Below are 72,089 nucleotides of genomic sequence, written 5' to 3'. Positions count from 1 at the left end.
CTAGCTGAGGCGGCACACGGTCTGACTCATCTGGGCAAAGAGGGGTATGTGCAAGCTGGTAAGAGCCTACTGGTGTGCGCCAGGATTCTCTTCTCATGCAGGTAAGAGAGCAATGACATGCTTTACTTGCTTGAGGAAGAATATTGGAAAGACAATACCAACAGAGCCATCCCATATCCCTCCTACAGACGGACCATTTCAGGTAATACAAATCGATTTCATACAGTTACCACCCTGTAGGAATTTGAAATATGTGTTAGTTTGTATTGATGGATTTTCCAACTGGGTAGAAGCATTCCCTGCTGCCACAAATACTGCTACGATCACTGCAAAGAAAATTGTGCAGGAATTTGTGTGTAGATATGATATCCCTAGAATAATTGAAAGTGACAGGGGTACCCATTTTACAGGTGAAGTCTTTCAGGTCATGTGCAAACTGATGGGAATTAATAGCAAGCTGCATACTCCGTACCCTCCACAGGCGAGTGCAAAGGTAGAGAGAGTGAACAGCACTATTAAGAACAAGCTGAGCAAATTAATGGCTGAGACTGGATTGCTGTGGCCAGAAGCTTTGCCACTAGTCTTGTACAGCATCAGAACCACTCCTAGGTCTCCACTTAACTTATCACCCTTTGAAATTCTTTTTGGTCGACAACCTCATGTAATGATAGACCCCCAGGATGATTTGAAATGTAATAATGAAGTGACTGTTAAATATTTGGTTGGGATGAGCCAGCAGCTGAGAAATGAACAAAGAAATTTAAAGCTGTTGATCCCTGACCTACCGAACAATAATTGTCATGACATTGAGCCTGGGGAATATGTGATGATTCGAAATTTCTTACGCTCAGGTTGCCTCATAGACAGGTGGGAAGGACCATACCAAGTCTTGTTAACCAGCACGACAGCATTGAAGGTCGCCGAAAGAGAGACTTGGGTCCACTCGTCCCACTGCAAGAAGGTCGCTGACCCGGAGAGAACTCGTGACAAAGAGCAGAGTGTAGAGAACCTCGTATCACTGGAGTGTTTGTTCCGGGAAAGTTGAGAGGCAGGACTGTTGAAGGGCATCTGAGCACAGAGAGTAACAAGATCTAGAACGGTTGTCGCACCATTTTCTTTTTTCACCTCCCCCTGCATTTTCCTTTCTTTTCTCCTTCTTATTTTCCTTCTTTCCCCTAACGAAATGGATCGATCACAAGAGACTGCGTTTCGGGTTCTGTTAGTAATTCTGGCTTTGATCAGGACAGGTTGTTTTGGTGAGGGTCCCAGAGAGGTCGAGCAGGGATCTGGAATGGGTTCTGATGGCGAGAATGAATTTGTAGGATCTCAGGAGCAGCACATCACTTTAGTAAAGGCTGGCATCAGTAAGCTCTCTGGTAGTCAGGGAGCTCGGAGGCACTGTGAGGGGTTATTGTCTGATGAATATTGTATTTGTAGGAATTGTGAGAATATAGTAGAGGATGGGTGCATCCAGAGATGTCAGTCCAACCTTAATATCGACATGGACCGCCATCCGTTGAGTGATTACCACTCACTAGTGGGTAAGGTCTTAAACCAGACAGAATGCTGGGTGTGCTCACAAGTACCTCAAGGTCAGAGTAAGTCAGGATTAGTACCATACCCTTTAGCAATAGATGAGGTACTCGAATTGCGGGGTGGGAGACCGGTGGACAAGAAATTCAATATCTCTAGGCCCCCTAGTTTGAAGCTCCACCAGTATCATGTAGACACGTCCTTATTGTGTTTTAACATTTCCAATTACCGAAAACCGGGAAATTGGGAAGTGACGTGGAATAACCAGACAATGACCTTTTTACACAGAGCTGATAGGATACCCATAGACTCTGAACTTGTACTCCAAATAGCCAACAGTGGGAGGTATTTTCGGTATAGGTATACTCGTGGAAGCAAGACCATGTGGGTTGGAAAAGTATCCAGCCCGATACTTGTACTGAGCAGATGGGAGAACTAGGGATTGGTTTCTTTACTTGGAAAATTTGTAATATGGTGATGTTATATTTAGTCCCCTATGTTCTCCCAGATGATGCCTATTTCATATGTGGGAGGAAGGCTTACAAGTGGCTTGCCCCGAGCACAGAGGGATTGTGTTATATTGGGAGAGTACTACCAGAGGTCATGACCATAACCCATGATAAAATGAAAGACGTTCAACGCAGTGGTCAGGCTCCTTATACTCATACTCACTATGAACACATCATCAAGAGACACCTCCTAGATAGGACAGAGCACGCAGCCTTTGATTTGATCCACGAATCCACTGGGATTCAGTTCCTTCTCGCATTAGACATTACCCGTACTGCCAGAGGAACTATAAATTATAGGTACATCCATGCGCTAGCGAACTTGATAGATAATATCACTGAGATGTATGACGACACCTTCAGGTATACGGGAAGGGAGTTACAAGCTTACAAGAAGGAACTGATTCAGCACAGGATGGTCCTTAATTATGTTACGGCCGTGACAGGTGGGTACTGTGTTACTCTGGCAACTCAATATGGTGTGAAGTGCTGTACGTATATTACAAACAGCACTGACGACCCAACAGAGATTATCGATCAAAAGATGGACGATATCTTGCAGTTGAAGTGGGAGTTCAGGAGGAAGCACAACCTTACCTTAGCTACTGTGAGTAATGAACAGGCCGGCTGGGTCTCATGGTTGAACCCACGCAAATGGTTCTCAGGTTTAGGAGAGTGGGCTCAGAATGTCATTATGAGTGTGGGGAAGTTTCTCCTTTGTATCCTGGGAGTCGTCATAATTATTGGTTCGATATTTAGGTGTGTTCAAATTCTAATGCGGCGCAAGCACGGCACAAATTTGATGAGTCTAAGGAGCGAGGGCGCTGTTATAGCAGCAGATTTAATTTATGACCCCTCCATAGAGACAGTGTTATGATAAGGATTGCAAATGAATTTCATGGCCTGTTTCTTTCACCCGTTTTTCTTTTGTCTCCCCCTCTGCCCAGATACATCCATCCGGAAAAGACATCAGCCCTACCCAAAATGTTTATGTGAATGTATTTTATATATGTGTCTTATCTTCATCTTTGCAACCTCCAGCTAATGGCACACATAGTCGACAGGTGATATCCACATATACTAGCACTCAGATATGTTTCCCCCTCATCAACTAAATGTGCACCCCATTTGTTGGAACAAGAAGTCGAAAAGAGCTCGGTAGTGTTTGTTGGCCCATTTGCAGACCCTTAATACGGGATGAGAAGGATTTAATGTATACTTCGCAATACCTCGAAGCTTATGTAGAACATATACGGCACGATGATACATGCCCCCCAGACATGGATTCATACATACATGCTTTTACTATCCCACTAGGTCATACATTTCCCACCTACAACTCTCCCCCGACCAGCCAAGCTTCTGTAGATATTGTATAGATATTTTTCTGTTTATTGATTAGGTAGTGGCAGTTATTGGTGACTGCCAAATGGTGGACTGTCGAAGTCGAAAAATATTGAAGTACACACATCACGTACAAACTACACACAGATGGCCTCCGTGCGTGTACTTGTTCTGCCGTGCGTGCGCATATTTGCAATTTGCGTATGGTCGCTCCCGCGGTCCTGCGCATTAGCGCGTGGTTTGAGTATTTACGGTAGAGTTTGTGGACACATGGAAAAGCTATCAAAACACATTACATATTTAATCCAAATAGTGCACAATGTACACATAGTCTCCCTGCATCACACCAGCAAGTTACAACAGTTTAAATGGTATCAGAACAAAGGGATTCACCTTTACAGAATAGGAGGGGACAGAACAAGGTTATACGGTGGTGTTTGGTATCCAGCAGTAGGGTATTTTAAGGGTAATATTCCGGTGTTGGTTTGCAGAAGATCGCACGTTCCTGCGAATAGTTATGTGCAGGAGCAGAATATAGATATAAACTGTATTTACTGTACATTAAGTATGCAGCAGGAACCCAGAGGAGACCACCCACAAGTGCATCTTGAACAGACATCGCCCACCTATTCAAACCAACCTATGACCTCTCCTGCACTGTAAATGACTATCCCTGTGTCCAATGGACAAAGAGATTACAGTATCCATTGTGTTAAGTTTTGGAAGACTGTATAAAAGGAACCAGCTGCAAGCCTGGTCACACAAGACTCTAAAAGTTATTTATCTAGTTGACCGAGGACCAGACTGGGTAGCGCGGCAAAATCCAGTATGTACCATTGACTGTAGCCATTATTCTGTTGTCTTGTATTGCTTTGTTATTGTAACCCCCTTTCAGTAATAATATGTTGTGGTGTCAGAACCCGGCAATCTGGTGTCGTGTTTTCCTTTCCCTGCTAAGGTTTAAAGTGTATTACTATCGCATGCATAGCTGTTAAGGGTTCACGGTGTATCTTTGGGTGTGTACACGCTGAGTGTACTTTGTACAGCCAGCGCAGCGTTTGTACGCAAAGTCCGTACACAGTACGGGACTCTGTACGCTAATGGTGTAATAAGTACGTAGGCTGTGGATTAAGTATAGCAGCTGCAGCGGCTTCATTTAAAGTGTATGAAATGTCTTTTTAAAGTGTTGCTTTTAGTCCTGTATGTAAATCAGCGTTTACAACCTTGACCCACATACAATTTGAAGACCACGACTCTCTCAGTGAGAATATGAAATGAAGGACCTTATGTAGAATTGATTACAGATTGGGCATAATGTTAACTCGAAAAAGGCACACACAAAAATTGCATATTTTCACCAATATGATGACCCATATGCTTCTGCATCAGCTTCATAGAGTATGCACCAGGTCAATGCCAAATACAAATAGGCAAATTTACATCCATATGATGACCTCCAAAGATGTGATGGGCTCTGTATTAGTAGTATATGTGCCATTTTTTTTACATATAGCCCCTCTAAGCCTGCCTGCCTTCTTCCTCCCCACTGCCATTCTAAGCCCATCTAATATCTGCCTTACAAACCCTCTAAGCCTGCCTCTTCCCTCCCTACAGCCCTTCTAAGCGCCCCTTCTCCCTCCCTATAGTCCTTCTAAGCCTGCCTTCTCCCTCCCTACAGCCCTTCTAAGCCTGCCTTCTCCATCCCTACAGCCCTTCTAAGTGCCCCTTCTCCCTCCCTACAGCCCTTCTAAGCCTGCCTTCTCCCTCCCTACAGCCCTTCTAAGCGCCCCTTCTCCCTCCCTATAGCCCTTCTAAGCCTGCCTTCTCCCTCCCTACAGCCCATCTAAGCCTGCCTTCTCCCTCCCTAAAGCCCTTCTAAGCCTGTCTTCTCCCTGCCTACAGCCCTTCTAAGCCTGCCTTCTCCCTCCCTACAGCCCTTCTAAGCCTGCCTTCTCCCTCCCTACAGCCCATCTAAGCCTGCCTTCTCCCTCCCTAAAGCCCTTCTAAGCCTGTCTTCTCCCTGCCTACAGTCCTTCTAAGCCTACTTTCTCCCTCCCTACAGTTCTTCTAAGCCCGTCTTATCTCTTTCTGACAGCCCTTCACAACCCTGCCTACTCCCTCCCTACAGTTCTTTTAAACTCACCCTCTCCATAGCCTTTATAAGCCTGCCCCTGCCCTCACAATAAGCTGGGTGCTCCTGCTTCAAAGCAAATTATTGCTCGCTGGATCTGTGGCATAATTCAGCAGGCTCATTCTGCGGCTGGGTTGCCGCATCCAAAATCAGTGAAAGCCCATTCCACGAGAAAGGTGGTCTCTTCTTGGGCGGCTGCCCGAGGGGTCTCGGCATTACAGCTTTGCCGAGCTGCTACTTGGTCGGGTTCAAACACATTTGCAAGGTTCTACAAGTTTGATACCCTGGCTGAGGAGGACCTTGAGTTTGCCCATTCGGTGCTACAGAGTCATCCGCACTCTCCCGCCTGTTTGGGAGCTTTGGTATAATCCCCATGGTCCTTACGGAGTCCCCCCTTCTAAACTTGCTTTCTAACTCCTCACATCCTTTCTAAGCACACTTTCTCCCACCCCACAGCTCTTCTAAGTTTGCTCTCTCCCATCCAGCCCCAGAGACATTCTCTGCCTGCCTTATCCTGACCCACAATCACAGTGACCCGCTCTCTCCATCATCACTTGCGATGAAGTTGTTGCTGTATTATGCATTGCAGCCTGGAGAGTGTAAGAAGTGCAAGTTGTGGCCCCTAGGCAGTACCCACCACTTCCATCAGAAGTGCTGGTTTCCAGGCCTTGAGTCCTATCCCAGGAAGCAGACAATCGGACAGCTAGAGGAAACGAACACTGGGGCAAAAGGACAAATATGCAATTAAGGTGTATCCACTCTTCACACAGGAGGGGAAGGGGACAGGTCAAGGGTGACTGCGATCTTCACCGGTCGGCTGGTTGGTTGGTTGGTTGGTTGGTTGGTTGGATGAATGATAATCATCAGCAGGAAGCCTCAGCCACCCAATTATCACCTATACAGCACTCATGCTCTGAGGTGTACTTTGGACCTCATACGGCTATGCAAGGTCCACCGAGTCAGCGCTCACAAGGGGACAAACAAACATACAGTAACACTCACGCTGTTACTCTTGTCAATTTCCTGGGGTGATCATTGAGCTCCTGCAGGAAAGAACACAGCCGACAGTATCTATGCTACTACACTGAACACAGTAGGGCTAACTAACTAAACCTTGGCCAAAGCTATCACATGTTAAGAACTAACAAACAACTTCAACACATAGGCTGTATTCTTTGCTATTTGCACACAATAAAGGAAACAGATCAGTGAGAACAGTCAACACATCTCAATACCAGCATAAGGAGCATACAATGGCAGCAAATGTAACATCTCAGCAGCGCGAGTGTACTGCAAACCATCTACACTCTGCTTTACATGGCCGGCCCTAACCTATCGACAAGATGGAAGTGTACTCAAACCAGTGGAATGGGTGTACATGTAAACCAGGGGTCCTTAAAGTGAACAGCTGTCCTCTTGCAGGAAAGGGTTGCGGGAGCATGTGGAACTATTGGCAAGCCATAATTGGTTTGGTGCAACTGTTCCAGATTGGCTGTTGACCTGCGAGCCATGATTGGCTCACAAGTGGCGCAAATTTCAAATTAACGCAGCCCACTGGATGACCTTGAATCCTTTTGGATGCAAGCTAGCCCATGCTGTCCCACCGCTGCACTGCCATCATTGTGCCTTCCACCAGACACCAATGCAGTGCCGTGCCTCCTCGGCTGTACCCCTGATTACAAGAGCGCTGCGCTGGTCCGCTCTCTATCCATGGTTCCCCAAAGCCATCTCAGCTCGCAGAGGGGGGTCTCTGTCAGGTATGTGCTGCTACTGGGAACTGTTACGGCTGGTGCCAGGGGAGAAAGGGGCTCTACAAACATTCTTTTTCATGGGGTGCCAGTAGACCTGGAGCCGGCTCTGTGTGTGTATATTAAGCTTTATTACATTTATTTTACTGTTTAGAAATAGGGTAATGCATCTTCATGCTATAATGCTACAAATATATAAACACTTGTAAACATGACATAAATCGAGGACAGAGGTTCCTGTTTTACAAATGGACAAACCTGAGATGTGTCTGACTCCACATATGTATGTAAATAGCTTTTATACATGTGTATTTACCTATTGTACTTACAGTACAGTAAGTTTCCCTTTAAATGAGCCTTATTACACTTGTATAATTATACAGCCTGCCCAGTATACTAACTTCTACCACCGCTGTCACCAGTGAGAAGAGGTGATGTGGAAAGGAGGGCTAGCAAGGCTGGGACATAGGGCTTGATTTACAAGTGTATGCAGTTGCATGCGCAGCTGTGATTTCTCTTGCTGGGGATATTGGTGATAATGACTCAGTTGCTCTCTTGTGCACAGAGACATCCACTTCCGGCGTCTCACATGCACCATAAGCAGAAACATAGGGAACATTGGGTGTTCATCAGTCAGACCATTGAACCTCTAAGCAACCCTATGCTGTTTATCCTAAGACGCCAGAGCCCACTAGCGTATTTATAATGGGTGCAGTGTATGCAGTGCACATGGGCCCCTTAGTACAGGGTGGCCCAAAACACACACACTGCACCCATTTCTTTAATGCTTAACTCTCCGGAGTCCCCATCAGTGGCAGCTCCACAAAATCACCTGGAAAATGGTGCAGCGGACATTTTCCCAGCATTTTGCACATACGTAATATGGAAATCACAGGGAAAATGGCCACCACACAGTTTGTCCAGAGACTTGTAGTAGACTCTAGCACCGCGCTGGAGTCTACTAACGCTCCCTACTAGGAGCTCATATAGTATCACTAAGCTGCTGGCTAGAGAGTAGGGGGCCCCAACGAAGGTTGAACATGGGCCCCCTTCTCTCTTAGGGTTTTTTCACAGTGCTGCGTTCAGGTAGTTGCCGCCTACAGGGGGAGGGGGTAGATGTTGTGCAGGGAAGAGAACGCTTGTGCAGAGAGCTGCAGAAACAAAAGTTTGTGCAGTCTCTGCGCAGCTCAGAACTTACTCAGCCGCTGCGATGATCCGGCCAGGAGCTGACATCAGGACTCCTTCCTCCAAACGGCTGGGCACGCCTGCGTTTTTCCAGACACTTCCTAGAAATGGTCAGTTGATACCCACAAACGGCCTCTTCCTGTCAATTTTCTTGCGATCACCAGTGCAATAGTTTTCTTCATTAAATCCGTCACTGTCTGGCGATCCCCGTCGCCGGTGGCCGACGCGCCTGCACATTGTGGAGCATACGCATGCATAGTTCAGACCCGATCGCACCGCTGCAAAAAAAGCTAGCGTGCGATCGGGTCTGAATGACCCCCTTAATGCGCTCCTGCCAGGGCCTCTCAAGCTGCATCCACCAGACACCTCTGAATCAGCCCATATTGCTGAGATGCATTCTATTTGCTGTGCATAAATACAAGGACATAGAAGGGGAATTTTTTTATGTTACTGGCATTTACAGATGTCTAATCCTCTGAGAAAAATGTAATTTAAATGTGCCGTTTTTAGAAAGACAAATAGCACATACAAAGCATGGTACTAACACCACCAATTAGGAATTCCCATATTTGATGCCTCAAAGATAACATTGTGGTTAAGTGTGAATTACAGTCCCACTTCTAAACCTCTATGAATCTGCAGGGAGATGTTGAGGTGCATATTTAATGATCAATCATCAGATGTTTTCTTACTTTGAATTTCATACACATAAAACATTGAGGTGAAATCACACGTTGCTATTGCTGTGTGGAAGAATCAGGATTATGTCATCTCCCCACTCATTTCAACCAATCAATTAACACATCAGATGTATCTGATGACGCAATTAGAAACATTAGTACAAGTGTTAAAAATGTTAATTGCACAGAAATTTAATTACAAGTCTTTCCTCATCTACACTTACGAATTGCACTTAAAAAAAGGGCCACACGTCACAGATTTTGAAGCTACAGTATGTCTCTAAAAAATGTTTTAAAGCTAAAAGATTTTCCAGATTGACTGCCTTTGTCTTGTTTGGATACAATTATCAATACATTGTATGCAGGGCCAGTTCTATACCTTGTGGCGCCCAGGGCGAAAGTTTCCTTTGGCACACACACACACACACACCCGCACCCCCTACCACGTGGCAAAAAAAAGCGACGTGGCTTCATAGGGAAGGGGCGTAAACACAGTTATGACCCCTGTAGTTGTGCCCCCTGTAGCTGTGTCCCCAGTAGAGTTGTGCCCCGTAGCTGTGCCCCCAGTAGATTTGCCCTCTGTAGTTGCCCTCTATAGCCGTGGCAAGTGCCATTGCTGATTGTATGTATCTTGGGTAGGGGAATCATCCAACATGTTCTGTAGGTCCCTTAGAATGTGAACACTAATGTAACTCTAAGGTACTCTTGCAGAACATCCAGGAGGCTCCAAAATCTCAGGTGGTGCTCTCAACAGCTCAAAGAGCATTCTAGTCTCTGGGTCCTGCACACCTGGCTCCACCCACTACCCAAATAAAGGGAGCAATATTTTCTCCATCCCCTTTTCCTCTCACCATATGAATTTTGCACATTGTATATATATACACTATGGGGCTAATTCAGACCTGATCGCTGCTGTGAGTTTTCACACAGCAGGTGATCAGGTCTGAACTACGCATGCGCAGGCGCCACAGTGCACCTGCGCATGCCAGAGATGCGATCGGCATATCAGCCCAGCAATCGCCTCTGCCTGATTGACAGGCAGAGGCGATCACGGGGCATGCCCGGACCGTGAAGGGGGCAGGCCGCGGCGGGTGCGTGACATCATACGCAGCTGCTGCAACCCAGACAGCAACGGGGTAGCTACCTGCCAGCGCGCAGGAGTTGCGCTGGAGGGAGCTACTCTTCAGGTACGACAGCATCGCCACAGTGCAATGCTTTTGTACCTGTGCAGGTGGGGCAGAGCCAGACATGCGGGGCGGACTAACCCAGTGCTGGGCGTTCCGCCACATGTCTGTGAAAGTGATCATAGATGTGCTAAATTTAGCACATCTACGATCAAGCCTGAATTACTCCCAATTAGAGATGAGCGGGTTCGGTTCTCAGATAACCGAACCCGCCCAAACGTCACCACCCGAGCTCGGATCCAAGTCAGGCTTGGGTTTTCCCACCTGACTTGGAAACCAGAACGGGGCAAAATGTCATCATCCCACTGTTGGATTCTCGCTGGGTTTGGATTCCATATAAGTCGCTGCACGTCACAGCCATTTTCACTCTGACATTGGAGAGTGTAGAGAGAGGACGTGTCTCCATCCTCAGTGTCCTGCATCAGTTCAGTGTTAGTGTCTTGTGCTGTATAAGTCCAGTCACAGTGGTGGTGTCCTCTGCTGCCATATGTCCAGTGCTGCTGTATAAGTCCTGTCCAGTGGTGCTGTGTTGTGCTGCATCAGTTCAGTGGTGGTGTATTGTGCTGCATCAGTCCAGTCACAGTGGTGGTGTCCTCTGCTGCCATATGTCCAGTGCTGCTGTATAAGTCCTGTCCAGTGGTGCTGTGCTACATCAGTTCAGTGGTGGTGTATTGTGCTGCATCAGTCCAGTCACAGTGGTGGTGTCCTCTGCTGCCATATGTCCAGTGCTGCTGTATAAGTCCAGTCCATTGCAGTGGTGCTGTGTTGTCCTGCATTAGTCCAGTGGTGGCATCCCTGTGCTGCTGTATATGGCCAGTGGTACTGCCGTATATGTCCAGTAGTACTGCCATATAAATCCAGTGGTACTGCCGTATAAATAGAGTGATCCTGCCGTATAATTTCAGTGGTACGGCCGTAAAAGTCCAGTCCAGTGATACTGCGGTATATATGTCCAGTGGTACTGCCGTATAATTCCAGTGATCCTGCCGTATAATTCCAGTGGTACTGGCGTATAAGTCCAGTGATCCTGCCGTATAATTCCAGTGATCCTGCCGTATAATTCCAGTGATCCTGCGGAATAAGTTTTTAAGGTTGCTAGAGGAGGCAGCAGCCATTTTGGGAGCGACATTTAAGACGGAGCCCGGAGTGAGGAGGCAGAAAACAGCACAGTAGTGCTGGGGATGCGGCGGCATTGGCAGTGGCAGAGGCAAACGGCAGCAGAGGGAGCAGGCTAGCAGCATGAAACAACCCCTTGACAATGAGCAGGTACAGTGCCATTTTTTAATTGTGTGGGGCATAATTTATTTGGTGCTGGGGCATTACTGTGTGGGGCATAAATTGGTGCTAGGGGCATTACTATTACATAATATGGTGTACAGTAGTATTTTCCTGCAAAACCACGCCCATCTCAACAAGATCATGCCCATTTTCTACTAGGCCACACCCCTTTTATGTTTGCACTGGGAGCCAAAATTGGTTAGAAGTAGCCCTGCCTGGAACTATCCATCCTGCACCCTGTAACTGTTCCAATGCAAGTGATACACCTGCACCCTGTAACTGCACCCCCTTGCAACTGCACTACTGCACCCTGTATCTGCACTCCCCTGCAACTGCGCTACTGTACCCTGCAACTGCACCCACCTAGAACATCCCCCACTGTAACTGCACTCATGTACAACTGCACCCCCACACCCTACAACAGCCTCCCCCCCTGCTTCTAATTATTTTTTCTCTGTATGTCCCGAGCTGCCCTGTCCCAGGGAGGAACCGCCACTCCTGGCGTGGAACTCTCAGTAACTCGAGCCAGCACCACGGTCATCTCCAGCTTCTAGGCTAGGAACTAAGGGTCCTCTGCAATGGACAGAAGCAGTAAGGCACAGTATGGTGCAGGTGTGTCGGAGATACTGTCTATGCCTCTTTCTCTTCCCTGTCATCGGATACCAGTAGTGGCAGCAACACAGTCACTGGGCTGTACGCCGACCAATGCTTGCTGCAAGTGTTGACTGCCCTTCTCCATTACAATACTCCTGCCTACAGGTCCAGGTAAGTGATGGACTTCCTAGTCCATGAACGCATCCAGGACCTTGTTTGTTTGCTGTACAGTCCAGACTTGGCCCCCTGTGACTTCTTCGTGTCCCCACAAATCCAGCGCAAGTAGTGTGGGATTCGTTTTGATCTACCGGAAGCTGCGGTGGAGACCTTCATCCAGCAAGTAGAAGACATACCTGCTTCGGACTGGTCCTGCTGCTTCACCAAGTGTTTTGAGCACATGCAACTTTGCATAGACTTCTCTGGCGAGTACTTTGAAAAAATGTAATGCACATGATTTAGAGGCTTTTTCTGAGGTACACAAGCTTTGTCTTAGTAAGTGGTAGATCAGAGCATTCCCTATGCCTCTTGACTTTCAGCCTAATAGTGGTATTGCACATTAATTTCAGTGGGATGATTGAGCATTCTAGGAGCACAAAATTGCACATACAGTAGGTCCAAATTAAGAGATGACACTAACCCATTTGTCGCAAGGGTCTTCAAAAGCAGTTGCAGTAAGGATTTACTGGCAAAGTGATTTACGGACAGGGACTATTTGGGGGTGGTTAAGCGGAGTGGCGGCAAAAATGCAGTAATTTCCTGACCATTTTTATTGTGTTTCAGCCTGCGACTGTAATCCCGTAAGCAGATGCGATGGCTCCAGTATCTCACTTACTGTGTACATCGACCATAGGGATACTCAAGATTTTAATAATTGACTTATCTACGATTGACACTGTGACTTTGCATGCAGCCACTGGGACTTGCAAATTCGGCGACGGGTGTCTCAATGCAAATCCAGATGGCTACAGCATTTGCATATTTTTGCTGTGTACACATTCACAGTTGCGGCAGCAATTGCGTACATCTCTGAATCAGGCTCATAGCTCACAGAAGAGTACCAGTACAAAAATGGTCAAAAATTTTATTAATGTACTATCGCTGGATCAGTGGTTCCCACACTGTTTTGAATCATGGCACCCTATAGTTAGGGAGGCCAATCCCAGGCCGTTTTTTCAATCCCGTGATTTGGGATTGAAAAATGGTCAATCCCGGGATTAGGCTTAAAAAATTAATAATAAAAAATACTTGCCCTCCTCAGGTCCGGCTGTCGGCTGGGTACGGGCGGCAGGTGGAGATGCTGTCGGAGGATCCGGGCAGCAGGAGGTAGAATCGGCAGGCTGTGAGTATGGATGGCAGGAGGCGGGTGTGGACATTCTGGGCCGGCGGTGAGGCTTGCGCTATGGTGCACAGCGCGACCTCTATCACCGTGTCACACTGCGCAGTGCGCGCAGTCTCACATCCAGGAGGAGGGGGAGTCAGGCATCGTCTCAGCCGTATGCTGAACTCAGACGCTGCCCGGCATTAAAAAAAAAGCATTGGCCCGAATTCCAGGATTGGAAGCCAATCCTGGGATTCAATCCTACCCAATTTTAGGCCAAAATCCCAGGATCTCTACAATCCCGATCCCAGGATTGGCCACCATATCAGGAGTATCAGAATCTTTTTCACGGCACCCCTAGGCCAAAAGATTCTTATTGAGAAATTTAGAAATAAATATTAAATTAATTTAAATTGTCCTTAGGTGCAATTGTGTAGTGAGGGACAAGATTTGCTTCTGTTTGTCCACATATTTTACGATTGGCAGCCACCAACACTTGTTTTGCCTATAACATTGACCATATATAATTTGAATTGGTCCTAGACTACCAGTCCAAGGTACCCCCAGAGTGCCCTGAGGCCCCCAGAGTGCCATGGCACACAGTTTGAGAACCACTGCGCTGGATAATACCGTATTGAGGCTCAAGCAAACAGTTCTTTTGAACTGGATCAGTAAATGTTTAACTTAATGATGGGGAGTCAAACAATTGTGTGTGGACATGACTTTTATTCCCTTTCCACTCCATGTACAGGGAAAGCACAACCCCACAACACAAAACCATGTGAGCAAATGGGCAATTCTGTTACACAACCAGACCCACTGAAATAGATATTTATTTTTATTATCACCTGTATCGTGGCAGTGGCCTTACCAACAGGCACATTTTCCTGGGTCTCTTTCTCCGGGAAATCTGCAACTGTTCCTATACAGGATGCAGCTGCACACAGATCATTTTTGTCTCCCAATGCACTAGTTAAATAACTGTCAGAATGTATTCCATTTATTCTCCAACGATCTACACTGTCCAATCTCCTAATCAATGTCTATATTCAAACACCGCTGTACTTCTATTTCTTAATGCATGTCTGACAGTGACAATATGAAATTCAGAATTTCACAGAACAATATTCCCCATCTATAAAAAAAAAAAAAAATACTTTTTTTCTGTATACTGTTATTTTATATACTGAGCTGACAAATAAAATACAGCAAGCAAATATATAGATTTTGTGTATATAATGTGATCAGTATGATTACTAAAAAGATTCACAGCTGTTTTTACAAGCAAATAATATTTGCTATATTGAAAATCAATTAAGCAGCTTTATATTTTGTTTTAAGGAAATTCACAGTACAAGTTTCAAGCCCAGGGTTTCCACAGCCCCCAAGTAATATTCCTGCTCGTTATTAATAAAGCATATATGGCAGTACAGATCTTCTTCTAGTATAACGAGCTGCCTGTGACTAGCCCCAAGCCACTAGATAAAGCACCGCACCTTGCGTGTCTTCTTCCTTATCTCTAGAATTTAAGCTGTCATGAATCTGACGCAGAGTAGGACTTAAATTGCATATATGTGCTCCTGTATTATCATGCAATGCCCACCCCATAGCTGTGACGGTGCTAACATGCTCCAGCACATGTGGCCATCTTTTCAGCAATCTACACGTAAAGACATAGGCCCTCATTCCGAGTTGTTCGCTCGTTCTTTTTCATCGCATCGCAGTGAAAATCCGCTTAGTACGCATGCGCAAAGTTCGCACTGCGACTGCGCCAAGTAACTTTACTATGAAGAAAGTATTTTTACTCACGGCTTTTTCTTCGCTCCGGCGATCGTAATGTGATTGACAGGAAATGGGTGTTACTGGGCGGAAACACGGCGTTTCAGGGGCGTGTGGCTGTAAATGCTACCGTTTCCGGAAAAAACGCAGGAGTGGCCGGAGAAACGGTGGGAGTGCCTGGGCGAACGCTGGGTGTGTTTGTGACGTCAACCAGGAACGACAAGCACTGAACTGATCGCACAGGCAGAGTAAGTCTGGAGCTACTCTGAAACTGCTAAGTAGTTAGTAATCGCAATATTGCGCATACATCGGTCGCAATTTTAAGAAGCTAAGATTCACTCCCAGTAGGCGGCGGCTTAGCGTGTGTAACTCTGCTAAATTCGCCTTGCGACCGATCAACTCGGAATGAGGGCCATAGTTGCCTACCCTCCCTCATTCTGCAGGAGACTCCCCGAAATAGCAGCAATCTCCCTCACTCCCTGAAAAGTCCAGCAATCTCCCTGATTGCACCTTACCCCCAGTATGCAGCTATTACATTCTTGGGGGCAAAATTAAATCAGAGATACATACTGTACATTCAAATGGGATCATTAGTGCCTTGATCCTGCATTGGTTATAAGGCACAATGATCCCTATGGCCACTTACAGTATATGGAACCTCTTGTAAAACATAATACACTAATAAAATCCTGCAAAATATAAGAGTCTTTTCTTCAACAATTAGATCTTACTAACTTTGGGGCTCATTTACATTTGGATATAAGTCATTTTCATGACACGTCTCTCAGATGTAGCAGTACACGTCCGCGCTGATAGGTGTTACTTTCACAATCTCTCTGAATACATAAAGATGGTGTACACACAGAAGAGCAGCACTGTCTGTGCCAGAAATTCTGCTCTCTGCTACCGTGGCACCATCCTTCTGAATATATAACTGGAAAGATTGCTATGCCACCTGCACAAGTATAGGGGGTAGCTGCTGTGTAGATGCACTACACACCCTGCAACCATTATAGATACACACTGTGTATCACCCATACTTGTGTGTCATAGTGTGAATACATTAGGCTCAATGTTTTTGTTGCCTTTCACCTGTAACTAAGATACAGCTCATAAGCCCAGTATACAAACCCCGGTGCCCACTGTACAATTCCCGATGCCCAGTATATAGTGCCCCTGCAAGTTTTGATGATCGACCAGCTGCCGTTATCACAGGGGTTTAGCATTTAGGGGGCTTTTCTATCTGACGTACAGGAAAAGACTGCAGCCATGATATTAACCAAAGACTGCACTAGAAGACTTCCATCAGCCTTTATAATAATGTTTTACTTGGACACTAGATTAGAAAAAGTGAAAAAAATTTACCATTAAGGGGAAGTCATATAACAGCAATAAATGGCAATTATTAATTTGGTGCTAAAAACAGAAATACAATCTAAGACTTAAAAAGACCCAGTACATTAATAAACATGTTGAGTTAAATACAAAACAAGATAAATGCTCTGTGTTTTAGCGGAGATACTTTAATATATGCTTTTGGTACAGAATTCTCCCTGCCTCCTGGGAACTGAACACAAAAGCAACAAACAACAGATTAGCATGATACCTGCTCATGCAAACTTTCCATCCAAAGCACCATGGCTACTGTACCCTGGGGATACTTGCCTTCTGCAGTGATCCATTTGCTCTTACCACAGCCGGTCATCCAGGGAATTGATCTTTGTCATTTCCTATCACTTCCCTTAACAAAACAATGGCTGGCTAGGTGCCCCATGTGTCTGTCTCTCTCTCTCTCTCTCTCTCTCTCTCTCTCTCTCTCTCTCACTCTCTCACTCTCTCTCTCTGTCTCTCTCTCTCTCTCTCTCTCTCTCTCTCTCTCTCTCTCTCTCTCTCTCTCTTACTTTCCCTTTTGAAGACATTTCTATCAGCAAAAAGGTTTCAAGAGTATGATGCCCCTGACACCGACAGGTTTACACAAATTACTTTCCACTGTCAGCTCCTTTGTGGTTTTGGTCAAATCATTTTATGTTCCTGTGCTTCAGGCACCATAATCATTAGGTCATAATCTCTTGGTGAAAAGGACTATGTGGCCTGAAAAAGCCCGTGTTCAGCATCATAGATACTGGCAGCAGTGCACTATATGAGACATCATTACAGTTATTTATTATCAATGTGTTTCAAATTTCTTTTCAAAACTCAGGAGTGCTGAAAGTTATAGAAGTGTAACCAGTAACATTGTAGACTTTGTTAGAAATAAAAGCTAAATACTGCTGCTACAGTACCATACAACAGCCATTACTATAGTACCAGGGGGAGCAGCTGCTAGGGGGACCAACTTACTTGTCAACCCCAGTGTACACATATGTGTTATTTTCACTCTTGGGCAGTATATGGGGCTTTTAGAAATTTTCTCTTACGTCCTAGAGGATACTGGGGATCCATTTAGTACCATGGGGTATAGACGGGTCCACTAGGAGCCATGGGCATTTTAAGAATTTTATAGTGTGGGCTGGCTCCTCCCTCTATGCCCCTCCTACCAGACTCAATTAAGAAAATGTGCCTGGAGGAGCCGGTCACGCTTATGGAAGCTCCTGAAGAGTTTTATGCGTTTATTTTTCTGCACAAAAGGGGGGGGGGGGATATAGCGACCAACGGTGTCTTTAAAAACTCACACTGCCAGTGACCATATACCCAGTTAAGCAATAATCTTCTTATCTATATTTTTAACTGGTAATATATTTAATATTTGTGTAAATTGTTTTTATCCCATTTTTTAAAGAGACCTGTTATTAAGATTTTTTTATATGAAAAACTTTTTATGTGAAAAACTTGTTATATGAATAAATTGTATTTTATTATATATTTAATTATTTTTAGTGTGAGTTTTTAAAGACACCGTTGGTCGCTACATCCCCCCCCCCCCTTTTGTGCATTCTTTTATATCGCAGGGAACCACCATCCCTGTTTGGGGGTCAGCTGACGCCCTTTTGAATCTTTAGGGAGTGTCTATTTTAAACTTCATTTTATATGTTACATTCTATTTCTTAGCCTTAATAATTGTTAAGCACAAGTGGCGCAATAACTCCCCCCCTATCTATGCATTTATTTTTCTGTTTGTTATTTTCAGGCAGGACTGGATGGCACCAGCCTGCCTGCTTCATGGGACTTAGGGGAGGAACAGCCCAACCTCTTGAAGGGTTAATGGTCCCGTTCCCTGGTGTCAGGACAGGTATTCCTGAGGGAACTATTCGCAAGCCCCACCACGGTGAGCGTACATTCCCGCAGCACGCCGCCACCCCTAACAGAGCCAGAAGAGTGAAGAGTAGTGAGTACCAAGCCGGCGTCCCGGTTAGCGGGTAGCCGGCCATTATGGCGGCATGAGGGTACGGAGATGCATGGTTTGTAACCGGGGCGGACTGTGTCTCCAGACTCAGTACACAGTGCAGATGCACAGCTTCTGAGGGGGCAAACTGAGTCTCAATACACTGTACACAGTACCCACACTGGCAAACACAGACTTAAAACGGTTAGGACTCCATTTTAAGCACTAAGTTACCTCATCCAGTATAAAAAAAAGTGGGAAGACCGTGCGCCTTTGAGAGGGAGGGACTTCACTATGAGCGGATCCAGCAGCTCACCAGCACCATTTTCCCTCTGCAGTGGACACAGACGCTGACTGACAGGGACGCGCAGCTCCTCCGGAGTGACTCCAGATTACCTCAGCGGTACCAGGGGGTCATAACAGGGGGGAGCGATTATTAGTGTACTAAATCCTCAATCTGGGTACTTAGTCTGTGACCTGGCTAAGCTTGGCATTAGCGATAAGGGCGTGGTGTGTGGCTCCATAATATCTGTGTCTCCCTGGAAGGGCTCTCTGTGGGTTAATTGTGCTCTTAACCTGTGTGTGTGTGTGTGTGTGTGTGTGTGTGTGTGTGTGTGTGTGTGTGTGTGTGTGTGTGTGTGTGTTGTGTGTGCTGTCACATTTACAATGGGGGTAATTCTGAGTTGATCGCAGCAGGACTTTTGTTAGCAGTTGGGCAAAACCATGTGCACTGCAGGGGAGGCAGATATAACATGTGCAGAGAGAGTTAGATTTGGGTGGGTTATTTTGTTTCTGAGCAGGGTAAATACTGGCTGCTTTATTTTTACACTGCAATTTAGATTGCAGATTGAACACACCACACCCAAATCTAACTCTCTCAGCACATGATATATCTGCCTCCCCTGCAGTGCACATGGTTTTGCCCAACTGCTAACAAAAATCCAGCTGCGATCAACTCAGAATTACCCCCAATATGTCAAGCAAAGAGTGTGTTTCATGTACGCAGAGTGTTCCTCTTCCCCAGGGGGCTCATTACTGTGTACTCAGTATAGTGCATTTTCCCAGGCTAGCGGGGCCGAACCAGCATGTCTGGTTTCTATTAAAGGAATGATTTCCCATATTTCTACTAAATTGTCCCGCAATGAGAAAGAGACGCAATACTTAAGACAGTCTGTGTATGAGTTTATGAACAGAGACTCAGTCCCCAAACCAGCGTCTCAGACCCCTACCATTTGTCCTCAAAAATGTACTCTGTCATATCCTGCTTTCTGACTTGGATGATCAAGGGTCAGACATGGAGGAGGGGGAGGTGGACTCGGGGGGGGGGGGGGGGGGGGAGGGGATGCTGCTCTGTCACAGAGAATAGGGGCTCTTATAGAAGCTATCAGAGACGTTCAGCAAATTCCTGATAAGGTGGCAGAGGAGTGTGAGGAATCTTATTTTAATGTAAAAAAGAAGTCCTCAGTCACGTTTCCTGTATCAAAGGAACTGAATACCCTGTTTAAAGAACCGTGGGTTAATCCTGATAGGAAATTTCAGATCCCTAAAAGGTTACTCTCATCCTTTCCTTTTCCTCCTGAGGACAGGAAAAAATGGGAAGATCCACCGATAGTGGATGCAACAGTATCCAGGCTGTCACGGAAAATAGTGTTGCCTGTCCCTGGTGCAGCCTCCCTGAAAGACACGGCTGATCGTAAAATTGAGACCACACTCAAATCCTTGTATACAGCTGCTGGGGTGGCCCAGAGACCCATTATAGCATGTGCGTGGATTACTAAAGCCATTGCTATATGGTCAGGTAACCTAATTGAGGGGTTAGATTCCTTATCTAGGGGGAGATTGTTTTACTCCTGCGACATATACAGGACTCTGTGAACTGTATGGTGGAAGCCATAAAAGAAGTAGGTTTGCTTAATGCATGCACCACTGCTATGGCAGTGTCAGCACGCAGGGGCTTATGGCTACGCCAGTGGACTGCGGATGCGGACTCCAGGAGAGGCGTGGAAGGCCTACCCTTCACAGGGGAGGCCTTATTTGGAGATGAACTAGACAAATGGATCTCCAAAGCTACCGCGGGTAAGTCCACGTATCTTCCTTCTGCAGCTCTCCGAGCCAGGAAGGCCTACTCAGGACCTAATCTACAGTCCTTTCAGACTGCCAAGTTTAAGGGCAAAACCAGAGGTTCTTCTACAGCCACCAGAGGCACTAGAGGTAAACCACGCAAACCACAGCTGCCAGTTCTCAGGAACAGAGCTCTAGCTCCGCTTCCTCAAAGCCTTCAGCATGACGGTGGACCGCGATGCCTGGAAGACTGGCAGGTGGGAGCCCAATGAAAGTTTTTTAGTCACATCTGGATAACATCATGCCAGGATCCCTGGGTCATAGATCTTATTTCCCAGGGCTATAGACTGGAGTTTCAGGGGCTCCCACCTCACAGATTCTTCAAATCAGGCTTACCAGTTTCACAAGAGGCAAGTATAACCTTACAGGATGCCATTCAAAAACTGGTATAGACTCAGGTCATTGTTCCAGTTCCACCTCATCTCCAAAACAAGGGATATTATTCAAACTTGCTTGTAGTACCGAAACTGGACGGTTCGGCAAGGCTGATTTTAGATCTAAAATCGTTGAACCCGTACTTACGAGTGATCATATTCAAGATGGAGTCTCTGGATATCAAGGATGCATATCTTCACATTCCGGTCTGGTTGCCTCCCCAGGCTTATCTACGGTTTGCACTGCAGGACTGTCACTACCAGTTACAGGCCCTGCCATTAGGTCTCTCCATGGCACCGAGGGTGTTCACCAAGGTGATGGCAGAGATGATGTTTCTACTCCGAAAACAGGGAGTGAACATAATTCCGTACCTGGATGATCTACTGACAAAGGTACCGCCCAGGGAAAGGTTGTTGGACAGCATTGGTCTCACAACCAAACTACTCCTGGATCACGGGTGGATTCTAAATCTTCCAAAATTTCACTTAGAGCCAACTTGGAGGCTCCCATTTCTGGGAATAATACTGGACATAGAGTCGCAGAAAGTTTTTCTTCCATTGGAAAAGGCTTTGGTAATCCAGTCGATGGTTCGGGATGTACTGAAGCCAACTCGGATATCGGTGCATCTATGCATTCACCTTCTGGGGAAAATGGTGGCCTCTTACAAGGCTCTTCAGTACGGCAGGTTTCATGCAAGACTCTTCCAGCTCGATCTGTTTGACAAATTGTTCGGATCACATCTTCACATGCACCAGAGGATCCGTCTGTCGCCAAAGGCCAGGATCTCCCTTCTGTGGTGGCTACAGACTTCTCACCTAATCGAGGGCTGATGGTTCGGGATTCAGAATTGGATTCTGCTAACTACAAACGTAAGCCTCAGAGGTTGGGGAGCAGTCACCCAGGGGGTGCAGTTTCAAGGAAGATGGTCAAGTCAGGAAGTCGTCCTTCCAATCAACATTCTGGAACTCAGGGCTATATACAAAGCCCTTCTGCAGGCCTCACATCTTCTTCAAGATCGGGCCATTCAGGTACAGTCAGACAATTTGACGGCAGTGACGTACATAAGCCGTCAGGGCGGAACGAAAAGCAGAGCAGCAATGTCAGAGGTATCAAGAATTCTCCTCTGGGCATAAAAACACGCTGTGGTATTGTTGGCGGTCTTCATTCCGGGAGTAGACAACTGGGAATCAGACTTCCCCAGCAGACACGACCTGTAACCGGGGGAGTGGGGCCATAACCAGGAGGTGTTTAGATGCTTGACACATCGATGGGGATGTCCACAAATCGACATGATGGCCTCTCGTCTCAACAAGAAGCTCAAGCGGTATTGTTTCAGGTCGAGAGACCCACAGGCAGTGGCAGTGGACGCTCTGACGACTCTATGGGTCTATCAGATGGTGTACATGTTCCCTCCACTTCCACTGATCTCAAGAATTCTGAAGAGAAAAAAGAGGGAAAAAGTTCAAGCAATTCTCATTGCTCCGGACTGGCCAAGAAGGGCCTGGTACATGGACCTTCTGGAGATGCTCCTGGAAGATCCGTGGCCTCTACCTCTTCGCGAGGATCTTCTGTAACAAGGCCCGTTCATCTATCAAGACTTAACATGGCTACGATTGACAGCATGGAAGTTGAACGGCTGATTCTAGCCAGGAGAGGCATCCCTGACAAGGTTATCCCGACTATGATCCAAGCCAGGAAGGGGGTAACGTCTAAACATTACCATCGTATTTGGAAGAAATACGTCTCTTGGTGTGAGAGCAGAAAATATTCTGTGGTGGAATTTCATCTGGGACATTTCCTGCTTTTTCTGCAGTCAGGTGTGGATGTGGGCCTGCGTCTCGGCTCCATAAAAGTCCAGATTTCAGCCTTGTCCATTTTCTTTCAGAAACAATTGGCTTCTCTCCCTGAGGTCCAGACATTCTTGAAAGGGGTTCTGCCTATGCAGCCTCCCTTTCTGCCTCCCACGGCACCTTGGGATCTCAATTTGGTGCTGTAGTTTCTCTAATCGGACTGGTTTGAACCATTACAGAAGGTAGACGTAAAATATCTTACGTGGAAAACCGTCACACTTTTGGCCCTGGCTTCTGCAAGATGTGTGTCGGAGCCGTGGACGTTGTCTTACAAGAGCCCCTATTTAATCTTCCATAGGATAGAGCTGAACTCAGGACTCTTCAGCAATTTCTTCCTAAGGCGGTGTCCGTGTTTCACATTAACCAACCTACTGTGGTTCCGGCTGTGATGGACACCTCTGCTACTTCAAAGTCTTTAGATATTGTGAGGGCTTTGAAGATGTATGTGAAGAGAACAGCTCATCACAGGAAATCAGACTCGCTGTTTGTACTTTACGATCCCAATAAGATTGGGAGTCCTGCTTCAAAGTAGTCAATTGCGCGCTGGATCAGGCTTACTATCCAGCATGCTTATTCCACGGCAGTATTGCCGGTTCCTAAATCTGTACAGGCCCACTCGACTAGGTCAGTGAGTTCTTCTTGGGCGGCTGCCCGGGGTGTCTCGGCCTTACAGCTCTGCTGAGCAGCTACTTGGTCAGGTTCTAACAGGTTCGGAATCTCACCACTATCATTTTATCCTTCTCTCAAAGTATGTCCGTCTCCTCGGCCACCAGTTTTCTAGACTGAGTCTGGTAGGAGGGGCCTAGAGGGAGGAGCCAGCCCACACTATCAAATTCTTAAAGTGCCCATGGCTCCTAGTGGACCCGTCTATACCCCATGGTACTAAATGGAACCCCAGTATCCTCCACAGACTACGAGAAAAGGATATACCGGTAGGTAACTAAAATCCTATTTTTGGTTTGGAGGCCACAAAAATTTAGTTACACCCAGTGGCGAATTTCCCACTAGGCACGTGAGGTGCTTACCTAGGGGTGGCACTTGCTGTGGGGCAGCACACCAGGCTGATAAGTGCCAGGTGATTCTTTTTTTTCATCATTAACTTATTTTTTTATATATTTTATTTAGCAAATTATAGGGGTAGGACAATAAACAGCAAATTGTGGTCCAGGAGTTGGAAGTAGGGTGAGGCTGGGGCTGCTTTGGTGGTCTCAAAGCAACCGAATTGGCACCCGAAATGAATGGGGCAAAAACGTGATTGGGGGCGGCGGCTAATTATGTGCCTAGGGGAGACCTGACCCCTAAATCTGCCCCTGGTTGCACCCCTGCTTGCATTGTCCTACTAATCATTGGTGTATCTATAATGGGTGCAGGGTGTGCAGTGCACATGGGCCCCTGGGTCCAGGGGGGCCCCACACTGCATATCATCCTCCCATAAAATTGTACTCACCTAAACAGAGCCCCGTGTTGGTGTTGCAGCAGAAATCACCAGGAAAATGGTGACCTGGTGATTTATGCATGCGCAGTAGAAAAGTTACCTGGAACATGACTCGGGCACCATCCATGTTCACTGAGACATGTACATGCCCATGGACTTATGGCAAAATGCCAGAGTCTTCTGCACCACAGATGGGACCCCTTCCTCCCTTAAACCACCTGTTACTCACTGATAGAATATCATTTTAAGATACTTCATATTACAGCACAGAGAGTCATCTTGCAAACCCGGTATTACAATTACTGTATGTCTTTGGCAACAATGGATGAAGTATATACTTATAGATTTAATGAAATGTAGAATCCTAAAATATGAAATAATAACATTTCAGTGAGAGATCACCACAAAACATGATAGAAATGAGGGAGAGAATCAGGGAGGGTAGCGCCAAGACTACTGCCAAGTGCCAATGGCGGCCCTCTGGCATTAGTGCTCTAAGTTGCCCATTCACTAGCAGATCTGCCCACTTGACCCAATTGTGAAGAATGAGACCCTGTGGAACAGTATCAGTAAACTTGGACAATGATGGTACCTACATATGGTTGGGTCATGATCAACTATTTTTTAGATGTTGATCTAGATCAGCAATACCTTTGGGTTCATGCATGCGGCAATGTTCGGCCAGCAAATAATTGCCGCAGAATAAGTATAAAACTGATGGTTTTCATTTGGCGATCTAGTGCAAAGATTGTTTTGACTTCTTAAGAACAGGCCATTCAGCACTCAAAAATAATATAAAATATATGCATTGGATAGAAATATTAAATTCATCTTTCCCATGCTAGTGTATTATTGCATCAGAGGAAATCTGAGCAATGATATTCATTTACTGTGGTTCTTTTGCTTTCCACTTACAGAAAACTGTAACATGTACAGACTTTTACCCATAAAGAGCTTTCACATGTAAGCATTTCTAGCGCTTTAGGTAGATGCTAAAAGTAAATCCATAAACCTTGTCTCTCCAGGGTCCATCAACCCACCGTGGTCTTCAGTCTATAGACAGATAAGTGGTCTGGCCCTTCAATAACTGTTGGAATACACCTTCAGTTGGGAATATACACTTGTTCTTTATGTGTCTTCTATTTCCAGTTTTATAAAAATAAAACAATTTTGAGTAAACACACAAATACAAGATGTTATTTACAAATGACCATTTAAAGCTTTAACAGATAGGCTAATACATGTGGCATGTTTTAATACCATATTTTTCTCCCGAAATCCATAAACTCACATAAGCAGGGTCATCCACCTGCTGCTCCTCCACTGTCCCTGTCTCCAGTGCATTTCTACTCTAGATTTACTAAAGCTTCTAAAACAGAGAATTGGTGATGTTGCCCATCGTCATGTCTCTATTGCCTTTTAGAAAATGAGAGACAGCATCTGATTGGTTGCTATAGGCAACATCACCAATTCTCTGTTTTAGAAGCTTTAGTAAATTTACCCCAGTCAGAAACTCCAATCATTGGGTCTGATGGTTGACATACGTCTCCGATAGTAAGAGATCTGCACATGGGCAGATGCCACACTAATTGACATACTGACATGCCACTGTGGCCTTTTGGGGCAGAGCGGTGGTGATGGACACCGTTGGAGAAAATGGGGGCGCATGCTTGGACACAGCTTCACTGACTTCAGTTGCGTGAATATCCCAGACATTCTGAATAACCTGAGTGTTCCGCAGATGAGCAGTGGTTATACAGCTGATTTGATGCTGCGTCCTCAGATGCAGAAGCTGATCACAGAAGCCGGCAGAAGGCATCTATTTACACTAGATGCCTCCTGGAATCTGATTAGTTACTATAGGCACAGCCACTTGTCCACTTTAGAAAATTTGATAAATCTCTCTCATAGGGGTATATTCAATTAAAGTCGGATCCATTCCGACATGTATTTGTCGGAATGGATCCGACAGCCCCTATTCAATCCCATCTTAATTCGACTTTTTCAAGTCGAGTTTAGATTAGAGATGAGCGGGTTCGGTTCCTCGGAATCCGAACCCGCCCGAACTTCAGGGTTTTTTACACGGGTCCGAGCAGGCTCGGATCCTCCCGCCTTGCTCGGTTAACCCGAGCGCGCCCGAACGTCATCATCACGCTGTCGGATTCTCGCGAGGCTCGGATTCTATATAAGGAGCCGCGCGTCGCCGCCATTTTTCACACGTGCATTGAGATTCATAGGGAGAGGACGTGGCTGGCGTCCTCTCCGTTTATACTTTATAGAGATTCGAGAAGAGAGTGAGACAGTCTCACTAGAGAGAGACACAGTAGTAATTTTGGGGAGCATTAGGAGGAGTACTACTACTACTAGTACTTGCTGAAGTGAAGTGATAGATAGTGTGACTGTATTGTATTATCTGACTTGTGGGGGAGACACTGACAGTGGGGAGCAGTTAGAGTCTGAGAGCAGGACTCAGGACTCAGGAGTACATACTACATATAACGTACAGTGCACACTTTTGCTGCCAGAGTGCCACACCAGTATAATATATATTGTGATTGTATGCTTAGGAGTACTACTTGCAAGTTGCTGATAGTGTGACCAGTGACCTGACCACCAGTTTAATAATCACCACCAGTTTAATTAATATATATATATATATATATATATATATATAATTGTATATAATTAATATATATATAATATTATAATTGTATACCACCTACCCGTGTTTTTTTTTTTTTTTTTTTCTTTCTTCTTTATACATACTACTATAGTAGCTTACTGTAGCAGTCTGCGGTGCTGCTGAGCTGACAGTGTCCAGCAGGTCCGTCATCAGTCATTACATAATAAATATATATAATTGTCCGGCTGCAGTACTAGTGATATTATATATACATATATATATTGATTTCATCTCATTATCATCCAGTCTATATTAGCAGCAGACACAGTACGTTAGTCCACGGCTGTAGCTACCTCTGTGTCGGCACTCGGCAGTCCATCCATAATTGTATACCACCTACCCGTGTTTTTTTTTTTTCTTTCTTCTTGATACATACTACTATAGTAGCTTACTGTAGCAGTCTGCGGTGCTGCTGAGCTGACAGTGTCCAGCAGGTCCGTCATCAGTCATCATTACCTAATAAATATATATCTACCTGTCCGGCTGCAGTACTAGTGATATTATATATACATATATATATTGATTTCATATCATTATCATCCAGTCTATATTATCAGCAGACACAGTACGTTAGTCCACGGCTGTAGCTACCTCTGTGTCGGCACTCGGCAGTCCATCCATAATTGTATACCACCTACCCGTGGTTTTTTTTTTCTTTCTTCTTGATACATACTACTATAGTAGCTTACTGTAGCAGTCTGCGGTGCTGCTGAGCTGACAGTGTCCAGCAGGTCCGTCATCAGTCATCATTACCTAATAAATATATATCTACCTGTCCGGCTGCAGTACTAGTGATATTATATATACATATATATATTGATTTCATATCATTATCATCCAGTCTATATTAGCAGCAGACACAGTACGGTAGTCCACGGCTGTAGCTACCTCTGTGTCGGCACTCGGCAGTCCATCCATAATTGTATACCACCTACCCGTGGTTTTTTTTTTCTTTCTTCTTGATACATACTACTATAGTAGCTTACTGTAGCAGTCTGCGGTGCTGCTGAGCTGACGGTGTCCAGCAGGTCCGTCATCAGTCATCATTACCTAATAAATATATATCTACCTGTCCGGCTGCAGTACTAGTGATATTATATATACATATATATATTGATTTCATATCATTATCATCCAGTCTATATTAGCAGCAGACACAGTACGGTAGTCCACGGCTGTAGCTACCTCTGTGTCGGCACTCGGCAGTCCATCCATAATTGTATACCACCTACCCGTGGTTTTTTTTTTCTTTCTTCTTGATACATACTACTATAGTAGCTTACTGTAGCAGTCTGCGGTGCTGCTGAGCTGACAGTGTCCAGCAGGTCCGTCATCAGTCATCATTACCTAATAAATATATATCTACCTGTCCGGCTGCAGTACTAGTGATATTATATATACATATATATATTGATTTCATATCATTATCATCCAGTCTATATTAGCAGCAGACACAGTACGGTAGTCCACGGCTGTAGCTACCTCTGTGTCGGCACTCGGCAGTCCATCCATAAGTATACTAGTATCCATCCATCTCCATTGTTTACCTGAGGTGCCTTTTAGTTGTGCCTATTAAAATATGGAGAACAAAAATGTTGAGGTTCCAAAATTAGGGAAAGATCAAGATCCACTTCCACCTCGTGCTGAAGCTGCTGCCACTAGTCATGGCCGAGACGATGAAATGCCAGCAACGTCGTCTGCCAAGGCCGATGCCCAATGTCATAGTACAGAGCATGTCAAATCCAAAACACCAAATATCAGTAAAAAAAAGGACTCCAAAACCTAAAATAAAATTGTCGGAGGAGAAGCGTAAACTTTCCAATATGCCATTTACCACACGGAGTGGCAAGGAACGGCTGAGGCCCTGGCCTATGTTCATGGCTAGTGGTTCAGCTTCACATGAGGATGGAAGCACTCAGCCTCTCGCTAGAAAAATGAAAAGACTCAAGCTGGCAAAAGCAGTAGCACCGCAAAGAACTGTGCGTTCTTCGAAATCCCAAATCCACAAGGAGAGTCCGACTCCAATTGTGTCGGTTGCGATGCCTGCCCTTCCCAACACTGGACGTGAAGAGCATGCGCCTTCCACCATTTGCACGCCCCCTGCAAGTGCTGGAAGGAGCACCCGCAGTCCAGTTCCTGATAGTCAGATTGAAGATGTCAGTGTTGAAGTACACCAGGATGAGGAGGATATGGGTGTTGCTGGCGCTGGGGAGGAAATTGACCAGGAGGATTCTGATGGTGAGGTGGTTTGTTTAAGTCAGGCACCCGGGGAGACACCTGTTGTCCGTGGGAGGAATATGGCCACTGACATGCCTGGTGAAAATACCAAAAAAATCAGCTCTTCGGTGTGGAAGTATTTCAACAGAAATGCGGACAACAGGTGTCAAGCCGTGTGTTGCCTTTGTCAAGCTGTAATAAGTAGGGGTAAGGACGTTAACCACCTCGGAACATCCTCCCTTATACGTCACCTGCAGCGCATTCATAATAAGTCAGTGACAAGTTCAAAAACTTTGGGTGACAGCGGAAGCAGTCCACTGACCAGTAAATACCTTCCTCTTGTAACCAAGCTCACGCAAACCACCCCACCAACTCCCTCAGTGTCAATTTCCTCCTTCCCCAGGAATGCCAATAGTCCTGCAGACCATGTCACTGGCAATTCTGACGATTCCTCTCCTGCCTGGGATTCCTCCGATGCATCCTTGCGTGTAACGCCTACTGCTGCTGGCGCTGCTGTTGTTGCTGCTGGGAGTCGATGGTCATCCCAGAGTGGAAGTCGTAAGACCACTTTTACTACTTCCACCAAGCAATTGACTGTCCAACAGTCCTTTGCGAGGAAGATGAAATATCACAGCAGTCATCCTACTGCAAAGCGGATAACTGAGGCCTTGGCATCCTGGGTGGTGAGAAACGTGGTTCCGGTATCCATCATTACTGCAGAGCCAACTAGAGACTTGTTGGAGGTACTGTGTCCCCGGTACAAAATACCATCTAGGTTCCATTTCTCTAGGCAGGCGATACCGAAAATGTACACAGACCTCAGAAAAAGAGTCACCAGTGTCCTAAAAAATGCAGCTGTACCCAATGTCCACTTAACCACGGACATGTGGACAAGTGGAGCAGGGCAGGGTCAGGACTATATGACTGTGACAGCCCACTGGGTAGATGTAGGGACTCCCGCCGCAAGAACAGCAGCGGCGGCACCAGTAGCAGCATCTCGCAAACGCCAACTCTTTCCTAGGCAGGCTACGCTTTGTATCACCGGTTTCCAGAATACGCACACAGCTGAAAACCTCTTACGGCAACTGAGGAAGATCATCGCGGAATGGCTTACCCCAATTGGACTCTCCTGTGGATTTGTGGCATCGGACAACGCCAGCAATATTGTGTGTGCATTAAATATGGGCAAATTCCAGCACGTCCCATGTTTTGCACATACCTTGAATTTGGTGGTGCAGAATTTTTTTAAAAACGACAGGGGCGTGCAAGAGATGCTGTCGGTGGCCAGAAGAATTGCGGGACACTTTCGGCGTACAGGCACCACGTACAGAAGACTGGAGCACCACCAAAAACGCCTGAACCTGCCCTGCCATCATCTGAAGCAAGAAGTGGTAACGAGGTGGAATTCAACCCTCTATATGCTTCAGAGGTTGGAGGAGCAGCAAAAGGCTATTCAAGCCTATACAATTGAGCACGATATAGGAGGTGGAATGCACCTGTCTCAAGCGCAGTGGAGAATGATTTCAACGTTGTGCCAGGTTCTGCTGCCCTTTGAACTTGCCACACGTGAAGTCAGTTCAGACACTGCCAGCCTGAGTCAGGTCATTCCCCTCATCAGGCTTTTGCAGAAGAAGCTGGAGACATTGAAGGAGGAGCTAACATGGAGCGATTCCGCTAGGCATGTGGGACTTGTGGATGGAGCCCTTAATTCGCTTAACAAGGATTCACGGGTGGTCAATCTGTTGAAATCAGAGCACTACATTTTGGCCACCGTGCTCGATCCTAGATTTAAAGCCTACCTTGGATCTCTCTTTCCGGCAGACACAAGTCTGCTGGGGTTGAAAGACCTGCTGGTGAGAAAATTGTCAAGTCAAGCGGAACGCGACCTGTCAACATCTCCTACTTCACATTCTCCCGCAACTGGGGGTGCGAGGAAAAGGCTCAGAATTCCGAGCCCACCCGCTGGCGGTGATGCAGGGCAGTCTGGAGCGACTGCTGATGCTGACATCTGGTCCGGACTGAAGGACCTGACAACGATTACGGACATGTCGTCTACTGTCACTGCATATGATTCTCTCACCATTGAAAGAATGGTGGAGGATTATATGAGTGACCGCATCCAAGTAGGCACGTCACACAGTCCGTACTTATACTGGCAGGAAAAAGAGGCAATTTGGAGGCCCTTGCACAAACTGGCTTTATTCTACCTAAGTTGCCCTCCCACAAGTGTGTACTCCAAAAGAGTGTTTAGTGCCGCCGCTCACCTTGTCAGCAATCGGCGTACGAGGTTACATCCAGAAAATGTGGAGAAGATGATGTTCATTAAAATGAATTATAATCAATTCCTCCGTGGAGACATTGACCAGCAGCAATTGCCTCCACAAAGTACACAGGGAGCTGAGATGGTGGATTCCAGTGGGGACGAATTGATAATCTGTGAGGAGGGGGATGTACACGGTGATATATATCGGAGGATGATGATGAGGTGGACATCTTGCCTCTGTAGAGCCAGTTTGTGCAAGGAGAGATTAATTGCTTCTTTTTTGGTGGGGGTCCAAACCATCCCGTCATTTCAGTCACAGTCGTGTGGCAGACCCTGTCACTGAAATGATGGGTTGGTTAAAGTGTGCATGTCCTGTTTATACAACATAAGGGTGGGTGGGAGGGCCCTGGGAGGGCCCAAGGACAATTCCATCTTGCACCTCTTTTTTCTTTAATTTTTCTTTGCGTCATGTGCTGTTTGTGGAGTGTTTTTTGGAAGGGCCATCCTGCGTGACACTGCAGTGCCACTCCTAGATGGGCCCGGTGTTTGTGTCGGCCACTAGGGTCGCTTATCTTACTCACACAGCTACCTCATTGCGCCTCTTTTTTTCTTTGCGTCATGTGCTGTTTGGGGAGTGTTTTTTGGAAGGGCCATCCTGCGTGACACTGCAGTGCCACTCCTAGATGGGCCCGGTGTTTGTGTCGGCCACTAGGGTTGCTTATCTTACTCACACAGCTACCTCATTGCGCCTCTTTTTTTCTTTGCGTCATGTGCTGTTTGGGGAGTGTTTTTTGGAAGGGCCATCCTGCGTGACACTGCAGTGCCACTCCTAGATGGGCCCGGTGTTTGTGTCGGCCACTAGGGTCGCTTATCTTACTCACACAGCTACCTCATTGCGCCTCTTTTTTTCTTTGCGTCATGTGCTGTTTGGGAAGTGTTTTTTGGAAGGGCCATCCTGCGTGACACTGCAGTGCCACTCCTAGATGGGCCCGGTGTTTGTGTCGGCCACTAGGGTCGCTTATCTTACTCACACAGCTACCTCATTGCGCCTCTTTTTTTCTTTGCGTCATGTGCTGTTTGGGGAGTGTTTTTTGGAAGGGCCATCCTGCGTGACACTGCAGTGCCACTCCTAGATGGGCCCGGTGTTTGTGTCAGCCACTAGGGTCGCTTATCTTACTCACACAGCTACCTCATTGTGCCTCTTTTTTTCTTTGCGTCATGTGCTGTTTGGGGAGTGTTTTTTGGAAGGGCCATCCTGCGTGACACTGCAGTGCCACTCCTAGATGGGCCCGGTGTTTGTGTCGGCCACTAGGGTCGCTTATCTTACTCACACAGCTACCTCATTGCGCCTCTTTTTTTCTTTGCGTCATGTGCTGTTTGGGGAGTGTTTTTTGGAAGGGCCATCCTGCGTGACACTGCAGTGCCACTCCTAGATGCGCCAGGTGTTTGTGTCGGCCACTAGGGTCGCTTAGCTTAGTCATCCAGCGACCTCGGTGCAAATTTTAGGACTAAAAATAATATTGTGAGGTGTGAGGTATTCAGAATAGACTGAAAATGAGTGGAAATTATGGTTTTTGAGGTTAATAATACTTTGGGATCAAAATGACCCCCAAATTCTATGATTTAAGCTGTTTTTTAGGTTTTTTGGATAAAAACACCCGAATCCAAAACACACCCGAATCCGACAAAAAAAATTCGGTGAGGTTTTGCCAAAACGCGGTCGAACCCAAAACACGGCCGCGGAACCGAACCCAAAACCAAAACACAAAACCCGAAAAATTTCCGGCGCTCATCTCTAGTTTAGATGTGACGCAGAGGTGGAGAAGGGGGGTGAGCCGCGGGGGGACAGCCGGCGGGCATACAGGGAGATCAGCGCTACAGTAGAGCTGCAGCAGGATGTCACTCAGCCGGCCAACCTCACGGCAGCTTCCATGCTGCTGGAGCCGGGTGGAAGCTGCCGTGAGGTTGGGCGGCTGAGTGACATCCAGCTGCAGTGCTACTGTAGTGCTGATCTCCCTGTATGCCTGCCGGCTGCCCCCCCATCTCCCTGCAGCCCCCCCCCCCCTCTCCTCCTTTGGGTCCGCATCTCAGTCCGACATAATTTTGATGTCGGACTGAGATGGTCGAAAAGGGGGCCCCGTTTTCGACACAAGCACGTGGATCGGCAGCTATTCCGCCGATCCACGTGCTTTTCGACAAGTCGAATACATCGACTTGTCGAAAAATTTAGGAAAATATTGAATAGGTCAAATCAGGATTCGACCTTAAAAAGTCGAAAACTGCCGTCTTTTCGACAGATGGCAGTTTTCGACTTCAGTTTAATATACCCCATATTTGTTTATTTTTTCACTGCTTGATTTTTTTTCTCCTTATACTGTCTGTTTGTACCTTTTCATATTGAATTATTTGTGTATGGTTACAACAGACACTTAGTGGCACCATATAAATAATAGATGATAATAGTATATTATCCTTACTAATAGACATAGCACCAACATATTCTGTAGTGTAGTACAACAAGTGACTGGTTGCTCATTCATAGTTCAGAGTATAGTCCTAGCACATGCATTACAAACACATACACATACTCATTTAGAATTCATCCCAACTGTCCTAATTTGAGGGATCTGTCCCACCCTGGGCTGCAGAGACATTGGGGGTCATTCCGAGTTGTTCGCTCGGTAAATTTCTTCACATCGCAGCGATTTTTCGCTTAGTGCGCATGCGCAATGTCCGCACTGCGACTGCGCCAAGTAAATTTGCTATGCAGGTAGGAATTTTACTCACGGTTTTTTCCTCGTTCTGGTGATCGTAATGTGATTGACAGGAAGTGGGTGTTTCTGGGCGGAAACAGGCCGTTTTATGGGTGTGTGTGAAAAAACGCTACCGTTTCTGGGAAAAACGCGGGAGTGGCTGGAGAAACGGAGGAGTGTCTGGGCGAACGCTGGGTGTGTTTGTGACGTCAAACCAGGAACGACAAGCACTGAACTGATCGCAGATGCCGAGTAAGTCTCGAGTTACTCAGAAACTGCACAGAGATGTCTTATCGCAATATTGCGAATCTTTCGTTCGCAAATTTAAGATGCTAAGATTCACTCCCAGTAGGCGGCGGCTTAGCGTGTGCAATGCTGCTAAAAGCAGCTTGCGAGCGAACAACTCGGAATGAGGGCCATTGTGCGGGCCCCTGTATGGGTATTGGGATTGGCCACGCCTTGGTATGGATACTCACTCTTTTGGATTCTATGGATAGCATTCTATTGCTGTGGGAGGTGTGTGTGACAATTGGGAGGGGGGTGGGGCATAGCAATGCCTCCCATTCACTCCCAGGCCCCTAAGAGACTGTGTACCTGCCACACACCCCTTGCCCCAAACTCTTGTTCAGGACTGCATTGCCTGTATCTGCCAGGCAGTGGTAGTGGGGTAGGAAAGCCCCATTTAGTTAGGGCAGAGAACTGCAATAAATGGCCCCATGATGCGAGATCACACCCCTGCGATGAGTGGCCCTCTCCCCTTTCTCATGTGGCAGTGAGCAGCGCTGTCCCACTCAAGACCTTGTCAGTTTTGTGAGATATGATTTTAGTCAGAAGCCAAATAACCATCCACTAAGACTTTGGATTTTTGGAGGAAATTGGAGCGCCCACAGTAAATCCACACAGACATGGAAAGAACATACAATCTATGCAGAGACCACTCTGGTCAGATTTAAACCAAAGGGCCCAACTCTGTAAGCTCTAATGTTAAAAACTTTATCAGTGAGCCATGTATTAGCACCTCACAAGTGATTGTTCCAAATAGAATAAGCTGCTTAGGTATGAGGCCACTTAGTGCTAACATACAGGTTGTGCAATTTCAGGATGACTCCTATTGTATTGTTTGCAATGCTTCACATTCTTAGCTCCCTCTGGTGGTTATTGATCCTATATAGTATCATAATATTGTATGATAAAGTTTTTTTTATAAAGTTTTTTCCCTAGAATACCTGTATAACAAAGGGGTCCAGTTACCTGCTTTAAAGATGTACATAGTCCCGCTGGTATGATTAGATAGATAGATAGATAGATAGATAGATAGATAGATAGATAGATAGATAGATAGATAGATAGATAGATAGATAGATAGATACACATATACACTATATGGACAAAAGTATTCAGACGCCTGACAACAGAGACTGTAATGACATTGTATTCAAATATATACTTTAATACTGAGTTGGTCCCCCTTTTGCGGCTATGACAGCTTCCACTCTGCTTGGAAGGCATGCCACACAATTTTGGAGTGTTTCTGTGGGAATTTGTGCCCAATCATTGTGTAGAGCATTTATGAGGTCAGGCACTGATGTTGGACGAGTAGGCCTGACTTGCAATCTCCATTCCAGTTCAACCCAAAGGTGCTCAGTGGGGTTGTGGTCAAGGCTCTGTGCAGGCCAGTCAAGTTCTTCCACACCAAACTCATCAAACCATGTCTTTATAGTCCTTGCTTTGGCAACTGGGGCACAGTCATGTTAGAATAGAAAAGGGCCTTCCCCAAACTGTTGCCACAAAGTTGGAAGCCTAGCATTATCCAAAATGTCTTGGTATGTTGAAACATTAAGATGATAAAGGGCCTAGCTCAAACCCTGAAAAACAGCCCCATATTATTATCCCTCCTCCACCAAACTTCACAGTTGGCATAATGCAGTCGGACAGGTAACGTTATCCCGGCATCCGCCAAACCCAAACTCGCCTATCTGACTGCCAAACATAGTAGCGTAATTTGTCACTCCACAGAACATGTTTCCACTGCTCCACAGTCCAGTGTCGGTTTGCTTTACACCACTCCATCTGATGCTTAGCATTGGACTTGGCGATGTAAGGCTTGCATGCAGCTGCTTGGCCATGGAAATCCATTCCATTAATCTCTCACCTCACAGTTTTAGTGCTTACGTTAATGCCAGTTGAACTCTTCAGCTTTGGAATCAGCAGAGCGTTGGTGACTTTTACACACCATGCGCCTTAGCAGTCATTGACCCCGCTCTGTGATTTTACGTGGTCTTCTGCTTCATGGCTGAGTTGCTGTTGTTCCTAAATGCTTACACTTTCTAACAAAATCACTTACAGTTGCCCTTGGAATATCCAGTAGGGATGCAATGTCACGAACCGTCTTATTGCAAAGCTCTTCAGAACGACCTATTATGTGTCACAAATGCTTACAAATGGACACGGCATGGCTAGGTGCTTGATTCTATACACCTATGGCTGATTGAATCTCCTGAATTCAATAATAAACAGGTGTGGCCAAATACTTTTGTCCATTTGGTATATGTAAATTATATATCAGATTTGTCTTTGGTCCACTTTCTAGAAATGTATTTATTTATTTACGTTTTGCCAATTTAGTACATTTTATGAATGAGCAAAAATGCTAATGGTTATTTTCTGGAGATGTAAAGTCTTCTGAATAAACAAGGTATAATTTGTGTTGGGGCTAAATAAAATAAATCAGTGATATTGATGTTGAAATGTGATGAATACAATTGTGGAAAAATTGCCTGAGTACAAAGGTATGAAAATCCTTAACAGCTAAGGGGTTAATAGCACCCAATTAACCAGACATTAAATTAAAAACACTCACAATTATTAAGAAGAAACCCCATATTTAATTAAGAAGAAACCCCATATTTAATGAATACCCCCACCAGGTGACACATTACGTACATAAATAGCTTAACCTTAACATACTGCACTAAAGTATAACACCCCCTACATTACATTAATAGCCTCAACAACTTCCACATTGCTTTAATAACCCCCCAAAAACTCCTTCACTAAATTACCCCCCCCCCCATACCTATTATATTAATACCTCTGCTACACTAATGCTGGGTACACAGCAGACCATGGGTCATTAAAACCTGTGGCCCTCCAGCTGCTGTAAAACTACACATCCCAGCAAGCTTTGTAGTGATGAGCACCGGAAATTTTTCGGGTTTTGTGTTTTGGTTTTGGGTTCGGTTCCGCGGCCGTGTTTTGGGTTCGAACGCGTTTTGGCAAAACCTCACCGAATTTTTTTTGTCGGATTCAGGTGTGTTTTGGATTCGGGTGTTTTTTTCAAAAAACCCTAAAAAACAGCTTAAATCATAGAATTTGGGGGTCATTTTGATCCCAAAGTATTATTATCCTCAATAACCATAATTTCCACTCATTTTCAGTCTATTCTGAACACCTCACACCTCACAATATTATTTTTAGTCCTAAAATTTGCACCGAGGTCGCTGGATGGCTAAGCTAAGCGACCCAAGTGGCCGACACAAACACCTGGCCCATCTAGGAGTGGCAATGCAGTGTCGCGCAGGATGGCCCTTCCAAAAAACACTCCCCAAACAGCACATGACGCAAAGAAAAAAAGAGGCGCAATGAGGTAGCTGTGTGAGTAAGCTAAGCGACCCTAGTGGCCGACACAAACACCTGGCCCATCTAGGAGTGGCACTGCAGTGTCACGCAGGATGGCCCTTCCAAAAAACACTCCCCAAACAGCACATGACGCAAAGAAAAAAAGAGGCGCAATGAAGTAGCTGTGTGAGTAAGCTAAGCGACCCTAGTGGCCGACACAAACACCTGGCCCATCTAGGAGTGGCACTGCAGTGTCACGCAGGATGGCCCTTCCAAAAAACACTCCCCAAACAGCACATGACGCAAAGAAAAAAAGAGGCGCAATGAGGTAGCTGTGTGAGTAAGCTAAGCGACCCTAGTGGCCGACACAAACACCTGGCCCATCTAGGAGTGGCACTGCAGTGTCACGCAGGATGGCCCTTCCAAAAAACACTCCCCAAACAGCAGCACATGACGCAAAGAAGAAAAAAAAGAGGCGCAATGAGGTAGCTGTGTGAGTAAGATAAGCGACCCTAGTGGCCGACACAAACACCTGGCCCATCTAGGAGTGGCACTGCAGTGTCACGCAGGATGGCCCTTCCAAAAAACACCCCCCAAACAGCACATGACACAAAGAAAAATGAAAGAAAAAAGAGGTGCAAGATGGAATTGTCCTTGGGCCCTCCCACCCACCCTTATGTTGTATAAACAGGACATGCACACTTTAACCAACCCATCATTTCAGTGACAGGGTCTGCCACACGACTGTGACTGAAATGACGGGTTGGTTTGGACCCCCACCAAAAAAGAAGCAATTAATCTCTCCTTGCACAAACTGGCTCTACAGAGGCAAGATGTCCACCTCATCATCATCCTCCGATATATCACCGTGTACATACCCCTCCTCACAGATTATCAATTCGTCCCCACTGGAATCCACCATCTCAGCTCCCTGTGTACTTTGTGGAGGCAATTGCTGCTGGTCAATGTCTCCACGGAGGAATTGATTATAATTCATTTTAATGAACATCATCTTCTCCACATTTTCTGGATGTAACCTCGTACGCCGATTGCTGACAAGGTGAGCGGCGGCACTAAACACTCTTTCGGAGTACACACTTGTGGGAGGGCAACTTAGGTAGAATAAAGCCAGTTTGTGCAAGGGCCTCCAAATTGCCTCTTTTTCCTGCCAGTATAAGTACGGACTGTGTGACGTGCCTACTTGGATGCGGTCACTCATATAATCCTCCACCATTCTTTCAATGGGGAGAGAATCATATGCAGTGACAGTAGACGACATGTCCGTAATCGTTGTCAGGTCCTTCAGTCCGGACCAGATGTCAGCATCAGCAGTCGCTCCAGACTGCCCTGCATCACCGCCAGTGGGTGGGCTCGGAATTCTGAGCCTTTTCCTCGCACCCCCAGTTGCGGGAGAATGTGAAGGAGGAGATGTTGACAGGTCGCGTTCCGATTGACTTGACAATTTTGTCACCAGCAGTTCTTTGAACCCCAGCAGACTTGTGTCTGCCGGAAAGAGAGATCCAAGGTAGGTTTTAAATCTAGGATCGAGCACGGTGGCCAAAATGTAGTGCTCTGATTTCAACAGATTGACCACCCGTGAATCCTTGTTAAGCGAATTAAGGGCTCCATCCACAAGTCCCACATGCCTAGCGGAATCGCTCCGTGTTAGCTCCACCTTCAATGTCTCCAGCTTCTTCTGCAAAAGCCTGATGAGGGGAATGACCTGACTCAGGCTGGCAGTGTCTGAACTGACTTCACGTGTGGCAAGTTCAAAAGGTTGCAGAACCTTGCACAACGTTGAAATCATTCTCCACTGCGCTTGAGACAGGTGCATTCCACCTCCTATATCGTGCTCAGTTGTATAGGCTTGAATGGCCTTTTGCTGCTCCTCCAACCTCTGAAGCATATAGAGGGTTGAATTCCACCTCGTTACCACTTCTTGCTTCAGATGATGGCAGGGCAGGTTCAGGCGTTTTTGGTGGTGCTCCAGTCTTCTGTACGTGGTGCCTGTACGCCGAAAGTGTCCCGCAATTCTTCTGGCCACCGACAGCATCTCTTGCACGCCCCTCTCGTTTTTTAAATAATTCTGCACCACCAAATTCAAGGTATGTGCAAAACATGGGACGTGCTGGAATTTGCCCATATTTAATGCACACACAATATTGCTGGCGTTGTCCGATGCCACAAATCCACAGGAGAGTCAGTCCAATTGGGGTAAGCCATTCTGCGATGATCTTCCTCAGTTGCCGTAAGAGGTTTTTAGCTGTGTGCGTATTCTGGAAAGCGGTGATACAAAGCGTAGCCTGCCTAGGAAAGAGTTGGCGTTTGCGAGATGCTGCTACTGGTGCCGCCGCTGCTGTTCTTGCGGCGGGAGTCCATACATCTACCCAGTGGGCTGTCACAGTCATATAGTCCTGAGTCTGCCCTGCTCCACTTGTCCACATGTCCGTGGTTAAGTGGACATTGGGTACAACTGCATTTTTTAGGACACTGGTGAGTCTTTTTCTGAGGTCTGTGTACATTTTCGGTATCGCCTGCCTAGAGAAATGGAACCTAGATGGTATTTGGTACCGGGGACACAGTACCTCCAACAAGTCTCTAGTTGGCTCTGCAGTAATGATGGATACCGGAACCACGTTTCTCACCGCCCAGGATGCCAAGGCCTCAGTTATCCGCTTTGCAGCAGGATGACTGCTGTGATATTTCATCTTCCTCGCAAAGGACTGTTGGACAGTCAATTGCTTGGTGGAAGTAGTAAAAGTGGTCTTACGAGTACGACTTCCCCTCTGGGATGACCATCGACTCCCAGCAGCAACAACAGCAGCGCCAGCAGCAGTAGGCGTTACACGCAAGGATGCATCGGAGGAATCCCAGGCAGGAGAGGACTCGTCAGAATTGCCAGTGACATGGCCTGCAGGACTATTGGCATTCCTGGGGAAGGAGGAAATTGACACTGAGGGAGTTGGTGGGGTGGTTTGCGTGAGCTTGGTTACAAGAGGAAGGGATTTACTGGTCAGTGGACTGCTTCCGCTGTCGCCCAAAGTTTTTGAACTTGTCACTGACTTATGATGAATGCGCTGCAGGTGACGTATAAGGGAGGATGTTCCGAGGTGGTTAACGTCCTTACCCCTACTTATTACAGCTTGACAAAGGCAACACACGGCTTGACAAATGTTGTCCGCATTTCTGTTGAAATACTTCCACACCGAAGAGCTGATTTTTTTTGTATTTTCACCAGGCATGTCAATGGCCCTATTCCTCCCACGGACAACAGGTGTCTCCCCGGGTGCCTGACTTAAACAAACCACCTCACCATCAGAATCCTCCTGGTCAATTTCCTCCCCAGCGCCAGCAACACCCATATCCTCCTCATCCTGGTGTACTTCAACACTGACATCTTCAATCTGACTATCAGGAACTGGACTGCGGGTGCTCCTTCCAGCACTTGCAGGGGGCGTGCAAATGGTGGAAGGCGCATGCTCTTCACGTCCAGTGTTGGGAAGGTCAGGCATCACAAACGACACAATTGGACTCTCCTTGTGGATTTGTGATTTCGAAGAACGCACAGTTCTTTGCTGTGCTTTTGCCAGCTTGAGTCTTTTCATTTTTCTAGCGAGAGGCTGAGTGCTTCCATCCTCATGTGAAGCTGAACCACTAGCCATGAACATAGGCCAGGGCCTCAGCCGTTCCTTGCCACTCCGTGTGGTAAATGGCATATTGGCAAGTTTACGCTTCTCCTCTGACAATTTTATTTTAGATTTTTGAGTCCTTTTTTTACTGATATTTGGTGTTTTGGATTTTACATGCTCTGTACTATGACATTGGGCATCGGCCTTGGCAGACGACGTTGCTGGCATTTCATCGTCTCGGCCATGACTAGTGGCAGCAGCTTCAGCACGAGGTGGAAGTCGATCTTGATCTTTCCCTATTTTTGGAACCTCAACATTTTTGTTCTCCATATTTTAATAGGCACAACTAAAAGGCACCTCAGGTAAACAATGGAGATGGATGGATACTAGTATACTTATGGATGGACGAGCGACTGCCGACACAGAGATAGCTACAGCCGTGGACTACCGTACTGCGTCTGCTGCTAATATAGACTGGATGATAATGATATAAAAAATATATATATATATCACTACTGCAGCCGGACAGGTATATATTATATAATGACGGACCTGCTGGACACTGTCAGCAGCACTGCAGACTCCTAAAGTAAGCTACTAGTAGTATCAAGAAGATAGAGAAAAAAAAACACCACAGGTAGGTGGTATACAATTATGGATGGACGAGCGACTGCCGACACAGAGGTAGCTACAGCCGTGGACTACCGTACTGCGTCTGCTGCTAATATAGACTGGATGATAATGATATAAAAAATATATATATATATCACTACTGCAGCCGGACAGGTATATATTATATAATGACGGACCTGCTGGACACTGTCAGCAGCACTGCAGACTCCTAAAGTAAGCTACTAGTAGTATCAAGAAGATAGAAAAAAAAAAAACACCACAGGTAGGTGGTATACAATTATGGATGGACGAGCGACTGCCGACACAGAGGTAGCTACAGCCGTGGACTACCGTACTGCGTCTGCTGCTAATATAGACTGGATGATAATGATATAAAAAATATATATATATATCACTACTGCAGCCGGACAGGTATATATTATATAATGACGGACCTGCTGGACACTGTCAGCAGCACTGCAGACTCCTAAAGTAAGCTACTAGTAGTATCAAGAAGATAGAAAAAAAAAAACACCACAGGTAGGTGGTATACAATTATGGATGGACGAGCGACTGCCGACACAGAGGTAGCTACAGCCGTGGACTACCGTACTGCGTCTGCTGCTAATATAGACTGGATGATAATGATATAAAAAATATATATATATATCACTACTGCAGCCGGACAGGTATATATTATATAATGACGGACCTGCTGGACACTGTCAGCAGCACTGCAGACTCCTAAAGTAAGCTACTAGTAGTATCAAGAAGATAGAAAAAAAAAAAACACCACAGGTAGGTGGTATACAATTATGGATGGACGAGCGACTGCCGACACAGAGGTAGCTACAGCCGTGGACTACCGTACTGCGTCTGCTGCTAATATAGACTGGATGATAATGATATAAAAAATATATATATATCACTACTGCAGCCGGACAGGTATATATTATATAATTAATGACGGACCTGCTGGACACTGTCAGCAGAATGCGTTTATAGAATAAAAACACCACACGACGAGTGTTTAACTTTTTCAGGCAGACAATCACAATATACTGGTGGTCAGACAGTGGTCACTGGTCAGTCACACTGGCAGTGGCACTCTGACAGCAAAAGTGTGCACTGTTAAATAATATGTACTCCTGCTACTGCTCCCCAGTCTCCCCCACAATTAAGCTGTGTGAGCACTGAGCACTCAGCACAGTCAGATATACATAGATGATGCAGCACACTGAGGCTGAGCACAGATATGGTATATCTGTTACTGTGTCACTGTGTATCGTTTTTTTTCAGGCAGAGAACGGATTATATTAAATAATAATATAATAAAAAAAACTGCACTGGTGGTCACTGGTCAGTCACTAGTAAACTCTGCACTCTCTGAGTACTCCTAAGCTCCAGTAAATCAAGTGTCTCACTCTCACTCTCTCTCTTCTAATCTAAATGGAGAGGATGCCAGACACGTCCTCTCCCTATGAATCTCAATGCACGTGTGAAAATGGCGGCGACACGCGGCTCCTTATATAGAATCCGAGTCTCGCGATAGAATCCGAGCCTCGCGAGAATCCGACAGCGGGATGATGACGTTCGGGCGCGCTCGGGTTAGGCGGGAAGATCCGAGTCTGCCTCGGATCCGTGTAAAAAGGCTGAAGTTCGGGGGGGTTCGGATTCAGAGGAACCGAACCCGCTCATCACTAAAGCTTTGCCACAGTTTTGTTATTGAGGTATGCTAAAACTGAGCAGGGCATGCCAGGATGTTCCATAGCAGCTGGAGGGCCGCTGGTTGAAGACCCATGCACTAGACGATATGTTGTCCGCTCTGGCAGATCAGACCGACATATCGGGCACATCATTTAGTGTGACTGTGTACCCACTATGTTGCTGGCAATGCACAATCCCACGTCAACGACATCCTCCATTGGTCCTACATGCAGAGCCGATGGAAGACATCACTAATGAGGGCCATGCTGGCTTCTGCCGTCGCTTCCGGCATTGGCAAGTGCATATGCACTTTGCCAATACCAGTTCCCTGCTGATGTCGCTGGGTACACACATTGTGTAGTGTGTACCCAGCTAAATAATACCCTTATCCACACACAGTACATTAACACCACACCCCATTACACATATGCACACACGAACACACTGCCTCCTCCACGACCACATGTGGTGAAAAGTGGAGGGAAGGCTTGCCACAATGTTAGAAAAGGAGGGGCCAGGGGAGTAGTGAGAAACATGAGAGGAGGGATGAGAAGAAGCAGACCATCAAGGAGAATGAGCAGAAATAGGCCCCAATCTGACTGGCTGTGCATCCTGTGAGCCAAATCATCCTGCATTAGGCTGACAGACAGGGAGCTGAGTCAGTCAGGACAGGAGACTCTGCTGTCAGCAGTGGGACATTTAGATAGGCGGGGCTAGGTGTTGTGCTGTGTCACTATCGGAACTCCACCATCGATGGAAAATTTAAACTACAGGTATCTTTAGCAAACTATTGATGTTTGCTAAATATAGATGGTCAATGCCCATCCCTAGTCTTGAATTAATCATGACAGTTAGGGAACGTCAGCACTGTCTTTATAACGTGTTACATTTCTGCTTTTAAATGGTTATATAATACTCGGGTAACATTATACATCACGTATGGTACAAGGGCTGTTCAATTAAAATGATGTTTCGAGTTTACCAGCATCTCTTGAACATCCGTAAAAACTCCAGTCCCTTTGCTGGGTCAGTCAGAGCACCGAGGCTCCCCCCACTGACCGGGGAACACTCTCTTCAATATAAATATCTCTTTTTAATATAAATATCTACAATTAAAGGTACAAGTCCACTTAGCCCTCATTTCTCTGGGAACAATCCCAATCCACTAAGCTCTTCCCATCTCCTCCAAAGATGCTACTACTGTATCTTCCTGTGCAAAACCCTGAGCTTCCCACATGAATGGGTAACATACTGTAGTACACAAATAAGTACATGATATCACAAAATAGCAAATGTGCCTTCTAGCCCTTTATTACATATTTATATCTGACCTTTGACTAATAATCTTCCTACATCTACTCTACAGGATCCATGTTAGCCTTAGTATACATCCTGGCGTTTCTGTATTGTGTGCATACTTAGCACTAACACAAAGCCCACTGTCTACAGATACAGAAGTAATCAGGGTGTTCTGTGATGTGATCTCTGGGATAATGGATGCACTAATATAGTGATTATTGTCTCCTCTTCAACCTTCTCTAATTTAATTGTATAGAAGAAAATACACGTTGTAGTGAGTGATCTCACAGTTCACTGAACTATTATAATAGAAACATCACTTCCAGAACTCTGCGACAAAGAGAAAATGTTAATAGATGCATAAAAAAGAATTCATTCAGACAGATCTATCTTGAATTGTTTTATATAATAAAAACAGATATTAATGGACTAAGAAACTATGCAGTGCAGAGAATAGGGCATTATGTAAGGCTAAAATTAATTTTGTACACAACAAGGATCTGTCAGTGTCTAAGTCAGATGCTTGTTACATTATTATTACTAAAAGAACAATACAAAACGTTCTTCCCATGTTTTACAGCAGACCTCATGCTTTTTTTCACTACATTCATTCCGGGGTTCTATTTGAGTATTACACATCCAAACTGTAAATTCTAAATTGCGTATTTATACCCATATGCTGAGTTGCATCTCAAGGTGCGCCCAGCTTTGCCCAGCTCATATATGCCCCAGGTTTACGAAAAACATACTTACACCCAGGTACACTTAAACCCAACCAGCTCACAAGAACAAGAAAATTCTGTTAACATTTCTTTTGATAGCAAAAAATGCATTTGGTATTAGGCTTGATTTAAACAAAATAAAAATTTGACAAGGTATATTATTCTGGGATGTAGTCAAAAGGTCAACATTCATATTGTCAACACCGCACTGTCGACATTTATGATGTCCTCATTGTTGAAATGTTGACAGGCAATGTGTTGACATTCTCAGAATGTCGACAGGTGAAATGTCAACACTGTCAGAATGTTGACAATAGAGTTGTGCTGCCGGCAGGAGGGTTAGGCTGCAGGAGGAGGTAAGGGTTAGGCAGCAGGAGGAGGTAAGGCTTAGGCAGCAGGAGGAGGTAAGGCTTAGGCAGCAGGAGGAGGTAAGGGTTAGGCAGCAGGAGGAGGTAAGGGTTAGGCTGTGGAGGGGTTAGACATAGGGATTAGGATTTGGGACTGGGGAGAAATACTGGAACTCTGGAGGATCAGAGGTCTGATGTGAAAATGACAATCACATGACCACCAGGACCTGGAAGATGCACATAAATTCATATAATATACAGTACTTTATGTGCAAGCAATGAAGAAAACATATTTATATATCAGATGCTGTTAGTTAGTGCTGGCAACCATCATCATTAGCATCATCACATATAATAACACCACCCCTTATACAACTACTCACACATTTTGGATCTACCTTGCTTTAAAACTTGCAATCCAGTTCTTTCAGGGGTGTATTTATCACCAACGCTTGCAGTTGGCACATGATAATTACACCCCAATGCATTGATTAAATCTGGGGCACTTGAGAAAGCGATCAGTGAAACGTGCATTGGGGACTTGGCTGCTACAATAATTATGTGTTGATCATGTTTCAAAATTTAAGGCAGGAATTTTAATTGAATACTGAGCACCGGAGACACTAGGGGTGCCCAGTGTGTAGATTAAATGCTGTATACAATCAGTGTCAGTACACTGGCTTCCCCAGTAAGATCTGTTATTGAATCCAATTTGTTGCATATTCCAACCTACTCTGTGTATAAAGGGAGGGGAATAGCTTATACACATGGTTGTGCTTGAGGGACACTGCATTTGCTGGTCTTTGAATGAAAGACATTTTAGACAGTTCATTCCCATAATCAGATACTAGCAGATATTTTGTTAATTTATGGTCACAATATTACAACCTAGTATCCTGACATACAGCTGGAATATGGACTCACACAATTATAAGTGTACTGTATATTACCCCGACATACTGTATTTGATTTATGTATTGACCTAATTAATACTAGTACATAGGACCTCTATACAAGTGAGGGTGATGCAGGATGCACCATATATTGGAATTCTAGACAGGAATGCAATTTTAAAAGTGTAAATCAACAAACCCGCATTGTCCCATCTATGTGGACTGATATTTCATTTTCAACGTGTCTGCTTGTGTATAGTGCGGTGATACCGCCAACAACTAGGCACACAGTGCAACCTGTTGGACTATAAGGGATTATTATGAGACTTTGGGCCAGAATACAATCCTGATACAAAGTGCATTGTTTAATCTAGTGACATATCTGCTATGCTAACACAGCACTTTTATACTGCTAAAAGCAGTAAGTGTCCATTAATAATCACACTCTCTAATTAAGGATATGCCCCATTGTATGGATTAATATTTTCATGGGTCTGTGGGTATAATAGTGCGGCTATATTGCCAACCAACAAAGGGGGTCATTCCGAGTTGATCGCACGCTGCAACTTTTTGCAGCCCATGCAATCAACTAGACGCTGCCTATGGGGGAGTGTATTTTTGCATAGCAAGGCTGTGATCGCTTGTGCAGCTGAGCTATGCAAAAACATTTTGTGCAGTTTCTAAGTAGGTCTGGACTTACTTACTCACTGCAATGACTTCAGCATCTCAGGTCCCGGAATTAACATCAGACATCCGCCCACCAAACGCCTCGACACGTCTGCGTTTGGATCTCCACTCCCCGAAAACGCCTATTTCCTGTCAATCATGTTGCGATTGTGGCAGCGATCGTTTTCTTCTTTAATTCAGTCACTACCTGGCGTTCCCTGTCGCTGGGCAGCGATGCACCTGCGCATTGCGGCCGCTGCGCATGCGCATTCTGGGCCCGTTCGTACGGCTGCGAAAAAAAGCAGCGAGCGAACGGGTCGGAATGACCCCCAAAATTAGAATTAAACACATGGGAGCATAGAGGTTATAAGTACCTGTGATATGAATACACACACATGGAGTGTCCTATATAGGGAATGTTGAATTAATCGATATCCATAATACTAATTTTGCAGTCCTGCACTAATAAAAGCATTTATGTTTTGGTTTTGCTTCTAACTCCACTTTCGTGTTTTGGTTTTGGCTTGGTTTTGTCAAAACCACCCTTTCGTGTTTTGGTTTTGGTTTTGGATCCGGATGATTTTTTTTTAAAAACATAAAAACAGCTAAAATCACATAATTTGAGGGTAATTTTGATCCTACGGTATTATTAACCTCAATAACATTCATTTCCACTAATTTACAGTCTATTCTGAACACTGAACACCTCACAATATTGTTTTTAGGCCAAAAGGTTGCACCGAGGTGGCTGTATGCCTAAGCTAAGCGACACAAGTGTGCGGCACAAACACCTGGCCCATCTAGGAGTGGCACTGCAGTTACAGACAGGATTGCACTTAAAAAAACTAGTCCTCAAACAGCACATGATGCAAAGAAGAAAAAGAGGTGCAAGATGGATTTGTCCTCCCACCCACTCTTATGTTGTATAAACAGGACATGCACACTTTAACAAACCAATCATTTTAGCGACAGGGTCTGCCACATGACTTTGGCTGAAATGACTGGTTTGTTTGGGCCCCCACCAAAAAAGAAGCAATCCATCTCTCCTTGCACAAACTGGCTCTACAGAGGCAAGATGTCGACCTCATCCTCCGATTCCTCACCCCGTTCACTGTGTACATCCTCCTCCTCACAGAGTATTAATTTGTCCCCACTGGAATCCACCATCACAGGTCCCTGTGTACTTTCTGTAGGCAATTGCTGGTAAAGGTCTTCCCAGAGGAATTTATAATTCATTTTGCTGAACATCATCTTCTCCACATTTTGTGGAAGTAACCTCCTACGACGATCGCTGACAAGGTTACCAGCTGCACTAAACACTCTTTCGGAGTACACACTGGAGGGGGGGCAACTTAGGTAAAATAAAGCCAGTTTGTGCAAGGGCATCCAAATTGCCTCTTTTTCCTGCCAGTATACGTACAGACTGTCTGACATGCCTACTTGGATGCTGTCACTCATATAATCCTCCACCATTCTTTCAATGGTGACAGAATCATATGCAGTGACAGTAGACATGTCAGTAATCATTGGCAGCTCCTTCAGTCCGGACCAGATGTTAGCACTCGCTCCTGACTGACCTGCATCACCGCCAGCGGGTGGGCTCGGAAATATTATCCTTTTCCTCGCAGCCCTAGTTGTGGGAGAAAGTAAAGGAGGAGCTGCTGACGGGTCACGTTCCGCTTGAGTTGACAATTTTCTCACCAGCAGGTCTTTGAACCTCTGCAGACTTGTGTCTGCCGGAAAGAAAGATACAACGTAGGCTTTAAACCTTGGATCGAGCACAGTGGTCAAAATGTAGTGCTCTGATTTCAACAGATTGACCACCCTTGAATCCTGGTTAAGCGAATGAAGGGCTCCATCCACAAGTGCCACATACTTTGCGGAATCGCTCCATCTTAGCTCCTCCTTCAATTTCTCCAGCTGCTTCTGCAAAAGCCTGATGAAGAGAATGACCTGACTCAAGCTGGCAGTGTCTGAACTGACTTCACGTGTGGCAAGTTCGAAGGGTTGGAGAACCTTGCACAAGACGGAAATCATTCTCCACTGCGCTTGAGTCAGGTGCATTCCCCCTCCTTTGCCTATATCGTAGGTGGATATATAGGCTTGAATGGCCTTTTGCTGCTCCTCCATCCTCTGAAGCATATAGAGTGTTGAATTCCACCTCATTACCACCTCTTGCTTCAGGTGATGGCAGGGCAGGTTCAGGCGTGTTTGATGGTGCTCCAGTCTTCGGCACGCGGTGGCTGAATGCCGAAAGTGGCTCGCAATTTTTTGGGCCACCGACAGCATCTCCTGCATGCCCCTGTCATTTTTTAAAAAATTCTGCACCACCAAATTAATTGTATGTGCAAAACATGGAACATATGAACCTTATTAGAAATTTGTCCAATTAGCCTGTGTGTTGCGCCACTATATTACAGAGGCAGCTCAGCAGTTCCCGTGGCCAGAAGAAGTGTCTCTCCGAAACACAACAGAATAATGTCGTACAGAAAAAATTATGGCTACAGGTGCCACCAAGCGCCTTGGCAAATGTATTCACAACACAATAATAAAATGATAAAAGATGGGCAAACAATACAACCCTTTAGTCGATGCAAGGATGTCCGATCTTCAGACTTTGCGCACCTCCTTCTCCCCAAAAGGGTCACATAGAGACCAGCACATGAAAGAGAGCATAGGAGGGCTCTCTTTCATGTGCTGGTCTCTATGTGACCCTTTTGGGGAGAAGGAGGTGCGCAAAGTCTGAAGATCGGACATCCTTGCATCGACTAAAGGGTTGTATTGTTTGCCCATCTTTTATCATTTTATTATTGTGTTGTGAATACATTTGCCAAGGCGCTTGGTGGCACCTGTAGCCATAATTTTTTCTGTAAAACATGGAACATGCTGGAATTTTCCCAGATGTAATGCACGCACAATATTGGTGGCATTGTCCGATATCACAAATCCCCAGGAGAGTCAAATTGGGGAAAGCCATTCTGCGATGATGTTCCTCAGTTTCTGTAAGAGCTTGTCAGCTGTGTGCCTCTTATGGAAAGCGGTGATACATAGCGTAGCCTGCCTAGGAATGAGTTGGCGTTTGCGAGATGCTGCTACTGGTGCCGCTGCTGTTGTTGCTGCGGGAGGCCATACATCTACCCAGTGGGCTGTCACAGTTATATAGTCCTTAGTCTGCTCTGTTCCACTTGTCCACATGTCGTGGTTAAGTGGACAGTGGGTACAACTGCATTTGTAGGATACTAAAGACACGTTCTCTGACGTCTCTGTACATTCTCGGTATAGCCTGCCTAGAGAAGTGGAACCTAGATAGGATTTGATACCGGGGACACAGTACCTCAAACAATTCTCTAAGTCCCACTGAACTAATGGTGGATACCGGACGCACATCTAACATAAACATAGCTGTCAAGGCCTCAGTTATCCACTTCGCAAAAGGATGACTGCTGTCATATTTCATCTTCCTCACAAAGGACTGTTGGACAGTCAATTATTACTGGAAGTAGTACAAGTGGTCTTCCGACTTCCCCTCTGGGATGACGATCGACTCCCAGCAGCAACAACAGCTGCAGCAGCAACAGCAGGCGTACCACTCAAGGATCCTCCAGAGGAATCCCGGTTAGGAGAGGACTCCTCAGTCTTGCCAGTGACATGGATTGCAGGACTACTGACATTCCAGACTGAGTAGGAAGTTGACGTTGAGGGAGTTGGTGGTGTGGCTTGCAGGAGCTTGGGTACAAGAGGAAGAAGGGATTTAGGTGTCAGTGGACTGCTTACGCTCTTACCCAAAGTTTCACAACTTGACACTGACTTCTGATGAATGCACTGCAGGTGACGTAGGGAGGGAGGATGTTCCTAGGTGGTTAACATCCTTACCCCTACTTAATACAGATTGACAGAGGCAACACACGGCTTGACACCTGTTGTCCGGATTTGTGGAGAAATAATTCCACACCGAAGAGGTGGTTTTTTTGTTAGTTTGCCTAGGCATCACAATGGGCTTCTTCATCTCACAGACAACAGGTGTTTCCCCCAGTGCCTCATTTAACCAAACAACTTCACCATCAGAATCCTCTTCATCAACTTCCTCCTCAGTGCCAGCAACACCCATATCCTCATCCTAGTGTACTTCAACAGTGACATCTTCAATTTGAATATCAGAAACTGGACTGTGGGTGCTCCTTCCAGCACTTGCAGGGGGCGTGCAAATGGTGGAAGGAGCCACCTCTTCCCATCCAGTGTTGGGAAGGTCAGGCATCGCAACCGCCGACACACTTGGGATCTCCTTGGGGATTTGTGATACCATCTTAGAACGCACAGTTCTTTTCGGTGCTTTTTACAGCTTAACTCTTTTAATTTTTCTAGCGGGAGGATGAGGGTTTCCATCGTCATGTGAAGCTGAACCACTAGTCATGAACATAGGCCAGGGCTTCAGCCGTTCCTTGCCACTCTGTGTCGTAAATGGCATATTGGCAAGTTTACGTTTCTCCTCAGACCATTTCAATTTCTTTTTTGGGGTCTTTTTACTGAACTTTGGCTATTTGGATTTTACATGCCCTCTCCTATCACATTGGGCATTGGCCTTGGCAGATGACGTTGATGGCGTTTCATCGTCTATGTCATGACTAGTGGCAGCAGCTTCAGCACTAGAAGGAAGTGGTTCTTGATCTTTCCCTATTTTATCCTCCAAATTTTGTTCGCCATTATTTTTCTGGAGTTATATGACACAATATGTGGCACAGGAGCACTGGACATATGGCAGCAGAGTATACCACTGTCACTGCCTGGTCACTGGAATGACTGATGGCTGATGCACAGGACACTACCACTGGTCTGATGCAGGACAACACAGCAACACTGTAAGGGACTTGTTATTGTTATACAGCAGCACTGGACATATGGCAGCAGAGTATACCACTGGGACTGCCTGGTCACTGCAATGACTGATGGCTGATGCACAGGACACTACCACTGGTCTGCTGCAGGTCAACACAGCAACACTGTAAAGGACTTATTATTATACAGCAGCACTGGACATATGGCAGCAGAGTATACCACTGTGACTGCCTGGTCACTGGAATGACTGATGGCTGATGCACAGGACACTACCACTGGACTGATGCAGCACAATGCACCACCACTGAACTGATGCAGCACAACACAGCAACATTGGACTGGACTTATACAGCAGCACTGGACACATGGCAGCAAGAGGACACAAACACTGTGACTGGACAAATGCAGCACAAGACACAGACACGGAGAGAGCGGAGACACGTCCTCTCTCTCCTTATATGGAATCCAAATCCTGCAAGAATCTGACAGCGGGATGATGACGTTTTGCCTCGTTCTGGCATGAAAACCCGACCCTGACTTGGATAGCGAAGTTCGGTATGGCTCGGTTTTCAGAGAACCGAACCCACTCATCTCTAGTTTGGAGGGCGGATGTCTGACGTCAATTCCGGGACTTGACAGGCTGGAGTGATCGCAGTGGGTGAGTAAATCAGGACCTACTCCTAAATTGCACAAAGGCCCTCATTCTGACCTAATCCCACGCAGCAACTTTTTGCTGCCTGTGCGATCAGGTAGACGCCGCCTTTGGGGGAGTGGATTTTTACATAGCAAGGCTGCGACCGCTTGTGCAGCCGAGCTATGCAAAAAAGTTTTGTGCAGAATAGGAGTAGGTCTGGACTTACTTACCAGTTGCGATCACTTCAGCCTGTCAGGTCCCGGAATTGACATCAGACATCCGCCTCGACACGCTGTGTTGGACTCACCACTCCCTGAGAACGGTCAGTTGACGCCCGGATCTGCCTTCCTGCTGTCAATCTTCTTGCGATCGTCACTGCGACAGCTTTCTTCATAGTTCTCGACGTTGCCCGGCGACAGTTGCCCCAGTATGAGGTCAAGAGCATTCTGGAGCAGGTTTTCATCCAGGACGTCTCTGTACATTGCTGCATTCATCTTTCCCTCTATCCTGACTAGTCTTCCAGTTCCTGCCACTGAAAAACATCCCCACACCATGATGCTGCCACCAACATGCTTCACTGTAGGGATGGTATTGGCCTGGTGATGAGCGGTGCCTGGCATTCACGCTGAAGAGTTCAATCTTTGTCTCATCAGACCAGAGAATTTTGTTTCTCATGGTCTGAGAGACCTTCAGATGCATTTTGGCAAACTCCAGGTGGGCTCCCATGTGCTTTTTACTAAGGAGTGGCTTCCATCTGGCCATTCTACCACACAGGTCTGATTGGTGCATTGCTGCAGAGATGGTTGTCCTTCTGGAAGGTTCTCCTCTCTCCACAGAGGAATGCTGAAGCTCTGACAGAGTGACCATCTGGTTCTTTGTCACCTCCCTGACTAGGGCCCTTCTCCACCGATCGCTCAGTTTAGATGGCCGGCCAGGTCTAGGAAGAGTCCTGGTGGCTCCGATCTTCTTCCATTTATGGATGATGGAGGCCACTGTGTTCATTGGGACCTTCAAAGCAGCAGATATTTTTCTGTACCCTTCCCCAGATTTGTGCCTCAAGACAATCCTGTCTCAGAGGTCTACAGATAATTCTTTTGACTTCATGCTTGGTTTGTGGTCAGACATGCACTGTCAAGTGTGGGACCTTATATTGGCCCTCATTCCGAGTTGATTGCTAGCTGCTTTCGGTCGCAGCGTGGTGATTAGTTGAAAAAGCGGCATTTCTGCGCATGCGTACGGCCCGCAGTACGCACGCGCGAAGTACTTTCACGCAAAACTATGCAGTTTTACACAAGGTCGAGCGACGCTTTTCTGTCGCTCTGTTGATCGGTGAGTGATTGATAGGAAGTGGGTGTTTCTGGGTGGTAACTGGCCGTTTTCAGGGAGTGTGCTAAAAAACGCAGGCATGACAGGCAAAAACGCAGGCGTGCCTGGGGAAACGGGGGAGTGGCTGGCCGAACGCAGGGCGTGTTTGTGACGTCAAAGCAGGAACTAAACTGAGTGAAGTGATCGCAAGGTAGGATTAGGGTTGGAGCTGCTCACAAACTGCATGAAAATTTTTACGAGCAGTTCTGCTAACCTTTCATTCGCACTTCTGCTAAGCTAAGATACACTCCCAGAGGGTGGCGGCCTAGCGTGTGCACTGCTGCTAAAAGCAGCTAGCGAGCGATCAACTCGGAATGAGGGCCATAGACAGGTGTGTGCCTTTCCAAATCTTATCCAATCAACTGAATTTACAACAGGTGGCCTCCAATTAAGTTGTAGGAACATCTCAAGGATGATCAGTGGAAACAGAATGCACCTGAGCTCAATTTTGAGCTTCATGGCAAAGGCTGTGAATACTTATGTTGATGTAATTTCTTAGTTTTTTATTTTTACTAAACTTGCAAAAATCACAAAAAAACTTTTTTTCACGTCATTATGGGGTATTGTGTGTAGAATTTTGAGGTAAAAAATTAATTTATTCCATTTTGGAATAAGGCTGTAACACATACAAAATGTGGAAAATGTGAAGCGCTGTGAATACTTTCCGGATGCATTGTACATTGAACCACATGGAACTATAGAGGTTCTGAATACCTTTGCTATGAGGACAAAATTATTCCAACATGAATTGGTCTACATAGCTAGCATTAAATTAATTGATATCCACAATAATAATTTTGCAGTCCAGTGCTAGTAAAAGCAGATCTTGGGTATCAGTCAGTGACGGATTTCCCACTAGGCATGTAAGGAATGTGCCTAGGGGTGGCACTTGCTGGGAGGTGGCACACCAGGCTGATAAGGGCAAGATAATTATTTTTTTCATATTTTATTTAGCAATTTTGAGCATGGGACAATGGGCAGCAAATTGTATTCCAGGTATTGTTAGTAGGGTGAGGCTGGGGATGCTATGGTGGTCTCATGGCATCTAGACTGGCATCCAAAATGAAAGGGGAATGACGTGATTGTGGGGGGAGGGTGGCCAATAATGTGCATAGGGGTGGTCTGACCCCTTAATCCGCCTCTGGTATCAGTGACTATACGCTGTAATATTTTAGGCTACAGTCAATTATCCACATTACTAAGCCCCTTACAAGGAGATTGTGTGAACCTCTCCACTGTCAGATGTACAGTGACATGTTATATGTAATAAATAGTTTCTCGATACACAAACAGAAGTGCCGATATTCATCAATGATTCCCTCCAATAGAGAATGAGGACAGTTCTCTGTAACATCCTTATCGTGGACTTATACAACCAATACAGTGAGATTTTGTTAATTCTTTGTATAAGTTCAGTCATAGAACTGGAAACCAACTGATTATAATTGATAGCTCATGGAGTGGAGACGATTTATTTATTTATTACCATACAGTAGTAGAAAAATATCAATACTGGTACATTCAGATGACATGGAACAGTGATACTGTTGATACATAATTTCTGTTTACGCCTTCTACGTGATAAGATACATTTTGATCATTTACAATACAGTTGGAATAGGGAGTGTATGTTACCCACAATACATTTTAATAAGTACAATTATAGCTAAATTGCAGCATGTAGGAAACAGTGTGATATGTTATCACAATTAACTCTTTTCACATATTCTTATTCTGTTTGGTTTTTAATATTTCACTGTAAATGATAGATAATAAAAGTTACATTTTATAGTGTTCAGTTATATTACGTGTGCGCCAATATATGACAATCCTTTTCCCCTTTTGTTCTCTATTGTATTAAATCTGGGGGCACCAGTACAGAGTTGAAAAAAGCCTTGTTCCTGTGAATGCCTAGAAGCCTTCAGTCTGTGCATGCATCAGTGAGGGCCAATCGGAGAAGGATCCGAAATATTTGCAATGGACTAGCCCATAGAATATTACAGACTAACGTCATCTCCACTTTCCGGGAGCTTGTGAAATCCAACAGTTTAATACGGGGGACAGCTTTTGTAGGCAGAAATGGAGAGGTTGTGGCGGACATTGGACATATCTGCTGCTGTCCCTCCTTGCTACATCATGGGCTGTGGAACTTATTAAGTCACACTTTCATCTGAAGGGCTGGGAAGTGGGTATTGGTGGTGGTTGGGGGCTTTAGACTGAAGTTTTGCTTGGGGTGCCTATACACCTTGCACTGGCCCTGCGGACAATATAACTGTAATAAATATGCCCCTTAATCTGCAGTCAGGGGGTAATTGCTTAATTCTCTCATCTTATTTTGACAGCAGCCACATTATCTATAAACAAAGCAATGGCGCTGTTGTCTAAATGAAAAAAATCATTCACTCCTATTGTGTTTTCTTTATTAAAAAAAAAGGTAATATGTATAGGCCCATTTATTATCAATCCTACAGTACTGGGTGCTCAATTTGAGAAAGGTGATAATTCAGAGGCAGGCGGAGTTGTGATTCCAAGGCACTGAGACCTCGTGGCTATACTAGTGGCTTGAAGACTTTTTGGATCATAGTACAGGTTGAGTATCCCATATCCAAATATTCCGAAATACGGAATATTCCGAAATACGGACTTTTTTGAGTGAGAGTGAGATAGTGAAACCTTTGTTTTTTGATGGCTCAATGTACACAAACTTTGTTTAATACACAAAGTTATTAAAAATATTGTATTAAATGACCTTCAGGCTGTGTGTATAAGGTGTATATGAAACATAAATGAATTGTGTGAATGTACACACACTTTGTTTAATGCCCAAAGTTATAAAAAATATTGGATAAAAGTACCTTCAGGCTGTGTGTATAAGGTGTATATGTAACATAAATGCATTCTGTGCTTAGATTTAGGTCCCATCGCCATGATATCTCATTATGGTATGCAATTATTCCAAAATACGGAAAAATTCGATATCCAAAATACCTCTGGTCCCAAGCATTTTGGATAAGGGAGACTCAACCTGTAGTATAATTCTCCTTTTGTGCAAAACATAGGCTCTTTTTCATGAATTTTCCTTGTATTTCAGTACTGTATACTGTGTTCCACTGCAATCAAATGCATGCCAGTTAGTTTTGTGCATCTGCTGTAGGTGCACAGGGTGGGATGCATTATGCATCACATATTGCATGCGATACATCCCGCCACTTATCACATGCATAGTGCAATTTATTAATACTGTATGCATGTAGAATTCCAAATATTTACACAAAGGACAGATCTTCTGATAAGAGCTGCCCTTTGCGGTGTGAGGACTTCCAGATTTACGACCCGAGAGTCCCACTGCACATCCACGCTCACTGGCCTGTACATGTACAAGCTGCAGGGGACACTGGGAGGGATCCTATCAGATCAAGCTCATGGATTTATGCGTAAATCTACTGATGGCGCTGTACAAGCTCTGGGAAGTTTCGCTTTCCGGAGCTTAATACATATGGGGAATGTGATCAAATCTCATTTTAGTGTTAGTACTTTCCGCCCACAGTGTGAAAGATTAAAAATTGGAAAAATAACCACAAAGCCTTAGTTTTACTTAGTACATGGCATATAAATGTCAGATGTAAAGGTGAAAGCAAGTCGGTGTGCGCCAAACTTGGGACCTTATTCAGTAAGGATTGTAAAGTTTGTGATTCGCAATCTAGCCAATTATCGAACGACTGCGCATGTGCAGTGTTCGCATTCCACACGTGTGAGCAAAAATAGTGACACAAATTACGTATAGATCGTGATCGCAATGCAGCCGCTGTTTGACTGACAGAAAGCCAGCTTTTCTTGGCAGAAACCTGCCCTTTTCTGGGTGTGTCAGAAAAAACGGAGGCGTGCCCAGGAGTTTTTAAGGAGAGTCTCTGACGTCAGCGATGACCACTTCCAGCCTCTTGTGTCGCAAGAATTGTGGATGACCTTGCCTGGCGCAGATAGGAAAAATCTTTGCTGTTCCGGGAATTGCGTATGGTGCAATCAGACCGCATATGGGGGGTAATTCCAAGTTGATCGCAGCAGGAAATTTTTTAGCAGTTGGGCAAAACCATGTGCACTGCAGGGGGGGCAGATATAACATGTGCAGAAAGGGTTAGATTTGGGTGGGTTATATTGTTTCTGTGCAGGGTAAATACTGGCTGCTTTATTTTTACACTGCAATTTAGATTGCAGATTGAACACACCCCACCCAAATCTACCTCTTTCTGCACATGTTAAATCTGCCTCCCCTGCAGTGCACATGGTTTTGCCCAACTGCTAAAAAAATTCCTGCTGCGATCAACTTGGAATTACCCCCATCGTGATGCATTCACAATTTCTTCAATGGGCGTTTTTTCTAAATTTCTGGGCGACAACTATTTGATCGATGCAAATGCTTTTTAGCAGAAATAGCAATCCTTACTGAATAAGGTACTAAGGGGGTAATTCAGAGTTGATCGCAGCAGCAAATTTGTTAGCAGTTGGGCAAAACCATGTGCACTGTAAGGGGGGCAGATATAACATGTGCATAGAGAGTTAGATTTGGGTGGGGTGTGTTCAAACTGAAATCTAAATTGCAGTATAAAAATAAAGCAGCTAGTATTTACCCTGCACAGAAACAAAATAACCCACCCAAATCTAACTCTCTCTGCACATGTTATATCTGCCACACCTGCAGTGCACTTGGTTTTGCCCATTAGCTAACATCTTTGCTGCTGCGATCAACTCTAAATTACCCCCTAAATGCGTAAATTTGCCCACATGCAGAGATTTAGGCATCATTGCAGTTAAACTGACCCTATCACTTTGCTTTGTGTCATAATCGTTACCATTATTCCATGGCATATGGTGCAAAGGTCAGGTGTATTTCTGAGTACTGTGTAGACTGCAATGCTGTCGGCACAGTACGTCCGAACTTCGCCTATGTAGCAACATCCGTTTACCTTCTACCCAGGTACAGAACACCCCCCTTCAGCCGCTTTTCAGGTCTGCTACAACCATATTGTGGCATGGAATCAACCTATGCCTTGGCATAACTGCAGAATAACATATTTTCGTCTAATTATCATTAAACATTCAGAACGCGATGAACTAAGCTGTAGTACCCTTGCTTCTACTGACAACTGAGACCAGTCTGCTTAATGTTGTCTTAGACAAATTATAACCATTCTTTGCATTAGGCCATTTTATATTTAATCAAGAAACCTCCCTGACATTATGAGAAGTAATTAGGATAAATTGTCTCAATTAGAAGGTGGAAGATTTTTTTTTAGTTTTGTACTTGGAAGGAGTTTTGTCCCTTTCACATTTTGCTTTCATATGAAGCATTAGACAGCGTGGGCCATTCAGTTCAAGTGTCTTCTCTGTCATTAGCCGATGAAGAACGGCGGCCTGGTACTGCTACTTAATTCTAGTCTTGCATTAGGACGTGGCTGTGAAGTTGCTTTGAGGCTTTGAGCCAAGGGATATGGCCTTTACCCATGCTTGAGTGGAGATACAAATAGCAACTCCAAACTCTGCATGCCAGTCTCGAAGAGATTGTTCTAAATTTTGCATCTTGGGAATGGAAGTGTTAAAAGAAGATAAGTATGAAAAATTCATGCTGCAGGGTTCCCTTGTTACTTTCTGCTCTACAGTACAGTACATTGTTGTTTTCATTGGTTTTCTCTGAAACAGTTGGCGACATTTTAACCTATTTATTTTATTTTTTTGCAATGTTACTAACAAATTTCAGTGCATGGCTGAAATAACTTTGAGTGCACAAATTAAATTAAATACGTTATGTATGCATAAAGCATTACAGGAATTCTCACTATTTTAGTGCCTCAGTTATTTGCTTACATACCTAATTAACACTATGGGGGGAATTTAAATGGACATGAAAAACTAGCCCAATTTTTGCCTGATGTTATTTTCAGCAATCCAATTAGAGACATTTTTTTCGCCTAAAATATTTCCCCTTTTTGGGGCGAAAGTTCCCAAACCAATGTGTATTCGCAGCCATGATTGCGAAAACCGAGCACTTATTGGGGTCGCTAAATAAAATCCTGTCAAGTGCCGGCGTCTGGCTGTCTTTGGGGTTAATTGGGTAGCCCTGGGGAATCAGTTAACTTGTGGTAAATTACCACGGGCGATTGAATTCTACCCTATATATGCCAAACTAAACAATTCTCTACAGCTGGCATACAAGTCAGCATAAAACAACCTATCTACAGACAGAAATTTCTGATAAGGGACTCAGGGGAAGGTGATAACGCACCAGCCAGTCAGCTCCTAACTGTCATTTTTCAAACCCAGCCTGTAGCATGGAAGTTAGGAGCTGATTGGCTGGTGGTTATCACCTTCCACTTTATCACTTCACCAGGCTTAATAAATCTGCCCCTATGAGTTGTATGGAATTGCACATACAACTCAGAGCTGCAGGGAAGCAGCTGTGCAATTCTGTAAAAATAAAATGCAGATGCAGCCTCAGATGACTCACAATGGTAGGAGACCGCCGGTCACCATACTGACGCTGGAATTCTGGCTTGCAGATGCACAGTGGTGGTGGTGGTGAAGGGGGAGCAGAATGAAGCCCTTTGCGTGCTCGGTGGCGAGCTGCACTTATCACAGGTTGTATTCCCACTCCATGAGTGTCGTGGACACAATACAGATGCCTCAAAAATAACCGTATCCCCACTTTTTTTGTGCAGCTCCCAGCTCTGGACAATATACTGGCCTTCCCACAAAGTAAAAAAAAAGGGAACATTTTTTTCCAGAGACTGCTTTACCTCCCAACCTTCCCCATTCAGGATACGGAAACTTTATGTCATGTCCCTGCTATCATACCTCTATGCCAGAGGTTTTCAAGGCACCCCAACAGTCCAGGTATTAGGTATATTGACATCAAAAAGAACCAAGTGACAAAAATGGGAAGGGAGAATGGTTACGGCATCAAAAAAGCTTTCTTCTAAAATGTCCACTAGAATGCAACAGACAAGATGTCCCCTAAAGAACCCTCCCTTAAACCAAAACAATTGGCTTACCTGCTCCCAAAGACCTCCCATCAACATTCTCATAAAGCTAGCGAAGCCTTTCTTGACTGGTGTTTAATATCCTATATATTAGTACATACAGTATAAAATGCATACTGTCTCCATTAAACTAATGTTGGGGTTTGTGCATGTCAGATGAAAACCCAATGCAGCACCTGGCCGTCATCATACTAAAGGTGTGTACACACGGTGAGATATTTCCTTTGGATTTTGACTATATAGTCAAAATCGCAAGAAAAGTTAGTGCAGATTGCAAGTTGAAAGTCACCTTGCGATCCCGATTCCATCCTGATGCGCGGTCCCGCCAGGTCAGCATCGCAAGAAAAGATAGACTGTGCAGGCAAGTCAATCCATGCTAGATCGGTGTACTATCTAGTTCATCTCACATGTCAATGACATCTCGCATAAGCCAAAATCTCACATAAGCCAAAATTGTAAGCACACATAGGGGGTCATTCAGAGTTGTTCGCTCGTTGCCGATTTTCGCTATGCTGCGATTTGTTGCAAATTGCGCATGCGCAAGGCACGCAGGGCGCATGCACTTAGTTATTTAACACAAAACTTTGCAGTTTTGCTGTGGCTTCTGCAGCGCTTTTCAGTCGAACTGATGTTCGGTAAATGATTGACAGGAAAGGGGCGTTTCTGGGCGGCAACTCAGCATTTTCCCGGCGCTTGCTAAAAACACAGGCGTGTCAGGGAAAAACGCGGGAGTGTCTGGAGAAACGGAGGAGTGGCTGGCCGAACGCAGGGCGTGTTTGTGACGTCAAACCAGGAACTAAACGGACTGAGCTGATCGCAATCTGTGAGTAGGTCCGGAGCTACTCAGAAACTGCTAAGAATTATTTAGTAGCAGTTTTGCTAATTTTTCGTTCGCTAATCTGCTATGCTAAGATACACTCCCAGAGGGCGGCGGCCTAGCGTGTGCAATGCTGCTAAAAGCAGCTAGCGAGTGAACAACTCGGAATGAGGGCCATAGTCCATATCTCAAGACAAGTTAGTCAAAATCGGTAGTGCTGGGCTCCGGGGAGTTCAAGGGAAATCGCAAGTGAAAATCGGGCATAGCAGGGATCTCACCGTGTGTACACACCCTAAGAATATGCCCAATTCAGAATCAGGCTCTTTATGCGTATAAACTATTGATAAGTGAGCAAGAAGATTGCATCACATGATTGTCGGAAAGCATAAATGTACCATAAGTGCACATCTGTAGGAATACACAATAAGCATTCCCTATAGAGGGAGAACGGAGCAAAGATTGGATACTAGTCTGTGCCCCATTCCTACACTCTTCAGGCTATCGAAAATGTTTTTTTTGCACAATTTGAAACTTATTTTATCCTTTAATATGTGTATGTATCCGATTCCTAACTAATAGGTTCATTCAGTGTGCTGAATTGTATAATGCAATGTAATGCGTGTTTTTAATTTGTGAGAGAAATGATACTTCATTGTCTTCTTATGTGTATCTCTCTACAGTGTTTCAAAGCCTTTTGTTAATCACTGAAATGCTGCATCTTAATGCTTTCTGATACTATAATCTAACGTCTCTCTGAAAGGTGTTTTTTTTACATGTAGTTTTCATTATCTTCTAGAAAACACTATTTAAATAGCTGTCTGTGTTTCTCTCAATGCCTAAGTAAATAAGCACCCTGGATTCAGAGATTTATACTGCAATTATCCAGAGACTTTCACAAAGCCAGCTAGACATATACCGTTTTACATACAATATTTACATCATAAAATAAAAGCCTATATCCTATATCCTATATGGGGCCTTTGGAAAAACATTATTTACTTAATTTCAGACATACTGCAAATACAAAAGCAGTTCCAGGGAATGGATGGATGGATGGATGGATGGATGGATGGATGGATGTGTAGATCTGGCCTTTGGATGCAGTGGCAGGACTGTCCAGTCAAGAGGCAGTGACATCAGCATTATAGCAAGACCAGTGAGAAAGTTGCGCAGGCAAAAGGAGAAAGATGGGAAATACAGTAGCTGCGAGAATAGGGCTGTAGTGAGAGAAGCCAAGAGAAAGGTGAAGAGGATTATAGAGAAATGAGAGAAGAGCAGTGCCATTTCTAGCGACGGGCGAGATGTGTGATCGTACAGGGTGCCCGCTGCAGCACTTGCAGGACCCTATCCTGCTCTCCTTCCTCCCTCCCATAGAACTCCATTGTGGGGGGTTGAATTTTGCGGAATGACGCGGTTGCATTGTGACGCCACAACATAACAGCATCATTTCACGAAACTCCACCCCCCGAGCAGAGTACTATGGGCAGGATGAGGGGGAGCAGAATAGCAGTGCTGGCGATTATCCATTTAAGAATAGGAGGAGTGAGAAGTGTGTTAGGGACTCTTCTGTTCAGGATGGAGTATTAGGAAGCCTAATTGTTTTCCTAGAGGCAAAACTTGGAGCCATAGCGCCGCAGCAAGTATATTCTATGACACCCCCCACCTTCCCCCTATACCGAAGCTCACGAGGAGGTGTGCAGCCAGTATGAAAAAGTTGTCAAGGCACCAGAATCAACCAGTTCCCATTATGCCCCAATGTAGTTCCCCTGGCTCACAGTATACCACACTGTAGTGCTCTCAGTTCACATTATACAACACTGTAGTGCCCCCCAGTTCACATTATGCCATGCAGTGCCCCTGGTACAAATTATGCCGTGCAGTGCCACTCGTTCATATTAAGTCACACAATGCCCATTGCTTCACAGTCACACTTGCACTGTCATGGAATGCCCCTGGTTCATATTCTGCCACACAGTGCCCCCAATTCATATTATGCCACAGAGCCCCCACTCTCTGTATAAAAGAGTACTCCCCTATCTCACACTTTTACTAACTTCAAGCCTGGAGAATTGCATTCATGTGGTTGTAACCTCACTCCCCAAACGTACAGGGAACCGGTATAGCAGTGTGGCTGCTCTGCATCGTATGAGTCCATCCCACTAGGGCAGCAGGTGAGGCTCTTAGGGAACAGTGAGAAGGTACACAGAGGAGCAGTTTACTTCACCAGTGACTGGCATGAGAGGGGTCTTCTCCTGCCACCCTCCACACCAATATTGACTGTGCCTGTCAGCCGAACTCTAAATGTTTAGAGCTGCTCCTTACAGTGATACTGCCATTAACTGACAACTTGAGCCCCGGATGAGCACCTGGAGCACATACTTGGGGAGGGGGGGGGGGGGGGGAGGGGGGAAACAATTGATTAAATGTGAATGTTAACCTATAGTCAAAGCTTTGAGCCTGTTGGTGCTGTTGGATTATTTTTAGTAAATTGCACCAACAGTATACCATGTTATTCAGCAGCTCATCCAAACTACTACAATTACTTTCATTTAGGTTCCTCAAGAGTCCGAATGCCACACAAATAAGCAGAGTTGTAATTAGATGTTTTAATGTCCCAAAGTGAGATGTGCCTCTCCCTCCACTATAATCTAGTAGATGTTTTATTATTCATGAAGCATGATTGACATGCTGCGGTAGTTTTGGGGGATGGAGTGGGGACGTGATGTGAACCGGGCCCCATTTTGTAGATGTGCCGCGGCCAGGGGCTGTGTCTGCGTAACAGGAGTTCCGGTGATCATTCTGAGTAACATAAGGCTTACTCAGATGGCCGCTGAGACAATGGGACCAATTTTGGCGAAGGTGATACAATGCTGCATCTTTGGATGCAACATTTGGATCTGTAATGCTGGCTGAAGGCATCTTTTGTCTCAAGATGCCTCCTGTGATATTAACTTTTAAAAAAAAATTTATTTGCATCATTGCTACGATGCTATTTGCATCCATCTCTGAATCTCTCCCACAGATAGGGCCTATTATTAGGTGCTTCTGATCCTGAAAGCTAAAAGTCACTGCATTACAAAGACATGTGCTTGACTAATTCTGTTAAAGTACTTTGTACTCCGTTGTGTTATGTAATGAAAGATATTATTTTCATATGCTACCGTTTTCTCCTCCACAGGAGAGACGGTGATATTTAAAATTAGGCTAAAAAATAATAAGACGTCTGAAATGCAGCGGCGGTTAATTTGTCGATGTTATAACTAACTCTTCTGAGCTTCAGTTATGTTATCTGTGAAAGCTGTCATTTTAATGGTAACAGACGCTCCTCCAATTACCGTGTAGATACACTAGGGAGAAGAGGAATTATGATAAACTGCCTCAAAGTAAGAAAAAAAGGAAAAAGGATATTATTAGCATCAGAACATGGGATGTAAATAACTCGTTATATAATAATGTTCAGCAATGTAAAGCTAAACAGATTAAAACCACTGTGGAATGCAAAATCCAATGTTAACTCCACCACTACCAACAGGATTAACCATGCAAAACCTGAGCTTTAGAAACCAATGGATTTCAACTTCTGTATGCCAAAGTCTACATATGACATTATGATGTCACGCTGAGGATTGCCTCACCAATAAGACATCAGGGCTGTTACTAGGGGTGGGGGAATGGTGCTGCCACCCCGGGCGCAGAGTCTAGGAGGCGTCAATTTCGCTCCCCCGTGGCACTTGCCTTTGGCTTGCAGTGTGCCTGGAATAGTACCCTGCAGCCTAGAAATCCATCACAAACACCAGGAGAATGCTCCAGTTCGTGAGTCACTTGCTCACAAAACTGCCTGGAGTGTTCTGAGCATTCTCCAGGCAGTCAGCTACTATCCAGGTGGCTCCGCTTCTTTATCATGACATCATGATGTCCCCATGTTCAGGTGGTGGGGCTAGGAAAGGACAGTGAATCACCCTCCTACGGCTTTTGCATACAGTAGCCACTTCCTGAAGTAGCTAGTACACAGTTCTCCGATCTGCGGTACTCACCGACAAGTAAATTTGCATTGCACTTGTTGACAGTACGACTGATTATTACAATAGATCAAAAAGTCTTAAAAAACGATGCAGTGATGCAAACCCTGTAATAAAACAGTACTATAAAGAAACAGAAAAAGAGGTAAATAATATTGCATGGAAACTGCAATGTGCAGACATTATTTAATGACATTTGGGGTAATTCAGAGGTGATCGCAGCACCAAATTTGTTAGCAGTTGGGCAAAACCATGTGCACTGCAGGGGGGGCAGATATAACATGTGCAGAAAGAGTTAGATTTGGGTGGGGAATTTTGTTTCTGTGCAGGGTAAATATTGGCTGCTTTATTTTTACACTGCAATTTAGATTTCAGTGTGAACACCCAAATCTAACTCTCTCTGCACATGTTATATCTGCCCCCCCCCCTGCAGTGCACATGGGTTTGCCCAACTGTTAACAAATTTGCTGCTGCGATCAACTCTAAATCACCCCCATTGTACAGTATGTTCCAGGTACACAGCAATGTTGGTTTTGAACAGATCATAATAGGGGTGGTAGTCATGAAGCATGGCATAATACAGTTGAAGAAGGTAATTCTTAACTGACACTAAGGTTGGAGCTGGTTACCAGTGTAGGGACTGGCAAATCAGAACAGCAGTTTAAAGATATCCAGTGAAAAATAAGTCTAGCAACTATATTTCACATAGGAGTGCGTGAGAGTTGAGAGATTAGTTTGATGTAGATTTTAATCCAGTGCTGGATTCTACTCTGGATAATACCTCCTCTCACACGTCCTGCTCCCAATATCCTGTGTCTACATGACTCAGCTAATGCTGTATAATCTACATGACATATGGCATTGGCAACCCAAGAAGCCAACAACAAAAGATTTCACATATTATTCACCCCAACGTTGGACAAACAGTCTACATGTTATTTCTGCATCTCTGACACAAGTAGCTACACACACACACACACACACACACACACACACACACACACGTGTGTAGTGCCTTGTGCGTGGTCAAACCATGCAAGGTTTCTCCCCATTGTTAGATGTTTAGGAACCATTGCAATTGGTACTTGTACAACTCCATTCTTTTAGACAACTTTGACATCAAAGAATCAGTTTTGATGACATCATGTCTGGTATCGTCTGGAAAAACCCCAAATTACTTAGCATCTCCATAAACGAGTTACGGTAAAATATCTGCTCTAGAATCACAACTGGGGACGTTGACATCCCAAAGAATTTTCACTCAATGATCTCCCCTCTCAGACAGATAATGTTAAAGGCCAGTGGAATGTTTTACTTTCAAGAAAAGTTGCTCCCATGTTAAAAAAAAATAAAAAGTGTACACCAAATACAGTATGACCCGGCAGGATTCTTAAAAGGGTTCCATTCAGTGGCAAATTTCCCGTTAGGCATGTGAAGCAAATGCCTAGGATCGGCATTTGTTTGGGGGCGGCACTTGGATAACTGTGTAACTTGGTACCCTGGTTGGTATGCAGTCTCCCACTTATGGGCATATTTATCACGATTTTTCCAAGATGTGGATTAGGATGTGATAAATTCGGCCAAATCCACAATGCAATAGATATTTGAAGACATCATAAGGATGAATCAAATACTGCATGCAGGGACAGAACCGGTGAGAAAGCTCTGTCCCTGAGAATCCTCCTACCGCACTTCTCAGGGTATTTTTTGTTTAAAATATCCTGAGCATTTGACCGCACATGCGCTCTGCTTACAATAAACTGAAGTCAGGATCGGTGATCTGAGGGGGCAGTCAGTCATCTGATCCTGTGCTCCAAAGTGAGATGCCTGCTTCACAGCATCTGAGTTCATCTTAATGCACCGGGGGTCACAGAAGGAGCACAGCAATTACTTGTATTTATTTTTTTACACAGTGATCAGCCTGTGGTCTATCAGACACACATGGCTGATACCAGGGGCCGGATCCAAGCTCAGCCTGCACTGTTAGCAAACAGGGAAGGCTGTGCAGGAGTAGGGTAACTGGAGCGAAGCTCTATTAATGCAATTTGAAGATAAAGTTATTATCACAGGGATCCCTCTGGTATTTTTTTTTTACAATTTGATTTTAGTAAATTTAGGGAGATTACATTACAAGTATGCGAAATGCAATCTGGTTACTAATAAAAATGTGAATACTGTATAGGGGCTTGGAGGAGGATTTTGCAAATTCACCTCTAATTGCCCATTAGTACATTCAGGTGATACTAAAATAATGTCAAATGGGTGTGAAAACACTCTTTTTTACATTACTTTAGTAAAAATATTTTTTGTAAATACGTTTGTTATTGAGAAACACAGAATGAACAAAAATGCACTCCACTGGATTAAAATCCTCTATATACAACCTACTGTATAAGCAAGCTTAATATAACTACAGGTTAAGTATCCCATATCCAAATATTCCGAAATACAGTCTTTTTTGAGTGAGAGTGAGATAGTTAAACCTTTGTTTTTTGATGGCTCAATCTACACAAACTTTGTTTAATACACAAAGTTATTAAAAATACTGTATTAAATGACCTTCAGGCTGTGTGTATAAGGTGTATATGTAACATAAATGAATTGTGTGAATGTAGACACACTTTGTTTAATGCACAAAGTTATAAAAAATATTGGCTACAATTACCTTCAGGCTGTGTGTATAAGGTGTATATGTAACATAAATGCATTCTGTGCTTAGACTTAGGTCCCATCACCATGATATCTCATTGTGGTATGTAATTATTCCAAAATACGGAAAAATCCGATATCCAAAATACTTCTGGTCCCAAGCATTTTGGATAAGGGATACTCAACCTGTAATACGTTTATTACTTGAAAAAAAGATAAAGTGCATCAGGGAATATCTCATGCAAACAGCTTATGAGTGGCCACTCGAAGATAAAAGTATATACATAGGGGGGCGTGTCAAGAGCGGCTGCATTTGCTGAGAGCTCTTGCCTGGCTGCCCTTTTCCGACCTCTCTACAGGGTCCCCGACTGCCTGAGCGGCCCTTCTTCAGCCCCTTGAGCTGGCACTAGTGCACCGGGTCAGAGCCGCGGAGCCGGGAGGTCTTTTTGAGGCCTTTGCGGGTTGCGGCCTACTCAGGTGCCGGGAGCCGTGGACTAAAGTTGCTGAGCCTACCCGCCGGAAGTGCTCTGTCCGCGCGGAGGTGCAGGAAGCGGCGCTCAGCCTCCAGATTTTGCTCTCTGGGTGCTCCTGGGACTTTCACTACACCTCCAGCTTCCCTAGTCTCTCCCATATTGAAAGCTGCAGGGGAGACAGAGGGAGGTTTCACTGGGAGAGACTGAGAGGCAGCGCTCCTGATTTACTCCATGCAGTGCACAGGATACACTCCCAGGGGACTCCCGTACACCCTGCCTTCACTTGCTTTATCTCGAGGACCGGCGGAGATCATGCTGCAGTGCCGGGGAGTATCCATAGCACTCCCAAAGATTATGTCCTTTCCTGCCCCCTTGTGCCAGGTACTAGAGTTGGGAGTGACCCGGCGCACAGGCCTGATGCTGCCGGACGCGACCCGCTGCTAACCAGAGGTGAGCCGCAAGTCTCCCCTGCCCGACGCAAGCTGCCGCTGCTGTGCCCTTGCAGTTGTGACCGTGTCCACAATAAAGTCATATATAGGCCTGTGCCCAGACAGCCACTGGCATCTAGCTGTCAGCACAATTGAGCACCCAGCTCTTTGGGTCACATAGATTCAGTGGGAAGCCTCAATTTAGTAGCCTGCACAGGTCAGTCCTTGTCCTCAGCATCATGCAGCTCTGCTGGATGCCGGCACACAGCATTGAACTCCTAGTGTAAATACTTTCTCTTAGTCCCACCACTCATGTATATTGTGCTCGCCTTCTGAAGGTCCTCCGTGTTCTGCCTCCCTGGCCTATATAGCTGGTCACCTGAATACATATACCTAGCACTCAACCCATCCTGCTCTTTTACATAACTCTATGGCCTCCTCCATCATGCCCCCTAAAAAGATGAAAGGGACATTGCCACCGAAGGTGTCATTTCCTGTGCAGAAGACAACACTTGCCCCTCCTTCATCCCTGAGTGACTCTTCCGCTACCTCCTCGGGCCTATTAAAATCGAGTAGTTCTCTGAACACCATGTCCATTTCAGGCATAGATGTGGACTCTGAAGCCCCCCTGACTGTGAAATATTTATGCCAGGTCCTGTCGGCATTTAAGTCGGATCTAGCTACCGACCTCACGGCGACAATAAGGGAGGTAAAGTCAGACCTAGTCGAGGTGGAAAACTGCACAGATCATTTAGAGCACAAGTGAACTTGTGGCTTCTCATAAGGACCTCATTACTGCACATGGCCAGCAAAGGGCCAATCTGGACATACTTTGAGATAGAAAAGCGGAAATGGAGGACCACTCCAGACGTAACAACATCAAGATCAGAGGTATCCCTGACTCAGTAGCCAACTAAGAATTAGAGGGCTATACTATGGACTTCTTCCATAAGTTACTGCCGGACACGGACAACAGAGACCTGCTTATCGATCGAATTCATCGTTTACCACGCCCACGCACGGTATCCACTGATCTTCCTAGAGATACCCTCCTCCGCATCCATTTCTTCCTCACTAAAGAAAAGATCCTCAGAGCGGCTAGAGCAGCAGGAGATTCCGACACCCTTGGAGGGCTCCAAATCTTTCCGGATTTCTCAGCTATAACTATTGCAAAAAGATGGAACCTGGCTCAGATAACGGCGGCCCTGCATGCGAATGACATATCCTATCGGTGGGGGTTCCCAGTAAAGTTAATAATCTCTTATGAAGGGTCCTCTTATGTTGTTGCCTCCCTAGATGCCGGGGTCAAGTTGATGTCGGACTGGGACAATTCCGTTAAACAACCCCAAGGGCCCAGCACTCGTCCTCGGCCTCGCACTGAATGGGCCACGACTTGAGTATTTGGGTCACTCATTTGCTTCTGGAGCACTTTAGATGCAACAGTTTGCGTTATGCCTTATGTTCGGGACTTTGCCTCATGTTCGAGACTGCCCCTTGGAAATAAGTGCGTTATGCAATGCTCTACATATGCATATTATAATATTCTTAAAGACAATTTGAACCACTTGCTGCACCACTATGTTCTTTATTTACACGTTCATTATGTTGTATCCCCTCTATTGACACTGTTAGCTGTTTTAACCCTGTTTAATGAGCACACACTAAACGTGGGCGAATCTAGGTTTGCCCTAACTGTTCATGAATACATACAGTGGGGCAAAAAAAGTATTAGGACAGCCACTGATTGTGCAAGTTGACCCACTTAAAAAGATGAGAGAGGTCTGTAACTTCCACCATAGGTATACATCAACTGTGAGAGACAGAATCTGGAAGAAAAAAAAAACGGAAATCACATTGTATGATTTTTAAACAATTTACTTGTATATTCTTGTGGAAAATAAATATTTGGACACCTACCAAGCAGCAAGATTTCTGGCTCTCACAGACCTGTTACTTCTTCTTTAAGAAGCTCTTCTATCCTCCACTCGTTACCTGTATTAATGGCACCTGTTTGAACTGGTTATCTGTATAAAAGACACCTGTCC

The sequence above is a fragment of the Pseudophryne corroboree genome, chromosome 2, assembly GCF_028390025.1.
Source record: "Pseudophryne corroboree isolate aPseCor3 chromosome 2, aPseCor3.hap2, whole genome shotgun sequence".
NCBI classification, from domain to species: Eukaryota; Metazoa; Chordata; class Amphibia; order Anura; family Myobatrachidae; genus Pseudophryne; species Pseudophryne corroboree.
This window is presented reverse-complemented; position numbering follows the sequence as displayed.